The sequence below is a fragment of the Loxodonta africana genome, chromosome 3 (assembly GCF_030014295.1).
Source record: "Loxodonta africana isolate mLoxAfr1 chromosome 3, mLoxAfr1.hap2, whole genome shotgun sequence".
NCBI classification, from domain to species: domain Eukaryota; kingdom Metazoa; phylum Chordata; class Mammalia; order Proboscidea; family Elephantidae; genus Loxodonta; species Loxodonta africana.
In genome coordinates, this window is record NC_087344.1 from 98,361,181 (window position 1) to 98,433,269 (window position 72,089).

Sequence of the window (72,089 nt, forward strand, 5' to 3'; positions counted from 1 at the left end):
CATGGTGCAGGACTGGGCAGTTGTGCATAGGGTCTCTATGAGTCAGAACCAACTTGACTGGCACCTAACAATAACAACAACCCCAGCTACACTGAATCAGAATCTACAGTTTAACAAGAACCTCAGTTGATTCTTCTATGTTCCTAACCAGCAGCATTAGCATCACCTGGGAGCTTGTTAGAAATGCAAATTCTCAGCCAGAGTTTGAACCAGAACGAACCACTTCCAAGCCCTGGTCTGAACCCATTGTGCATGGGGTCACCGTGAGTCAAGGGCAACTCAACGGCAGCTAACAACAGTGATCCTGGAGGTAAATATCAACATTTACGGTAAAAACAAGAATTAGAAGAGGAAATGAGAATATATACTCAGAGATTAAGACAGGGCCCAAGAAACAGTGGTATCATGGAAACTAAGTGAAAATTTCAAAAGTAAGGCCTGATCATTGGTGACAATTGGTTATTGCAATTGTCAGCTGGGAGGTCAGAAGTGATTTTGACGAGAGTAGTTTCAATAGAATAATTGAGAATGAGAGATAGACTGTATAAGATGCGGGCTAATGAGAGGTACAGATTTGTAAATATGAGTATAAACTATTCTTAGATAAAGCTTGGCTTTAGAGGAATAAAGAGATAGAGAGTTAAGTATAAAGCACTCAGGGTCAAGAAGAGGAATTGTCTTTTTTTTTTTTTATTCATTAAGGATGTGCTTCTTTATAGACTGAGGAGAAAAGCCAATAAGAATGGAGGGATTGATAATAAAGGAAAGTATTTGGAAGACTGCTGGAGTACATTCTGAGAAAAGATGGGAGTGAGTGTGCCAAGGGCATAGGGTCAGAAGCTCTATCTATAGGAGGATGGAGAGGGGGTCCCCTTAGCCTGGAGGAGAGGAACACAGGTGGGATGGGACAGAAATGAGTGTGTGGGTACACAGTATAAAGAGAAAAATGAGTACCCCTGATTTCTTCTTTTTCTCAATTAAGGGAGAAGTGAGATAATCTGATAAGGAGCCCTGGTGGTGCAATGGTTAAAGAGCTCAGCTGCTAGGCTGCTAACTGAAAGGTCAGTGGTTCAAACCCACCAGCCCCTCTATGGGAGAAAGATGTGACAGTCTGCTTCCATAAAGATTACAGCCTTGAAAATCCTATAGGGCATTTCTACTCTGTTCTGTAAGAGCACTATGAGTCGGTATCAGGCTCAACAGCGATGGGTTTTTTGGTTTTGATTTCGGTTTTGGAGATAATCTGATAAGCATGATGGCTCTCAGGCTAGAGAGCTTCGGAAAAATAGTTTGGGAGAATGGACAAACGAAGCGACCAAGACACCACAGAAGGATCTGTAACACATGTTATAAGTGCAAGGAGATATTTTTTTTAATGAACAATCAACGTGGGTGTGTGATTTAGGTCTTCAAAAGTGAGTAGAAATTGGCTGAACCATCAAGGCGGGAAATCATGCCAGGTGGAGGAAGACCATGCACAAAGGCCTAGGAAAATTAAAATGCAAGTATCTGGTGTTGCTGTGATGGAGGATGACCAAGAGAAGGAGGAAAAGAGTAACAGGAGTGGTGTTCCAGCCTCTGGAAAGGCAGATGCAGGTCAGCTTGTGAGAGGTTTGAATGTCTTGCCCAGGAATCTACAATGTGTGCTGTAGGCAATTGAATTGTCTTGCATTTTCATAGATTATGTTTCTTAGATTTTGGTTTGGAATCGCAGGGTAGGATGGGGCCTCAGAGTTCTTTTTCAGATGAGGAAAGAGGGTCTCAGAGATGGGACTTGCCTGGTCTGAGGTCACATAGCCAGCCATTAGAAGATGATGTGTACAACTCTAGATCTCCTGACCCCTGTCCTTGCCCTGCCCTCACCCTCTCCAGCCCCCCGCCCCCATTATCCTCCCTTGTGTACCTAAAGATTCCGTCATCATAATGGAATTTCAAGGAGCGTGGCAAACCAGTGGGGAGGTAATTGAAGGCAGGAGACACCGCCCCCAGCACGCTTGACATCACTCCAGAGGCAGATGTGGCTCCAGCTGGACTTGGCTCTGTTCTTTGCTGTGCTCCTTAGCAGCAAAGCTCAGAGCAGTGGCCGCCAGGAGCTAAAGCTTGTGAGCCTGGGGGGCCTTCATATGGGAGAGCCAAGAGATCCCAAGGCCAAGGCTAGCAGGCCTGGCTCTCATTTCAGGGTCTGTAAGTGCAGTCCTTCAAAACATCAACATATTAATGACCTGCTGAAGGCTTGGCTTCCCATGCCTGGGACATTTGGAAAGAAAAGATTATTTTTGTTGTTGTTTTTATTCATAAATAACACAATCTGACTTTTCAGCACTGCAGAGAGGTCTGGGCAGCCAGGATAGGAAGACCCCCCACCAGGGTGAATTTATGAAATCAGTTCTTGCACGAGCCTGCAACTCTGAAGGGACTTGTGCCTGAGCAGCCAGAGGTTAGCCTCTCTGTTCCTGTTTTTCCTGTGAACGGCAGGCCAACTAGGGCAGGGGATAGAGACAACTGGCTTGGGTGGTTGGAGCTGTTTGTCTAACCTGCTGAATTGAATAAACTTAGCAAGTCTGTGATTTTGCCACTTTGATGGCTGCATGAAGCAAAGAGGAGAATTTAGGAGGCTCTTGTCAGGGGCAGAAATAGATAGCTCCATTAAGCAGCCAGCAAGCAAACACACTCATCCATCCAGGCACAGCTCAGATGTCACCTTCTGCCTCCAAACCTTTCCCTTTTTCACTCTGTGGTTCTATAACATTTGCTTCTGGTATGTACCTGAGAGTACCACATTTTGAGCTTCTAAGGTGGTACAAATGGTTTGTGATCGACTGCTAACCTAACGAAAGGTTGGCGATTCAAACCCACCCAGCAGTACCATGGAAGAAAGGGCCAGAGATCTGTTTTCATTAAGATTACAGCAAAGAAAATCCTATAGAGAAGTTCTACTCAGCAACACATGGGGTCACCATGAATCAGAATTGACTTGATGGCAACTAACAGCACAGAAAGGCAGGGAGAGCCTTATTCTACAGGTATCTGCTCCAGGGCACAGCATGGTGCTTAGCAAACACTCAGAGTTTGATTTGATGCATGGATTAATTATTTCATTAATGCAATGCTCTTTCCTTCACACCGCCTACCTCCTGTGGCTCCAGTATAAATTTTCCTTCTTCCAACCATGTTTTACAGCTAATAACGTGCAGAGCTCTCTCAACCCTCAGAACCTTCTTGAGGTCAGGGATTGTGTCCCGTTCTTACAAGACTGAGGCACATTACAAGGAGCTCTGCTGTAGAAGAACAGGCCACTCTACATCCTGACCACTGTTTTCCCATCTGTAAACTATGAAGTTAGAGTAAAGAATTCTTGAGATCACCACCAACATTGAGATCCTAGGATTTTTCTGGGAAATCAATAACCCTGAGGCCACCAGGCGCTCCTTGGAAACTCTATGGGGCAGTTCTACTCTGTCCTATAGGGTCGCTATGAGTTGGAATCAACTCGATAGCACTGGATTTTCTGGGAGGCCTGCAGCCCAAACTGATTTTCCCCAGCCCTGCTGTCTTTTCCAGGAGTTCTCCTCTGATCTTTGACTAGCAGCAGACCTCACCATCAGGCTACCATGCTGTGTCCCTTTTGTTAGTCTGTCATATGTCTAAAACTAAAATCCCACCCCTTTGGCCTCCTCATTCTGGGGTTCTTATTGCTGTTGTTGGGCATTGTTTCAGATCAGTTTTGCCAGGCCTTATTTTTTATTCAGTATTCACATGCTCTTATATGGTTTGTCAATATACATTTTTGGCTGTGTGTGAAGGTGCACTTGTAATTTAATTATTAACAACCTTGAAGATGTTATCCAAGTGAACTGAAAGGAATTCGGTAAAAATGATGATCTAGCCTTCTCTGGCTCCCTGTTGTATTGAAGAACTAAGAGGTCTGATATCTGTCTGGATTCAATCCATTTTATTCATTCCTCTCTGACAGCTTTTTCCTTTCTGCGTATTTCTCTAACCACATTAGTTGTACATGACTATGCATATCCGTGTGTGTGTTCTCATAAATATCCATCGCCACCTTCCTGCCTGTGTTCTTGATGTTCTTTACTCCCGACACATGGCCTTTTCTCATCACCTCCTACTCACCTGTCAAGACCCAGCTAAAGTGACACCTGTTTCATTGAACCCTCCCTGACCTCCGCAAGCAAGAGCTCTCACTCAATCCTTTGTACTGCCATTGTACTACACCTATGACTTTTCTATTTCTCTGGCAATTAATCAGTTTCTACTTTGTACCATAATTATCTGTAGAGCTTCTAGCTTAACTACTTTTCAGCTCTGGCTCTGAGCAAGTCAAACCCTCCAGTTTCAGTTTATTCATATGCAAAGTGGGAACCATAATGCCAACGTCTAGAGTAGTTAGGAGAATTACTGAAGACAATAAATGTGACAGTAGTGGAACATAGTAGGTGCATAATAAATATTTGTTCCCTCACCACCCTGCCCCATGTCAGAGCTGTGTGTATGCTCCTTTCTGCCTTCCCCCATCACTCTCTAGAACAGCACCTGGCATTTGTGCCTGGAGTGCAAAGTTTAAGGGGACACTGTCAGGGTCATACAAGAGCAGGATCAGCGTTTGCATGCTCCTGAGGGTAAATGCCTCCTTAAATTTTGTACCCTGGGTACCTCTCTTGCCTCACCCTACTCTTGGCCCTGAAAGAGTTGAGAATCAGGACTTCATCATTTATTGGTGGTGTTGGTTAAGAGCTTGAGCACTCATCCATAGCAGAAAAGTCATGATTCAAACCCACCCAGAGGTACCTCAGAAGACAGGCCTGGCAATGTGCTTCTGAAAGGTCACACCCTTGAAAACCTTATGAAGCAGATTTACTCTGTCACATAGGCTTGCCATTAGTTGGAATTGATTTGACAGCAACTAACAACAACAGCAACAGGAACCAAAACGTTGGCAGTTAAAACCCACCCAGAAGTGCCTCCACAGAAAGCCTGGAGATTTGCTTCCAAAAGTCACCTGTTGAAAATCCTATGGAACACAGTTCTACTCTGAAACTCACAGAGTCACCATGAGTTAGACAGAATCAACTCCATGACAACTAGTTTTGCTTTTGGTTTTAACCTGGAAGGAGGCTCCAGGCGGCACCAGCAGTTTGCAATCAGCTGGAACCTAAAGCTCAGCAGTTCGAATCTATCCAGCAGCACCAAAGAAAGGCCCAGCGGTCTGCTTCCATAAAGATTATAGCCAAGAAAACCCTATAGAGCAGTTCTATCCTATAACACATGTGGTTTCCAGGAGTCAGAATTGACTCAATGGCAACAGGCTTGTTTTAATTTTTTTTTAAATACACTTAGGATTTGTGCACTTTTCCATATGTATGAGTTATGGATTGAATTGTGACCTCCCAAAATATGTGTTGAAATCCTAACCCATAAATCTACTAGAGGGCACCTAACAACACCAACATACCTGTGGATATAATCCCGTTTCAGGAATAGGGTTTTCCTTGTTATGTTATTGAGGGTGGGTCCTAAACCTTATCATGCCTGAGTTATAAAAAGAGCAGATTAGGCACAGAAGCAAGCACATACTGGGAAGACAGATGCCATCTGAGGATCCTGTAGAAGCCGTGAACCAAGAAAGGCCCCCACTACTGACAAGGAAGGAACCAAAAGGGCCAAGACCCTGATTTGAACTTTTTAAAAAAAATTTCTTATGATCCACACAAACAAATGCCTTTGTGTAGTCAATAAAACACAGTAAACATCTTCCTGGTATTTTTTGCTTTCAACCAGGATCCATGTGACATCAACAATGATATCCCTGGTCCTCTTCTGAATCTGGCTTGAATTCCTGGCACTTCCCTGTCAAAGTACTGCTACAACTGCTTTTGAATGATCTTCAGCAAAATTTTACTTTCTTGTGATATTAATGATATTGTTTGATAATTTCCACATTCAGTTGGATCACCTTTCTTTGGAATAGGTATAAATATGGATCTCTTCTGGTCAATTGGTGACGTAGCTCTCTTCCAAATTTCCTGGCATAGATGAGTGAGCACTTCCTGCGCTGCATCCATTTGTTGAAACATCTCAGTCCATATTCTGTCAATTCCTGGAGCCTTATTTTTTGTCAAAGTCTTCAGTGCAGCTTGGACTTCTTCCTTCAGCACTATCGGTTCTTGATCATATGCTACCTCCTGAAATGACTGAAAGTGACCAATACTTTTTGGTACAGTGACTCTGTGTATTCCTTCCATCTTCTATCGACACTTCCTGTGTTGTTTAGTACTTTGCCCATAGAATTCTTCAGTATTGTAACTCAAGGCTTGAATTTTTTCTTCAGTTTTTTCAGCTTGAGAAATGCCAAGTGTGTTCTTCCCTTTTGGTTTTCTAACTCCAGGTCTTTGCACATGTAGTTAAAATACTTTGTCTTCTTGAGCCAGCCTTTGAAATCTTCTGTTCAGCTCTTTTACTTCATCATTTCCATTTGCTTTAGCTGCTTGACATTCAAGAGCAAGTTTCAGAGTTTCTTCTGACATTCATTTTGGTCTTTTCTTTTTTTCCTGTCTTTTTAATGACCTCTTTCTTTCTTCATGTATGATATCCTTGATGTCATTCCACAACTTGTCTGGTCTTACTCATTAGTGTTCAATGCGTCAAATCTATTCTTGAGATGGTCTCTAAATTCAGGTGGAATATAGTTGTCATGGATTGAATACTGTCCCCCAAAAAATGTGTGTATCAACTTGGCTGGGCCATGACTCCCAGTATTATGTGGTTGTCCTCCATTTTGTGATTGTAATTTTATCCTAAAGAGGATTAGGGATTTTAACACCCTTACTAAGGTCACATCCCTGATCCAATGTAAAGGGAGTTTCTTGGGGGTGTAGCCTACAACACCTTTTATGTTCCAAAAAAAACAAACCAAGTGACGTCGAGTCGATTCTGACTCCTAGCGACACTATGAGTATCTTTTATGTTACAAGAGACAAAAGGAAAAGGAAGCAAGCAGAGAGAGGGGCCTCATACCACCAAGAAAGTAGTGCCAAGAGCAGAGTGTGTCCTTTGGACCCAGGGTCCCTGCACAGAGAAGCTCCTAGTCCAGGGGGAAGATTGATGAGAAGGCCGACAGAGAGAAAAAGTCTTCCCCAGGAGCTGATGCCCTGAATTTGGACTTTTAGCCTACTTTATTGTGAGGAAATAAACTTCCCTTTGTTAAAGCCATCCACTTACGATATTTCCGTTATAGCAGCACTAGATAACTAAGACAATACTCAAGATCATACTTGGGCTCTTTGTGAACCTTGTTCTAATTTTCTTCAGCTTCAACTTGAAATTGCATATGAGCAATTGGTGGTCTATTTCACAGTTGGCACCTGGACTTGTTCTGAATTGATGATATTGAGCTTTTCCATCGTGTCTTTCCACAGGTGTAATGGATTTGATTCCTGTGTATTCCATCTGATGAGGTCCATGTGTATAGTCACTGTCTCTGTTGTTGAAAAAAAATATCTGCAATGAAGAAGTAGTTGATCTTGCAAAACTCTATCATGTGATCTCTAGCATCAAGGCTTTATTTTCCAGCTATTGATTCTTCTTTGTTTCCAACTTTCACATTCGAATCACCAGTAATTATTTTTTTAATAAACAATTTACTTTTAAAAATTTTACTCAGACAATTTTTTAAAGAAATATTTGTACCTAACAGCAGCACAAGTATAAAAAGATCTTTTTTCATATTAAGGAGTAGGGTGGGGATGGGAAATTCTTGGTATATAATTAACATTCTCTGGGCCTCAGTGCCTACTACTAATAGTAGTTAATATGTATTATTTACATATTGTTACGTTAAAATACTGAATTATATCGTATTTATTATAAGGTATACAACAATACTTTAAGCATTATGCCAAACAAGTGAGTACAATATTTTATTTAATTCTCAAATCATCTTTCAAACCAAGTAATACACTCATTTTGAAAATGCAGTCAGGGGAAACTGAGTACTTTGCCCAGAGTTATAGCTTGTATTAATGTCATATTGATACATTGATGCAAATGCAGAGATTGATCTGCATTTAAGCCCAGATCTCTGGCTCCAAAAACTTTGCTTTTTCCACAATGCCATGATTATGCTGAAGAGAGGATGGGGAGCTAGATAATGTCTTATATTCATTTTAGGTTTTAATTGGAATAACCAGGCAATCTTATGACTGTAAACAAGACTTTTCTCATATAAGGCACATTTCAATAAAATTACGTGACCTATAGCACACTTTTGTTCTTATTGGAGCCTCACAACAAACCTGCAAGGTATTTTTATTTTTCCCATTTTTTACAGATGGAAAAACCTGAGGTTCTGAGAAGTTAAGCAACTTGTCCATGACACCACAGTTAATAAGGGAGATTATCCACATCAAACACTGAGCACCATATCTGGCTTAAGTGCTCAGTCAAATGTTAGCTACTATTTTGAGTGGTAGGTCAGGCCTTAGGTGTAAGTCTTCTGGCTCTAAGTCCACTGGTACACTGGCCTTTGTTCTGTAGTTTTCCCTCTCGGGTATCCCTGTACTAAGTCTGCCTTACTAACCCATCTAGTAATTACGTATGTTGGCATCGTTTATATGGTGCTTACTCTGTGCCAAGAACTGTTCCACATGCTTTCCATTTATGTCAATGCTCTCCAGCCAAAGACCACCAGGAACATTTCTGTAGTCAAAGAAAATTCAGTGTGTTGACTCATTGCAAGAAGAGAGAACACACATCATAGGGAATCATCAAATGTCTCACTGAAAAGGTATTAGAAAGGACTTATTATAGGATGTGGGCTTATGTTAGGTGATTTGGGGAAGAGTTCAAGAAGTAGGGGTTTGCTTTGTGTTGGGTACTGACAGGAAGCCAGGGTAATTTTACGATTGGGTACTTAATGAGTCTTTTCTAGAAGAAGGGATGAATAGAGGGAGGCCAAAGAGCCCTGGCAGTGCAGTGTTTAAGAGCTCGGCTGCTAACCAAAAACTCAGCAGTTCAAATCCACCAGCTGCTCCTTGAAAATCCTATGGGGCAGTTCTACTCTGTCCTATAGGGCCACCGTGAGTGGTAGTCAACTCAATGACAACAGATTTGGTTTGATTTTGAAAGAGGTAATTAGAGTCCCGAATGGTTAAGTGCCCAGCAGCTAACCTAAAGTTTATTGGTTTGAGCCCATTCAGAGGCACCTCAGAAGAAAGCCCTGGGGATTTGTTTCCACGAAGTCAGCCACTGGAAATCCTACGAAGCACAGTTCTACTCTGATACACATGAAGTTGCCATGAATTGAAATCGGCTCAACAGCAACTGGTTGGTTAAAGGGGTAGTTAATAAAGAAGCAGCAAACACTCATTTTAGCTGGGAGAGGGATAAGTTTGGTATTTTTGTGAACTTGCTTCTTCTGTGCTTAGACAAAATTATGAAATGGTCTTTTATTTTTTTCCTGTGTGGGTGTGTCACCTGTGAGATTATTTACGTCCAACAGGAGAACACCACAGCCTAGCTGTGAGTGCCAGGCCAGCACCTAACAACACCGAGGCCTAGCTTTTAGTACTAGGCCAGTTCACAGATGTCAGGGGCTGCTTTTCTCTTTCTTATTTGCTTAATCATCACAGCAACTGGATGAGGTAGATTCTGTGAGTATCCCCATCTTACGGATGAGGAACATGAGACACAGAATTTACAAAACTTGCCAAGGTCACACAGCTGACAAGTAGAAGCTAGGACTAGAACTCAGGTAGTATGGCCTCAGAAACCTTCCCTCTTAACCACTATGATATTTCCCCTCTCTGGGCATTCCATGATGAGGGCCCTACTTTAATTCTCCACAGGGCCTAATCCTATCTCTGAACCCACAGCACTTGACCCTGGTAGCACACTCCTGCCTTCTCCCAGCCCAGATCCTGTTAATTCACTAGTTTGTGTGGATATACATGTGGCCAGATTCCATCAATCCACTGTGGCTCAGACTTACCCCTGGGATAACAGCTGGAGCTCCTAACATGAATAGCCTGCCTGGACCACTCACTCTTGCCCCTCCCAAACTCTCTGGAAACCTGCTCTGCCTGCTTCCCTGGACACCACCCCACTATCACCTCCTGTTACCTCCCATTCTCCCCAGTGACCTTCCCACCCTGATGAATGAGGCTTGTTTCTGGAGGGGCTGGACTTATTGCCTGCCCAACCCCAAGTGTCTGTTGTGACATTCTAAAAGAATCTGATTAAGGCCCCCTAGAGTGTTTTTTTTTTTTTTTTTTTAGAGTGTTAGACACTGTCTACAAGCTTGGAGGCAGAGTGGTATAGAGGAAAGAGCTAGCTGAGTCCCTACTTAATAAATATGTATCCTCTCAGCAAGCTACTTAACCTCTCTGAGGTTCTTCATCTATAAAACAAAGGGCAATAGTGCTTATCTGGTAGTGTTATTGGCAAGATCAGATGAGATAATACATGTATTTATAAGATATACACAGTAGTGGGCCCTCTATAACTATTGCTCGTCCCCTTCTGTTATAAGTATAAAAGTGATACACAGCATCATATTAGGGAGTATACCCTAGTGGCTATGAGCAGACAGTAGAATCAGACATCTATGGTTCAAAACCTGGTCTCATCTAGAGCTAGTTGTGTGACCCTGGGTAAGTTGCTTTACATCTCTGGGCTTTTCTCTCTTCACAAGTAAGGTGAGGATAACACTGCTTTGCACAATTGTGAAGTGATTGGACCATGACATGCTTTCAGCTCATGTGGGTTGCCTTCTATTTCCCCCGCTCTCACTAGAGTGTTTTGAATTTAAAAGAAGCTGAATGGAAAGGGCAGTGCCTAACTTCAAGGTATGAGATATTACTACAGAAGTTGTTGGCATTAGGGAGTCAGGGGAGAGAGGATATTCCCCGAGCACACATAACACCTATGGCATGCATTGCACTGTGAGGTCAGGCTCTGCCAGTGTGGGGTCACTGGAGAGTTTCAGTCTCTGAAGGACCAGAAGAGGGTAGGACTGCAATATATTTAATGTAATAGAAAGTCTGTTGTATTTGGCAAAAGAATATCTGGGTTTTTGATCTGGTGCCACCATTTTGTAGACTTAGGCAAGTCATTTAACCTTCATCTTCTTTTTTTCCTCAATAGAATTTATAGGGGAATTTCCTATAAGCCAAATGTTCAGCACTTTACTTTCTTTTAATCCTTACCACAACCCTCTCTGGTATGTAATAGCATTATCCCCATTTTATAGATGAGGAAATCCAGGCTTAAAGGGGTTGAGAAGCTTGTCCAAAGGCACACAGCTAGTGCGTGGCTGGGCCTTGTACCTGGGCAGTCAGACTCCAGAGCCTGTGCTCTTAATCTCCAAGGTGAGCACAGATAGCATCTCTAGGCTTTCATTTGCTTATCTGAAACCCTGGGAGAGTGTCCCCTACACCCCAGCTCTGAGGATTAGATGTGCCGATGGATGTGACTGTGATCTACTTTGTTAATGCTTAATTCTATCACAGAGATGTGATGTTGTCCTACTTACTGTGGCTTGGAAAAACATCAGCCCAAAAGTACTTGGCATGGATGTTTCAGAAAGGCAGATTTTATCTCAAAGTGAGGACAATCTTTCCAATGATTAGAGTGCTACCAAGTGAGTTGGGTGACTATGAGGAAGTAAAAAACAAACCAAAAAAAAACCCCAAACCAGTTGCCATCAAATTGATTCCAACTCATGGAGATCCCATGTGTGCAAAGTAGGATTGTACTCCATAAAACTGTACTCTGGAGGCTGTGACCTTTTGGAAACAGGTAGGCCTTTCTATGTTTGCACCACTCAAAAGAATCTTGAGGCAGTAAGCTCTCTCCCTTCCCCCTCCCGCCAGCAAAACAAGCACTTGAAAATTGTCAGGGGACTTCATTCATCAAACTTTAACTGAAGCTCTTAGCACAGGGCTCAACCCAGGGTAGGTACTCAGTTCAAAGAGATTACTCTCCTCTTACCCTTATGTTGGATGATCTCTAACCACTCTTCTGGAGCCCTGCTGGCATAGTGGTTAAGCGCTTGGCTACTAACTAAAAGGTTAGCAGTTTGAATCCACCAGCTGCTCCTTGGAAACCCTATGGGGACAGTTCTACTCTGTCCTATAGAGTCATGATAACTTAGAATCAATTCCATAGCAATGGGTTTGGTTTTTTAGCCACCCTTCCACTTCAGATTCTATGAACTCTGGAGTTTTCGTGAGACTGCCAAAGCCCGGCTTGACCTGAATGTAGTTTGCCAACTTTATCACAGCCTCTGGGGCAGGGGTGGATGTGCGGAGAAAACATTTTTCCTGAACTCTGGCTCCAACTCCTTCAACATCTGTTGAAAACAAGGGAGTTGACCACTCAGCCCTCTCACAATCAAGCATTCAATTAATACTTGGCTCCCCAGAGCGACCGTTCTAAAGAAAAATACCATTTAAAAAATTTCCCCACCTCTCTCTGTCTTTCTGAGAGAGGGAGTTCTGAGGCCAGCCATGGAGAAAGAGTCTTTGGTTTCCCCCCTGCAGATTGTTATTCTAACACCCTGTGCCAAAGCATGCAGAATGGGCCACTCAGTGTACCCTGGGGTGACCTCCACACTGCTCGTATGGGGACAGAAAGAGGGACTGAGGTAAACGGCAATGAGTGAACTCCTTGACAGTTTTCCCTGTCACAGCTTCACTCTGAGAATATTGACGAGCCTTATTTCCTCAGGAACACTGGAACATGGTGTGTGAGAGAGAGAGGAGAGAGAAACAAGGGAAAGAGATAGAAAGGGGGAGAGAGAAAGAGACAGAAAGAGAGAGAGAGAGAGAAAGGAATCTGATGCCATGGAGTTTTCCATGCCTTGGAAATCTATATTCTTGTGACTCAAAGTGTGGGTGTGGTTCACAGACAAACAGCACCACTATTACCCAGGAGTTTGTTTGAAATACAAAATCTTAGGCCCCACCTCAACCTGACTGAATCAAAATGTGCATTTCAGCAAGCCCCTCGGGTGATTTTTAGCATACTACGATTTCTCGATAGACTCGAAGGCAACGGTGGGGGGGTGGGGTGGTTGGTTAGAGTTAGAGCAGCACTGATCTCTTAGCTATGTTCCATGGAAGCCCAAAGCTCCAGTGCATGTTCTACAGAAATTCAAATCCCTCCAAAAATGCCTGTGGATTCTTAGGGAGCTCACATTCTCCTGGTCACCTCTGGTGACCCTGGAGCAGCTGCTTTCCCTGTGTAGGAGAGTTAAGACCTTGTTTTACCTCCCTTGCTTGTTCTCTCTGTCTGTTCCATATCAACCCAGATATGAAACTGGATTCCTTCTTCAGTTTCCACCAAAATACAACTCACACAGAACATCTATGTGTAGATTTTCCCAAAATGTGCTGAGTAGAAGGGGTGGAGCAAAACAACCTCCTTCTCTGTTCTTTGACCACACAGCAATGGAAATTTTTCACTTGCCCCTCACCCCAAGTATTCCCTACTATAACCCATCTCCCCCCACTTCTCCTCCTTGGTCTCTCTCCTTTCTTCACGACCCTCTCAGGAGCCAACTCATTGCTGTCGAGTCAATTCCAACTCACAGCAACCCTATAGGATAGAGTAGAACTGCCCTATAGGGTTTCCAAGGCTGTAATCTTTATGGAAGGAAACCACCACATCTGTTTTCCTCGGAGCTAGTGGTGGGTTTGAACTGCAGACCTTTCAATTAGCAGCCAAGCACCTAACCACTGTGCCACCTGGGCTCCTTCTCAGGAGCCAAATTCCCTAATTTTTTTCTAAGGAGTAGTAGTGACATTGCTTCTGTTGTCTTTATGTCAGGCTTTCAGGAATATATCAGAATACATTAGGCTATTCTGATATATTAACTCTTTTAACCCTCACATCAATTTTATTCTGTTTGGGTTGTGTATTTATCCTCTTTTTACAGATGAAGAAATGAAGATGTAAAGAAGGTTTACTAACTTGTCAAGTAATATTCTTGGCTTGCCTATCCATTTCCTCATCTGTAGAATGGAATAAATGGTAGATACCCCAGGGTGGTGTTTTGAGAATTAACTAAAATCTTCTTCACGATGTATGAGGCCCAAAGTAAAAGATCATTTCTTTCTTTCATAAGAATATTCATCATGAATCTATTTTTCTATTGCATTTCAGACAAAGAAAATAAAACATGAAACTATAAAGAGGTAAATTTCAAATAAATAAAAGGATTTTTGTTTACACAGCAGGAGATGGACTCAGAAAACTTACTAGCCCAAGTGGGAAATGGACTTGAAAGTTTCAGTGTTTATAATGAATCATGGGCTAAGGTACCCTCAGACAGTTCTCTAGACCACTCTTTCTAGGGGAATAAAGATACAGTCTACAAGTACCCATTGATAATACAACCTACTTTTTTTCTCTTGGCTTTCAGACTGGTATGTCTCAGTTCCATATGAAGTGGAAGAAGGCAAAGAAACTTATATCTATTAAATGGTAGGATATATTGGGGGCTCTTCGAACATCATCTTATGCTACAGACTGTCTTAATTTCTTAGTGTTACTGTAACAGAAATACCACAAGTGGGTGGTTTTAACAAACAGAATCTTATTTTCTCATCATTGAAGAGGCTAGGAGTCTGAACTTAGGGCACCGGCTCTAGGGGAAGGTTTTCTTTCTCTGTTGACTCTTGGGGATGTCCTTGACTCTTTCTAGCTTCTGTTCCTCAGGTCCTTGATGATCTTCATGTGGTGTGGCATCTCTGTCCCTCCATTTGTACTTCCTTGCTTCTGTGCCTAATCTACTCTTTTATATCTTAGAAGTGATTGGTTTAAAACACACTCTGCATTGATTAACATGACAAACAAAACCCTATTCCCAAATGGGATTACATCCACAGATATAGGGGTTAGTATTCCAACATATGTTTAGAGGGGACACAATTCCATTCATAACACAGATGGAAAACGGGAACTCCAAGAGGTGAAGTGGTAACTTGCCTGCAGTCCAATAGCCAGTAAGTGCAAGAGTCACATTTCAAATATAAGTCTTTCTGACCTCAAAATCCCTGCTTTATCCCTCCATGCCTTTAGATGCCATAATCAAAAACCAAACCCGTTGCATTCAAGTCAATTCCGGCTCATAGCAACCCTATAGGATGGAGTAGAATTGCTCCATAGGGTTTCCAAAGAGTGGCTGGTGGATTCAAACTGCTGACTTTTTGGTTAGCAGCCAAGCTCTTAACCAGTGCACCATCAGGACTTCTTGAGATGCATTACTATATGTTACCTATTATTGCTTAACAAATTATCCAGAGTAAGTAATTTGAAACAACAATAAATATTTATTATGTCTCATGGTTTCTGTGGGCCTGGAATTCAAGAGCAGCTTGGCTAGGTAGTTTGGTTCGAGGTTTTACATGAGGTTGCTGTCACATATCAGCTTGGGGCTGCAAGAGACTGCAGTCTTCTGAAGGCTTGACTAGGGGTGGAGAACCTGCTTTCAAGGTTGCTCACTCACATGACTGGCAAGTTGATGCTAGTTGTAGGCAGGAAGGCTTAGCCGTCCCCATGTAGATCTCTCCACAGGTTGCTTGAGGGTCCTTACAAGATGGCAGCTGGCTTCACCCAGAGCAAGTGACCCAAGAGCAAGAGTGCCAGATAGAAACTATCCTTTGATGTCACTTAGCGTATTCACCACATTCTATTCATTAGAAGTAAATCTCTAAAACCAACTCACATTGAAAGGAAGAAAATTAGGCTTTACCTTTTGAAGGGAGGAGTGTCAAAAAATCATGGACATATTTTAAGACCATGTAAAAATGGCATGACGAGGGCATCTAACCTCCTCTAACTTCAGAAGCAAAAAGCAGAGTCAAGATCAACAGCTCAAGGCTGATTCAAATGAGGCAGAAGTCAGACATACCTCCTTTCTTCAACTTTTTTAACAAGTCTGACACCAGCTGTCCCTCCCATGGCACTCTGTTCTTCTCTGCTGGTTTTGATAATTCAGTGCAATGGCCACATAGAACTCACAGGCCACACTCACAGTTATGGGGTTTATTAGGGAAGTAACAGATTACAATTCAGGATCAGCAAAGACTTAGGATACAGTTCTTCCACCAGGACAGCTTCTTCTCAGCCATGCCACAGGCATGCCTCTCTCTGCCCTTGGCCTCAACTCTACTCTGCTTAGGCAAGTATTACAAATCCCATTAATATTGCAATAAGCGCCCAGAGGCACCCCCCGCCAGTAAGCTCAGCCTGAAGGTGCTCAGCTCTCTCTTGCTCCACAGATTGGCAAGCCTAGCTCTGCAAAGTGCCCTCAGGCACCCCCCTCTGCCAGTAATCTGCCTGTCCAAAGGCATTCAGCTCTCTCACTCCGTGGGTCGGCATACTCACTGTAGTCACCTTGCTCCATGGGCCAGGAAGCCCATCACCCCATCTTGTGTTAGTCTCCTGATTCTACTGCTGCCTTTTCTCTACTGCCACTTCTTGCCATCTTGTGTCATCTCTGGTGTTATAGCTCTTTGTCTCCTGGGTCTAGGAGGTTCTCAGCACAGGGACTCCAAGTCCAAAGGACTTACTCCACTCCAAGCCCTTCCTCTTGGTAGTAGTGAGGTCTCCCCTCTGCTTTAGGATTAGCTCTCTTTTTAAGCCTAATGGGGTGGCAAAACCGACTAATCTCCTTGTTAGGGTTCAATACACCTTATCTGAATTATTAGCAGACTGTGCAATCCCCTTATTGGGCCACAAGAACCTTATTTGCATAGTCTCACCCAATCATTACAAAACCATGAATGGCTGGTGTTGTTGTTAGGTGCCATCAGTCAGTCCCTACTCATAGCGACCCTTTGTACAGCAGAATGAAACACTGCCCAGTCCTGCACCACCCTCACAATCGTTGTTATGCTTAAGCCTATTGTTGCAGCCACTGTGTCACTCCATCTCATTGAGGGTCTTCCTCTTTTTCACTGACCTTCTGCTTTACCAAACATGATGTCCTTCTTCAGGAACTGATCCCTTCTGACAACATGTCCAAAGTACGTGAGACATAGTCTCTCCATCCTTGCTTCTCTGGAACACTCTGGCTGTATTTCTTGTAAGACAGAATTGTTCATTCTTTTGACAGTCCATGGTATATTTAATATTCTTCTCCAACACCACAATTCAAAGGCATCAATTCTTCTTCAAAAAATCCTTATTCATCATCCAGCTTTCACATGCATAGAAGAAAATTGAAAACAACACTGCTTGGGTCAGATGCACCTTAGTCCTCAAAGTGACATCTTTGTTATTCAACACTTTAAAGAGGTCTTTTGTAGCAGATTTGCCCCATGCAATGTGTCTTTTGATTTCTTGACTTCTGCTTCCATAGCTGTTGATTGTGGATCCAAGTAAATGAAATCCTTGATGACTTCAATCTTTTCCCCTTTGATCATGATGTTGCTTATTGGTCCAGTTGTGAGGATTTTTGTTTTCTTTATGATGACATGTAATCCATACTGAAGGTTGTGGTCTTTTATCTTCATTAGTAAGTGCTTTGAGTCCTCTTCACTTTCAGCAAGTAAGCTATCTGCACAACACAGGTTGTAAATGAGTCTTCTTCCAATCCTGATGCCCCGTTCTTCTTCGTTTAGTCCAGTTTCTTGGATTATTTGCTCAGCATATAGATTGAATAGGTATGATGAAAGAATACAACCCTGACACACACCTTTCCTGACTTTATACCACGCAGTATCCCCTTCTTCTGTTCGAAAGACTGCTTCTTGATCTATGTACGGGTTCTTCATGAGCACAATTAAGTGTTCTGGAATTCCCATTCTTAGCAATGTTATTCATAATTTTTATGATCCACACAGTTGAATGCCTTTGCATAGTCAATAGAAAACAGGTATACATCTTTCTGGTATTCTCTGCTTTCAGCCAGGATCCATTTGACATCAGCAATGATATCCCTGGTTCTGTGTCCTCTTCTGAATCTGGCTTGAATTTCTGGCAGTTCCCTGTTGATATACTGCTACAGCCACTTTTGAATGACCGTCAGCAAAATTTTGCTTGCGTATGATATTGATGATATTGTTCAATAATTTCCGCACTTGGTGGGATTGCCTTTCTTGGAAATAGGCGTAAATATGAATCTCTTCCAGTAGGTTGACCAGGTAACTGTCTGCCAAATTTCTTGGCATAGATGAGTGAGTACTTCCAATACTGCATTCATTTGTTGAAACATCTTAATTGGTATTCTGTCAATTCCTGGAACTTTTTTTTTTCCACCAATAATGTCTTCAGCGCAGCTTGGATTTCTTCCTTCAGTACCATTGGCTCCTGTTCCTATGGCACCTCCTGAAATGGTTGAACATTGACCAACTTTCTGGTATAGTGACTCTGTGTATTCCTTCCATCTTCACGAATTGCTAAAAGGCCCATATTAAGTAATTCAGTGCACAGAAGACCAGCACACTTAGCAACGTGAGAAGGAATCACAGCTCTGGTATGAGTTGCCTAGCCTCTGCTTAAAATGAGCCAGAGTTTCCAGTACTTCTCGGGTTAAACATCAAAGTCCTCAACATGGCTGAAAATGCCATAGGTGCCCTGTGCTCTGCATGCTTCCAGCCTCCACTCAGGTTTCACCTCATCTAATTTTCCACCTCATCTAATTTTCTGCTTTTAGTTCCTCAAAAATTCCATGCTCCCTCCTGCCTGAAAGCCTTGAAGACATGTTCCCTTGATTCTGTATGCACTTCCTCAACCTTCTCTTATCTTGTGAAAGTTCATTCACCCTTTAGATCTTGGTTAAAGATCGACTCTTTGGACTAGCTTCAGAACTGGGATATTCTGAAAATTAAACACTTATGCTCATCAAAAGACCTCACCAAAAGAGTAAAAAGAGAAGCTATAGACTAGGAAAAAAAAACTTGGGTATTACAAATCAGACAAAAGTCTAATCTCTAAAATCTATAAGAAAATCCAACACCTCTACAACAAAAAGATAAATAATCCAATTAAAAAATGGGCTAGGAAAATGAACAGATGTTTCACCAAAGAAGACATTTAAGCCTCCAACAGACACAGGAGGAAAATGCTCATGATCTCTAGCTATTTGAGGAATGCAAATCAAAACCACAAGGAGATACCATCTTACCCCAGCATTACTGGCACGAATCAATAAAACAGGAAATAACAAATGTTGGAGAGGCTGCGGGGAGATTCGAACTCTTACGCACTGCTGGTGGAAATGCAAAATGATACAACCATTTTGGAAAATGATATGGCGTTTCCTCAGAAAGCTAGAAATAGAAATACCATATGATCCAGCAATCCCACTCGTAGGAATATATCCTAGAAAAATAAGAATTGTCACATAGACAGATATAGGTGCACCCATATTCATTGCAGCATTGTTCACAGTAGCAAAAAATGGAAACAACCTAGATGTCCATCAACAGATGAATGGATAAAAGAAACTGTGGTACATACACACAATGGAATATTACACAACGATAAAAAAACAATGATGAATCTGTGAAGCATCTCATAACATGGATGAATCTGGAGGGCATTATGCTGAGCGAAATAAGTCAGTTATAAAAGGACAAATATTGTTATGAGACCACTACTGTAAATACTCATGAAAAGGTTTACATACAAAAAGAAACAATCTTTGATGGTTACGAGGGAGGCGAGGGATAGGGATGGAAAAGCACTTAATAAACAATTGATAAGTGGAAGCTTTGGTGAAGGGTAAGACGGTACACAATGCTGGGGAAGCCAGTACAACCTGTACAAGGCAAGGTCATGGTAGCTCCACAGACACATCCAAACTCCATGAGGGACCGAATTGCTGGGCTGTGAGCTGTGGGGACCATGATCTCGGGGAACATCCAGCTCAGTTGTTATAACACAGTTTATAAAGAATATGTTCTACATTCCACTTCCGTGAGTAGCGTCTGGGGTCTTAAAAGCCTGTTAGCGGCCATTTCGGATACTTCACTGGTCTCACCCCTTCAGGAGCAAGGAAGAATGAGGAAAACTAAAGATACAAGGGAAAGATTAATCCAAAGGACTAATAGACCACAACTACCACGGCCTCCACCAGACTGAGTCCAGTACAACTAGACGGTGCCTAGCTACCACCACTGACTGCCCTGACAGGAATCACAATAGAGGGTCCTAGACAGAGCTGGAGAAAAATGGAGAACAAAACTCTAACTCAAAAAGAAAGACCAGACTTATTGGCCTGACAGAGACTGCAGAAACCCTGGGAGTATGGCCCCTGACACCCTTTCAGCTCAGTAATGAGGCCACTCCTGAGGTTCACCCTTCACCCAAAGATTGAACAGGCCCATGGAATAAAACAAGACTAAAGGGGCACACCAGCTCTGGGGCAGGGACTGGAAGGCAGGAGGGAACAGAAGAGCTGGTAATAGGGAACCCAGTTTTGTGAAGGGAGAGTGTTGATATGTCGTGGGGTTGTTTACCAATGTCATGAAACAATATATGTACTAATTGTTTGATGAGAAACTAGTTCTGTAAAACTTCATCTAAAGTACAATAAAAAGAAAAAAAAAAAAAAAGATCTCCTCTTTATGAAACCATCTCTGATCTCTCAGCCCAGATCAGACCCTTTCAGAAGCTGTTATAAATCCTTGAGTTTTCGTAATCACACTTTTTAATTTGTAATTATGTATGGGTATGATTATTTATCCATGTGCCTCTGTCTCACCGATTTTCAGTTCTCATTAAGATTGCATTTGTTTTGTTCACCATTGTATCCCCAGTACAGTGTATATGCTCAGTAAAAATGTGCTGGATGGGTAGATGGATGGGTGGATGGATGGGTCAATGGAAGGAAGAATGGCCAGACAATGATCTTCTCATAGCTGGAGATGTGCAAACACAGATGAACAAACTCTGTATTAGCACGCTTGAGGAGAAATTCTAGCAATGGATTGGAGTTGCATGTGTGGCCTTTAAAGTTTTTTTTACTTTCAGGAGATTCTTTGAGTTTCCATGAATCTGTGATTCTAGGTTCTTCACTCACTCTCAAGTAAACTCTGCCTCCTTGGGTAAGTCCGCTATGGCCCAGGTCTTTTAGCTCCTAGGACATCCCTTCTCATGGGCAGCCTACCTCAGGCTCAGCTAGCATCCTGAGACTCACATCAAGCACAAGTAAAAGTTGTGTTAGAAACTCTGGGAGCAGTTGCCTGGGACTCTGATGGGGCTCTAAGATTAGGCCCTCTGTGGCTCCTTTAAGAAGCTTTACAAGGTTAAGGTTTGCTCTAAAAATAAGCCCACAAGGCTTTTTAAAAAGCTTCTAAAACCAGATGTTCACAACAGCCATTTTTTTTGGAAGGGCCAGTGAGCCTTTAAAAGCTTCAAAACCACTACTTGGCCTGCCTCCCATAGTGAAGAAAGTTCAATATGTAGTGTGCTTAAAAACAGACCCACTTTTAAGTCTTCTAGAACCTGAACCTGAAACATTCTGCTCTTATCAAAGGGGTTTAAGATGGATACCAGCATGTATGAGGCTTGGTTATCCCAGAGGCCAGTTCTTCCTGCAGTAAACAAGCATCCCCAAGTAACCACATAACTGCAGTTAGTTGTCTATAGAAATATTCATTCAGATCTTTCTTTTCTGTTAAATCTCTTGTCCCATAGGTCCCTTCACACTCTGTCATGTTGTAGATTATTTGTAAATTCCATATGCATATTTGCACCCACACACACACACACCTACCCACACACACACACACACACACACACACAGGGGAACCACAGCGTGTACAAGAAAAATGTCCACCCAGATAGAGTTCTTATCAGATGGTTGGCAGAAAATGAGGAAGAGCATTCATTTGTCAAATTGTTCTCTCCCTTACTTCCTTCCTTGCTTATTTCTCTCCTTCTGTTTTCATTTTATGTTTTGAATAAATATGTAAGTGCCTATCATATGCCACGTGTTGAACAACATCTATGTTTCAGGTTGGAAGGCAGGGTTAGACATTAGTGGAGCTCAGTAGAAAGACTACCTAGATGAATCAGAAATAAAATTCCCTGAAGACATTTCATAATTCATAGGGGGGTTGGAGGTGTGGCTCACCATATCCCAAGCTCCTTAAATCCTTCAAGCCTCTGTAAGGAATCCTCTATCATCCCCTTTACATAAATAAGGAGACTCAGAAAGGTTAAGAGTGTTGCTCATGATCCCAAGGATCTATCAACCGCCATGCATGCATACCTTGATGTTTCTGTAACAGAAATGCAGCCACTCATAAATGGCTATAATGCAGTGGGGACAGGACTCAACAATATAAAAGAGCTGTCAGTATAATATGTTATGGGAGTTCAAAGGAAGGACAGATTCCTTCTGGCTAAGAGGATCAGGAAAGGTGCTGATTGGGACCACAGTAAAGTGGATTCTTGCTTCCCCAACCCAAGGAGCTCACTTGAGTCTCCTTTCTGTTCAATCAAGTATCTCCAACTCCTTCACGAACATCAAAGTTTTAACCACTCGGTAGGGATGATTGCTTACTAACTTCCTCTCATTTAAAGCATCGTGAGGAGGGAAAGCCCTAATTCTCTTTCTATGACATCTTGACAGGTGTTCACCCAGTTTATGCTCACACATCCCCAATTACAGGGGGCTCATTATATCATGAGGGAAGCAGTTCTGGACAATTCAGACTATTAGAAAATTCTTTCTTCTATGGAGCCATAATCTGTCTCCCTGTGATTTTTTACCCACTGGTCTTATACTCTGCAGCTTGGAGCATCAAGCTGGTTGACTCTTTTGACCCTAATAGCCTTCCAAATAAGTTGCCATGGAGTCAATTCTGACTTATGATGACCCCATGTGTGTCAGGGTAGAACTGTGCTTCATAGGGGCTTCAATGACTGATTTTTTGGAAGTAGATCACCAGGCCTTTCTTCCAAAGTGCCTCTGTGTGTACTCAAACCACCAACCTTCCACTTAGCAGCCAAGTGTGTTAACCATTTGCACCAGTCAAGGATTCCTAATAGCCTACAGATATGTGAAGATGCTTTTCCCGTGCTCCTTGATAAGTCTCATCTTTAAAGATGAGGAACAAACAGTGGAGGCTCAGTAACTTGCTTGCCCTTTTTACACATGTAGTAGCAGCGCTGGGATCAAAATCTAAGCCTGATTGCCCCAAAGTCTGTGCTCCTAATACCCATTCAACAAATGAGTAAACTGAGGCACAGAGAAGCTAAATCTTGCCTAGGTCATGTAAATAATAGTTGAATTAGTGTTCAAATCCCGTTCTGTCTGACCCCCACGTCCAGCCCCTTAACTCAGGCTTCTATGAGATTCAGGGTATGTCGAAGGCATTTTCCATCCCTGCTTGGAGCCTGGCACCTCTATCCTAGCGCGTGGTTTTTAATTTTCCCTTTCCTTTTTGCTTGACTTCTCTAGGTAATTGCCTCCTTTCTCCAGTCACTCAGAGGGGTAGACATGTTCTTCTGGGGATCGAATGACCGCAGAAGGAGAATAGCTTAGAACAGGCAGTTCTTCGTTTTTTCCTCATCTGGTGTTTTTCCTTCAGAGCCTGGAAAGAAAAGTGGCCTCCGCACACTTTAAATTGCCCCATCAATCACATGTGCCCTGAATATGCAGAGCTCATTAGGGCTGTGTTGGCCACAGTAGAGCACCTGGGCTGAGAAAAGTAAACTTGCCTCAGCTATTTCAATCCATGCCGCCCCTCCGGAGTGGAGCCCAGACTGGGCTCGCCAGGCACTAATGCGACCAATTATTTCTGTCCTCAGTTACTAGGTCATAAATCCTGCCCTGGCCCTGAGTCCCAGGTTTCTTGTGGAATGGGATTTGGTTTTAGGAATGACTCTACCTTTTCTTTGTGAGGCTGTGTGATGTTGTGGTTAGGACTCTAGACCTGAAGGCAGAGTGTTGCTGGGATCTCACTAGGGCCTGTCAAGAACCAGCTGTGTATGACCTGCACACCCTGCAGTCTGCTCCTCTGCTGTACAATGGCCACAGTACCTCCTAAGGGTTGCGCGAGGGACATCTTTTTTGAGAAAAGAGGTTTTCCATCTATAAGGGGCCACTGAGTATGTTGAGCATAGCTAGGTTTCTCTGAAATCCCAGGTTTGGTTTCCTAAAAGGAAAGTATATAGTGAATCCAAGGCTATTTCCCACCCTGGAGGCTTTGCGCTTACTCTTTCTATGTTGTCTAAGTTTTCTAGCGCTGCTGTCACAGAAATATCACAAGTGGGTGACTTTAAAGCATAGAAATTTATTTTTTCACTGTTTAGAGACTAAAAGTCCAAGTCAGGGTCTCGACCATGTCAGTTCCTTGTCTCTTTTAGCCTCTTTCTTGCTGGTGTGTACTGTCAAGTTGATTCTAACTCATAGTTACCCTATAGGACAAAGTAGGACTGCCCGATAGGGTTTCCTAGGCTGTAATCTTTATGGGAGCAGATTGGCAGGTCTTTTCTTCCACAGAGCAGTTGGTGGGTTCAAACCACCTACTTTTCGGTTAGGAGCTGAGCGTTCACTACTGTACCACCAGGGCTCCTCTTTCAGCCTGTAGTAGCGAACAATCCTTGAAGTTCCTGGGTTTGTAGTTTAATCTGCTTCCATCACCATCAGATAATGTCTGTTTTCTCTGTGTCTGCGTGTGTGCCTCTGTGTCTATGTTGCTTCTTATACATCTGAAAAGTGATTAGATTTAGAAGCCTCCCTACACTGGTATGACCTAAACTGATTGATTTCATTACACTATGGAAAGAAGATTATATTATATTACATCCACGGGTATAGTGGTTAGGATTCAAGCACATATTTTTGGGGGGCAGAGGGGACACAATTTAAGCCATAACACCTGTCCAGTATGTTCTTCCTTCAGCCTTTTGCAGGCCTGGATTATTTTCACTCTTTGGTTAATTCCTCAGACACGGAGTGCTCAAAGAGGCTGTCCCCAATTTCCTTATCTATGGTTCTTCCTTTTGCTCTCTGTGCTCCAATTAATCTCTTGGAATATCACCCTCTTAATATTTTCCTCAGCATAAAACACAATCTATACCTACCTTTTTTGTTTTTTCCAATTGTATGATTGTTATCCGATGTCTTATGTGCTGCCTGGTTAAGTTGGTTTTGTGCTACCTTCTGAATGAAAAGTTGCCTGTGCCCTCTGTTAACTCTACTACCCTGAGGTTACAAGGTCTTTTCTATAAAACTGTGTCTTATGACTGCTTATCTGGGCAAATTACGTTTTTCAAAATGAACAACCAAAACGAAGTGCAGAAGTAAACTAGGTGCTGAGGGTGACCCCTGATTTAAAATGTTTATATTCAATAACCTAGCTTTATTGTTTATATTGATAGCCATTATATGTTATAAATTTGATCTATTGTTTAAAAAAGAAACAAAAAAATAGAGAAAACAAAATGGAAAAGACAATGTCTGCTTTTAAGGAACTCAGTCTAAGGTGAGAGATAGACAAAGTAGCAGGCAATTACAGGGCGATTTGGTGAGTTTACTGATAGAAGTAATAAAACTTCAAGGTGAAGAAGGGAAGAAAAATAGCATGAGCAAAGGGAATTGTTGTTAAGTGCCATTGAGTCAATTCCTACTCATAGCAACTCCACATGACAGAGTAGAATTGCCCCTTAGAGTTTCCTAGGCTATAATCTTTACAGGAGCAGATTGCCAGGTCTTTGTGCCACAGAGCCACTGGTGAGCAACCAAACTTGTGGTTATCAGCCAAGCACTTAACCATTGCACCACCAGGGCTTCAGGATGTCTACTAGCTGGGTGTAGGAGGAGTGTGCATGGATGGAAGTGGAGAGGAATAGGCTTGGAGAGATTGTCAGGAGCCAGTTCACATCACTACACTTTGTGCCCCACCATCTTCCATCCTTATGGTGGGGTATGGCTGTTTGCTTACTTACCTATCTCCCTGGTTAGACTTTGAGTTACTTGAGTGCAAAGCCAGAATCCTGGGCTCTGAATCCCTAGTGCCAAGCACAGTGCCTGCCCAGAGTCAACACTCAGTTATTCTTTATTGAATAAACTTTGAATAAGGGGCTGGGTTCTCAGAGTTCAGGGCACAGGTATGATGGAAGTAGCCAGGATGCCTCTGCAAAGAAGGAGGCTGGGACAAACAAACTGGGAAGAAAAGATGGGAACCTGCACTATGATTGATGTGGAGATACTTCACAAAGGCTTGGCCCAGCAATTTGGCCAAAATAGCATTAAAATTTGGGGAATATAACCCTAGCTTTACATGCCTGTATGGTAAAAAAATTTAATTTTACCCAAAGAATTTGTTCTTTGTCCTTGGCTCCTGAGAGATAATCTCTAAAACTTTGGAATTTCCCCAGTGACTGAAGTGTCTTTGATGAGCCTCTAGACCATACTTGAGGGCTCATGCTAATGGGGTACCTCATTGGTGGAGGCTGGCCAGGCCGGAAAGACCCGCCATGTGATATCAGCCTGATCTTGGGATGGAGCTGAAGGTTGAGTTCCATCAATCAAGCCCATGTAATGGGCCGCAATAAAGACTAGACCCAGAAGCTCCACGGGCTTCCTGGTTAGTGAAAGGCACATGGCAGCATAGTGCATCCATTTTTTAATTATTTATTTTAATAATATTTTATTGTGTTTTTGGTGAAAGTTTTCACAGTAAATTAGGTTCTCATCTGACAATTTCTATACAAGTTGTTCAGTGACATTAGTTAAATTTTTCAAAACACATCAACATTCTCTTTGTGTTCTGGTAGTTTTGTTTCCAGTGTTCTAGGTTCCCTGCCCCCTATCTTCTCATCTTTGTTTTAGGGTAAATATACACTTTTTGTTCTCATATGGATGGTTTTTTAGTAGAGCACTGTACTTATGGGTAATATCCTTTATTTTGTGTGCCACTCTGTTATTTTGCTAAGGTGATCTCAGGCATTAGTTTTGGTTCAAGGTTTAAAGAGTATCTCAGGGCAATAGTCTCAGTGAGTCCTCTGGTCTCAACTGGTGCAGTAAATTTGTAGTTTTTAAGAATTTGAGATTTGTTCCATGTTTTTCTCCCCTTTTATCAGGGTCTGTCTATTGTGGAGTTGATCAGAACAGTTGGTAGTGGTAGCCAGGCACTATCTAGTTCTGGTCTCATGTTAGAGGAGGCTGTGGCTTATGTAGGCTATTAGCTCTGTAGACTATTCCATGAGACTTTGATTTCCTTCTTATCTTTTGCTCCTGATGACTAAAGACCAATACTGTATCTCAGATGACTGCTCGCAAGCTTTTAAGACCCCTGACACTACTCACTTCATTTAGGATGCCAAACATGAACTTTGTGAACTACGTTATGCCAGTGGACTGAGTTGTTCCATGAGACTAAATTCCTAAGCCTTCAAACCTAGAAAATCAATCTTGCAATGTGTACATCCCTTTTTTACACATGAAAGCTCTGCATTGAGAACCTTCCCAGACCTTACCCAATTTGTCTCTTCATTTTATCATTTTTGCTATAATGAAGCTGTAAGCATAAGCATTGTGCTTTCAGTGAGTTCTGTGAGTTATTCAAGTGAATTATCGAATCCAAGGTAGTAGTAGGAGTCAGCAGGTCAGAAGTGAGTGGGCACTGTGAACCCCTGAGCTTATACTTTGCGGAGGGGATAGAGATAAGCCACAAATTTGTAGCCAGCATATCAGAAATGAGGGTGTTGTGGGGACCCCAAGCTCACAGCTGGGGCCTGAGGTCTTGGGCAGACTTGGCAGTCTGGAAGGCTATGCCCTTTAACTTGTGAGCTCTGACTTAGCTCTGGTGGTTAGGGTCAGAGGAAGAAGTCCTGCATGTGCAACTGGTGTCAGAACAGAAGTGAAACAGAGGACAACAGCAGTGGAGCCAATGAAACATACTCCAAGTCAGAAACAGAGAGAAAGTTTATTTAGGAGGTGACACCTACAGAGAGTCTGGCAGCAGCACAGGCTGTCTTTATGGAGTCCCAAAAGGCAATTCACATTAGAGCTTATATATTGCTGTTACAAGGGATATGAAGTGTCTTTTGGCAAGTAGCCCATAGATGGCATGGCCAGATGAGTTATTCATTACAAGATAATTACAAGAGATTCTTTATCAGACTAAAAAGATACACGCTGCACATCTCCTTATCAGGCTAAAGATATACATGCCAGACATCTGGGCTTGAATCTTCATGTGGGGAGTCATAAGTCACAGGTGGCCAGACAGAATAAAACAAAGTCAGTAACAAAAGTATGAGCAAAGGAGAAGGCAGGCAGAAAAAAAACTTACAGGTTCATCATGGTGTTAATTATGTCAAGCTCTCAACTGCCCATTTTGAAAAGGAGAAAACATGTTGCGAAGTATTAAGGTCACAAGAAGTGGAATTTGATTTTCCCCAGCAATTCTATAGCCAGGTATCATTAAAATCTGATAGGTATTAGTGCCCAATAAAGGAAAGTTAGAGTTATTATTTTATAATTTCCCCAAAATCTCACTAGGTTGCTGACTACCCCAGCTTCATAGCTTTACTAACAAATTATTCTGAAAAAAATTAGCCAGTGAAAATCTTATGAATACCAGTGGAACAGTATCTGATACAGTGCTAGAAGATTAGCCCCTCAGGTAGGAAGGTACTCAAAAGACAAATGGAGAAGAGCTGCCTCTTCAAACTAGAGTTGACCTTAGTGATGTGGATGGAGCCAAGCTTTGGGGACCTTCATTTACTGATGTGGCATGACGCAAAATGAGAAGAAACAGCTGCAAACATCCACTAATAATCAGAAGGTGGAATGTAAGAAGTGTGAATCTAGGAAAATTGGAAATCGTCAGAAATGAAATAGAATGCATGAACATCGATATCCCAGGCATTAGTGAGCTGAAATGGACTGGTATTGGCCATTTTGATTCAGACAATCATATGGTCTAGTACGCGACAAATTGAAGAGGAAAGACCACACATTCATCGTCAAAAAGAACATTTCCAGAGCTATCCTGAAGTACAATGAAGTCAATGATAGGATAATCTCTTATGACTACAAGGAAAACCAGTTAATATGACTATCATTCAAATTTATGCACCAACCACTAAGGCCAAAGATGAAGAATTTGAAGATTTTTACCAACTTCTGCAGTCTGAAACTGATAGAACATGCAATCGGGATGCACTGATAATTACTGATGATTGGAATGCAAAAGTTGGAAACAAAGAAGAAGGATTGGTAGTTGGAAGATATGGCCTTGGTGAGAGAAATGACTCTGGAGATCAGACGATAGAGTTTTGCAAGACCAATGACTTCCTCACTACAAATACCTTTTTTCAACAACAGATATGGGAACTACACATGGACCTCACCAGATGAGGGAATACGCAGAAATCAAACTGACTACATCTCTGGAGAGAGACAATGGAAAAGATCAAAATCATCAGTCAGAAAAAGGCCAGGGGTCAACTGTGCAACAGACCATCAATTGCTCATATGCAAGTTCAAGTTGAAGCTGAAGAAAATTAGAACTGGTCCACGAGAGCCAAAGTACAACCTTGAATATATCTCACCTGAATTTAGGGACCATCTCAAGAATAGATTTAATGCATTGAACACTAATGACCAAAGACCAGACAAGTTGTGGAATGAACTAAGGACATCATACATGAAGAAAGCAAGAGGTCATTAAAAAGTCAGGAAAGAAAGAAAAGACCAAAATGGATGTCAGAAGAGACTCTGAAACTTGCTCTTGAACATCAAATAGCTAAAGTGAATGGTAGAAATGATGAAGTAAAAGAGCTAAAAAGAAGATTTTAAAGGGTGGCTCTAGAAGACAAAGTAAAGTATTGTAAAAACATATGCAAAGACCTGGAGTTAGAAAATCAAAAAGGAAGAACACTCTTGGCATTTCTCAAGCTGAAAAAACTGAAGAAAAAATTCAAATCTCGAGTTACAATAGTGAAGGATTCTATGGGCAAAATACTGAATGATGAAGAAAGCATCAAAAGAAGATGGAAGGAATACATACAGTCACTGTAGCAAAAAGAATTGGTCGATGTTCAACCATTTCAGAAGGCAGCATATGATCCAGAACCAATAGTACTGAAAGAAGAAGTTCAAGCTGCACTGAAGGCATTGGTGAAAAGTAAGGCTCCAGGAATTGACAGAATACCAATTGAGATGTTTTAATAAACAGACACAATCCTGGAAGTGTTCACTCATCTATGCCAAGAAATTTGGAAGACAGCTACTTGGCCAACCAACTGGAAAAGATCCATATTTATTCTTATTCCAAAGAAAGGTGATCCAATCAAATGTGGAAATTATCGAACAATATCATTAATAACACACTGAAGTAAAATTCTGCTGAAGATCATTCAAAAGTGGTTGCAGTGGTACATCAACAGGGAACTACTAGAACTTCAAGCTGGATTCAGAAGACATGGAATCAGGGATATCATTGCTGATGTCAGATGGATCCTGGCTGAAAGCAAAGAATACCAGAAAGATGTTTACTTGTGTTTTATTGACTATGCAAAAGCATTCAGCTGTGTGGACCACAACAAATTATGGATAACATTACAAAGAATGGGAATTCCAAAACTGAACCAATAGACCACATCATGATAAACAGAGCAAATATTGAAGTTGTCTCAGATTTCATTTTATTTGGATCCACAATCAACACCCGTGGAAAAAAGCAGCAGTCAAAAAATCAAAAAATGCATTGCATTGGGCAAATCTGCTGCTAGAGACTTCTTCAAAGTGTTAAAAAAGCAAAGATGTCACTTTGAAGACTAAGGTACTCCTGATCCAAGCCATGGTGTTTTCAATTGCCTCACATGCATGTGAAAGCTGGGCAATGAATAAGGAAGATGGAAGAAGAATTGATGCCTTTTAATAACAGTGTTGGTGAAGAATATGGAATATGCCATGGACTGCCAGAAGAACAAACAAATCTGTCTTGGAAGAAGTACAGCCAGGACACCCCTTATATGCAAGGATGGCAACATTTCATTTTGGACATGTTATTAGGAAGAATCAGTCCCTGGAGAAGGGCACGATGGTTGGTAAAGTAGAGGGTCAATGAAAAAGAGGAAGACTCTCAATGAGATGGATTGACGTAGTTGCTACAACAATGGACTCAAGCATAGAAAGAATTGTGAGAATGGTGCCATGACTGGGGATTGTATCATTCTGCTGGGCATATAGTCGCTATGAGTTGGAACTGACTCAACTGCACCTAACAACAACAAATTATTAAATGAAAAAAAAAGTATCCTTTGGTAAGAAAAGTATCTTACTGATTAAAAGTACAGGATCTAGAGTCAAACAGATACAGTTTCTAAATATAGCTTTGCTACCTACTATGTGACCTTAGGCAATTAACCTAACCTCTCTGAGCTTCCTTTCCATAAAAATATAGGAGTTATTGAGGCAATTCGTTGATGTATATTTCGATGATCTATTGCTGCCTGGAAACCCTGGTGGCATAGTGGTTAAGTGCTACGGCTGCTAACCAAAGGGTCAGCAGTTCGAATCCACCCGGCGCCCTTTGGAAACTCTATGGGGCAGTTCTACTCTGTCCTATAGGGTCGCTATGAGTCGGAATCAACTTGATGGCACTGGGTCTAGTTTTTTGTTTTTTTTTTATTGCTCCCTATCAAACAACTCCAAAATTTAGTGGCTTAGAACAATATTGTTTTATATATCTCACAGTTAGGTGGGTTGGCTGGGCTCAATCAGGCAGTTCTTGCTTAGAGTCTGTCACATAGTTGCAGTCATTTGTTGGCTGGGACTGGAGTCATCAGAAGGCTCAACTGGGCTGGACACTCATGAGGGTGCACTCATATGGCTGGCAGCTTTTGTTAGCTGGGAGCCCACCTAGGCCTGTCAACTGGAGCACCTAAACATGACCTTTCAGTGTAGCAAGAATTTCTCATAGCCCTAGGACTGTACTCCAGGAGGGAGCACCCTAAGGGCCAGCATTACATAATGACTTCGGCATAAGATTTTTTCAACCTTGCTTTGGCAGTTTCAGGCCATTATTTATGTTGCATTCCGTTGTTCAAGCAAGTCTGAACCTAGCCCAAATTCAAGGATAGATTCACGTGGACTTTGCCTCTTGATGTGAGGAGCAGCGTGGGTATACAGCGAAGAAAATATTTGGGGGCAGCCATCTTTGGAGACGATCAACTACAAAGTATATGGCATATTATAGGTATTCAATGAATATCAGTTCTCTCCTACTTATTTTCACTTTGACCCATTATTATTTTTTTTAATTCTTTTAACATACACTTCTAGAAAATCAGTGCTGAGCAAAATAATCTAAGCAATTTTTCTCTTATTCTACAGATGGAGAAACCAAGGCCCAAAGGAGGGAAATGCTGAACCTATTACCTCTGACCCTAGACTGCATCCCCAGGGCCTCAACAGAATACATCCTTAGTGAGATTTTAACAAAACAAAACAAATGGTTCTCCATGTTGGCTTACTGTTTTTAAATTATTTCCACATATACACTAAGAGGCTACGTGAGGCAGTGGAAAGTTCTCAGATTTTGGAATGAATAAATCTGTGCTAGAATTCCAGCACTTCTGCTTAACTTGCTTTATGTTTTGGGGAAAAGTGCTTAACTACTCAGAGCCTAAATTCCCTTAACTCTAAAGAAGAGCTAACAAAGCAAAGCTTACCAGGACACAAAAAGTGCTGAGGTCATTTATGTAAAGAACCTGATACACACCAGGTGCTCAGTATTTGGCAACCATATTTGTTTCTTATCAAGGTTCGTGAAAACCCTGTGCGGTAGGCATTGCAGTCCCAGTATATAGATTGGAAGACTGAGCCTCAGAGAGAGTGAGTAGTTTTCAGCCAGCAAATGGAAGCTCTGAGGGTTGAAAATCAGCTTTGTAGGAAGCACCTTGCTACCCATCACCTCCACGCTTACTGCTCACACAGCCGTCCTTCATGGTCTACTCTAAAAGGTAGAGCAGGAAGTCTTGGGCTGCAACAATTTGCTAAAGACTACTTAGATTTTTGGGGGTGGGGCAAGGGGAGAATAGGGATCTTCAAATATCATAGACTGCCCAATGATCTAGCACCTTGTCTAGGATTTTAAAGTCTTTAATGTTTCCATGATTCTTTAATAGCACATATGATAGGAATGGCAAAGATTATTATGCCTATTATATAGATGTGGTTCAAGTCCTCTTCCCTTTCAGCAAGCAAGGTTGTATCATCTGCATATCACAGGTTATAAATGAGTCTCTCTCCAATCCTGATTCTGCCTTCTTCTTCATATAGTCCAGCTTCTCGGATTATTTGCTCAGAGTACAGATTGAATAAGTATGATGAAAGAATACAACCCTGACATATATCTTTCCTGATTTTAAGCCATGCAGTATCCCCTTGTTTTGTTCAAATGACTGCCTCTTGGTCTAAGTACAGGTTCCTCATGATCACAACTAAGTGTTCTAGAATTCCCATTCTTCTCAATATTATCCATAATTTGTTATAATCCACACAGTTGAATGCCTTGCATAGTGAGTAAAACACAAGTAAACATCTTTCTGGTATTCTCTGCTTTCAGCCAAGATCCATCTGACATCAGCAATGCTATCCCTCATTCCACGACATCTTCTGAATCTGCCTTGAATTTCTGGAAGTTCCCTGTCAATGTACTGCTGCAACTACTTTTGAATTATCTTCAGCAAAATTTTACTTGCATGTGATATTAATGATATTGTTCAATTATTTCCACATTATCACCTTTCTTTGGAATGGGCACAAATATGGATCTCTTCCAGTCAGTTGGCCAGGTAGCTGTCTTCCAAATTTCTTAGCATAGACAAGTGAGCACTTCCAGCACTGCATCTGTTTATTGAAACATCTCAAATGGTATTCCGCCAATTCTTGGAGCCTTATTTTTTGCCAATGCCTTCAGTGCAGCTTGGACTTCTTCCTTCAATACCATCCATTCTTGCTCGTATACTACCTCCTGAAATGGTTGAACATTGACCAAATCTTTTTGGTACAAAGACTGTGTGTATTCCTTCCATCTTGTTTTGATGTTTACTTTGTGATTCAATATTTTACCCATAAAATCCTTCAATATTGCAACTCAAGGCTTGAGTTTTTTCATCAGTTCTTTCAGCTTGAGTAATGCCAAGTGTGTTTTTCCTTTTTGGTTTTCTAACTACGGTTCTTCACACATTTCATTATAATACTTTACTAGGCCTTCTCAAGCCACCCTTTGAAATCTGCTGTTCAGCTCTTACTGATAAAGCACTTACTCATGAAGATCAAAGACCACAGCCTTCAGTATGGATTATGCCTCAACATAAAGAAAACAAAAATCCTCACAACCTGACCAATAAGCAACACCATGATAAACAGAGAAAAGATGGAAGTTGTTAAGGATTTTATTTTACTTGGATCCACAACCAATGTCCATGGAAGCAGTAGTCAAAAATCAAAAGATTGATTGTATTGGCAAAGATGGTACTTTGAGGACTAAGGTGTTCCTGACTTAAGCCATGGTATTTTCAGTGGCCTTGTATACATGCGAAAGCTGGATAATGAATAAGGAAGACTGAAGAAAAATTGATGCAATTGAATTACAGTGTTGCAGAAGAATATTAAATATATCTTGGACTGCTAGAAGAACAAACAAATCTGCCTTGGAGGAAGTATAGCCAGAATGCTCCTTAGAAGGGAGGATGGAGAGACTTTGCCTCACATACTTTGGATATGTTATCAAGAGGGACCAGTTTCTGGAGAAGGACATCGTGCTTGATAAAGTAGAGGGTGAGCGAAAAAAAGGAAGACCCTCAACAAAATGGATTGACACAGCAGCTGCAAAAATAGGCTCAAACATAACAATGATTGTGAGGATGGTGCAGGACCAGGCAATGTTTTGTTCTGTTGTACATAGAGTCACTTTGAGTCAGAATGGACTAGAAGTCACCTAACAAAAACAACATTACATAATGAGAAAAACAAAGCTTACTTTTGGCAAAATGACCAAGGCTTCCCTTCATATTCCAGGGAAAGTATGCCAATCATATTGTTAGCCATTGGATAAATAGGCAAAGAAAAATTAGAAGTATCCCCCCAGACTGTGAATATAAATAACCCTTTCAAGCTTATTAAACTAATGTCATAATCATCTTTTGTAAGGCCAACTGTGAGCCTTGTCAAAACTGTGACATCACTTGAAGGACATCATAAATTGTGGGTAATTATAACAAGTATGAGACAGAAATCATGGAGAAGGCGAAGGGAGCCAGCTATCCAAAGGACAGACCCTGGTGGCCCCCAAAATGACCCCTCCCTTCACAATCCACTGGACAGGGAAAGAGCACACCCCTGTCGCCCACCTACTCACCCACCTGCATACCCACCCCTTTTAATTTCTGACCCTGTTCTTCACACAGATGTTGGGTTGCTTATATCTGCTTCTGACTCAGTGTGGGGCCTGTCGTGGGGAAAAAGGCTACACCCATCTGTGTACGGCACAGGTTTTAGAAAGGTTATTTGGAGAAATGTATTCTAAGTCCCATGAGAGAATGATTTGAGATGGAAAATATTTTTTGTTGATTTTTTGGGGGGGCGGGGGGGTTTCCTCTTAAACTATTACCTACTCCCCTAAACTACCAGTAACATTGATTTGAGAATCTTCCTTCTCCCCTCCCTCTCCCTTCACAAAGCAAGATCACCATTTTCAAAACATCAGTATTTCCAAAAAGTAAAAATGGCAGCCAGGTGAGGGTGCCTCTGACGTGCAAGAAGGATTTCTGTGCACTGTAACCAGTCAGTCAGAAGATCCAAATTTAAGGACCAGCTCTACCCTCTTACAAGCTGTTTGTCTTGGACAAATGACTTATTGTCTCTGATTTTCACATTCCTCCCCTGTAAAATGAGGATACAGCTCAGAAGAGAGGGAGGATTCCATGAGATGATCACCAGTGACTATGTTTTACATGTAAAATATAAAATGCTCTCCATATAAAGTTATCACATGTAACTTGGTAAGGCTTTCTCTCTCCTTCCGCTGCTAATTAATATCCATCCATCCCATAGAAGAACTGTGTTGATCCCAAAGACAATAACATCTCTAAAATAGGATTTGAAGGAATGAGGTGAGAGGAGAAAATAAAGAGCAGTCTTGAACTACTTTTTTTTTTTTTTAAATCACAGGTCATGTTGGAGTAACCTACTGGAGAGAACACTGTCCTGAAATCTTGGAAAACGAGCTCTGCAGTAACTTGATGCATGAACTTGGGCAAGCCACCCCCCTCTCTAAACCTCTAGCACAGGGATTAGACTAGGTAGTGCCTTAAAAGACAATGTTGTATAAAAGAATACATTCTAGATTCAGGCAGGTCTGGCTTCAAATCTCAGTTTTGGCTTGCTTGGTAAGGGGCTTTCTACCTATATATGACCTTGAGGTTGTCATTAAACTTGTCTAAGTCATGGTTTCCTCATCTCTAAAGCACAGTTAATACCTACTTGATATGGTTATTCTGAGAATTAAATGACATAAACTACATTAGGGCTTTAACACAGTGCTTGGCTTTTAAAAAACCCGTAGCCTTTGAGTCGACTCCACCTCATGGCAACCCCTGTGTATCAGAGCAGAACTGTGTCCACAGGATTTTCAGTGGCTGACTTTTCAGAAGTAGATCAGTAGGCCTTTCTTCCAAGGTATCTGTGGTGGACTCGAACCTCCTACCTAGCAGCTGAGCATGTTAACTGTTGGTACCACTCAGGGACAACACTTGGTTTATAATTAAACTGAAACAAAAAAACAAACTCATTGCCTTAGTAAAAGGAAGCCGTTATTATTAAAATCACTATCATCAGCATTATTATTTCCCTAAAACAGTTTGAACTTCAGGAGTGTGAAGTGCTACTCCTAAGTTCTTTGTGCCCTTTAAGTTGAGGTCACTCTCAGTAGGCAAGTGTTTTAAATGGCTACATTCTCCCAGGGTCCACAGCAATATCCCAAAGAGAGGGTATCCTTCTGTCTTAGTTATCTAGTGCTGTTATAACAGAAATTCCACAGATGTGTGGCTTTAACAAAGAGAAATTTATTTTCTCACAGTTCAGGGGGCTAGAAGTCCGAATCCAGGGTGCTGGCTCTAGGGGAAGGCTTTCTTTCTGTTGCCTCTGGAGGAATGCCCTTGTCTCTTTTGAGCTTCTGCTGCTGGGTGATCTTCATGTGGCTTGGCATCTCTCTTCCCCCGTCTCTGCTTCCTAGCTTTTTTTTTTTTTTTTAATTTTTATTGTGCTTTAAGTGAAAGTTTACAAACCAAGTCAGTCTCTCATACACAAACTTATATACACCTTGCTATATACCCCCGGGGAACCCTGGTGGCATAGTGGTTAAGTGGTATGGCTGCTAACCAAAGGGTCAGAAGTTCGAATCCTCCAGGCACTCCTTGGAAACTCTATGGAGCAGTTCTACTCTGTCCTATATGGTCGCTATGAGTCGGAATCGACTCGACGGCACTGGGTTTATATACCCCTAATTGATCTCCCTCTAATGAGACACCACCCTCTTTCCCTCCACTCTCTATTTTCGTGTCCATTCGGCCAGTTTCTGACCCCCTCTGCCCTCTCATCTCTTCTCCAGACAGGAGCTTGCCACATAGTCTCATGTGTCTACTTGATCCAAGAAGCTTACTCTTCACCAGTATCATTTTCTATCCCATAGAACGGTCCAATCCCTATCTGAGGAGTTGGCTTCGGGAATGGTTCCTGTCATTGGCTAACAGAAGGTCTGGGGACCATGACCTCCAGGGTCCTTCTAGTCTCAGTCAGATCATTAAGTCTGGTCCTTTTATGAGAATTTGAGGTCTGCATCCCACCACTCTCCTGCCCCCTCAGGGGTTCTCTGTTGTGTTCCCTGTCAGGGCAGTCATCGGTTGTACCTGGGCACCATCTACTTCTTCTGGTCTCAGGCTGATGGAGTCTCTGGTGTATGTGGCTCTTTCTGTCTCTTGGGATCATAATTACCTTCTGTCTTCGGTGTTCTTCGTTCTCCTTTGTTCTAGGTGGGTTGAGGCCAATTGATGCATCTTAGATGGCCACTTGCTAGCGTTTAAGATCCCAGACACCACTCTCCAAAGTAGGATGCAGAATGTTCTTTTCAGAGATTTGATTATGCAAATTAGGCTTAGATGTCCCCTGAAACGAGGGTCCCCAAATCCCCACCCCTGCTACACTAGCCTTTGAAGTGTTCAGTTTATTCAGGAAACTTCTTTGCTTTTGGTTTAGTCCAGTTGTGCTGACCTCTCCTGTACTGTGTACTGTCTTTCCCTTCACCTAAAATAGTTCTCTACTATCTTACTAGTAAAAACCCCTCTCCCTCCCTCCCTCCCCGCTCTCATAACTGTCAAACAATATTTTCTTCTCTGTTTAAACTATTTTTTGAGTTCTTATAACAGTTGTCCTATACAATATTTGTCCTTTTGCAACTGACTCATTTCACTCAGCATAATGCCTTGCAGATTCCTCCATGTTCTGAAATGTTTCAAGGATTCATCATTGTTCTTTTTCAATGTGTAGTATTCCATTGTGTGAATATACCATAATTTATTTATCTATTCTTCTGTTGATGGGCACCTTGGTTACTTCCATTTTTTGCTATCGTAAACAGTGCTGCAATGAACGTGGGTGCGCATATATCTGGTCATGTAAAAGCTCTTATTTCTCTAGGATATATTCCAAAGAATGGGATTGCTAGATTGTATGGTAGTTCTATTTCTAGCTTTTTAAGGAAGCGCCAAATCGATTTCCAAAGTGGTTGTACCATTTTACATTCCCACCAGCAGTGTATAAGTGTTCCAGTCTCTCCACAACCTCTCCAACATTTATTATTTTGTGTTTTTTGGATTAATGCCAGCCTTGTTGGAGTGAGATGAAATCTCATTGTAGTTTTTGGTTTGCATTTCTCCAATGGCTAATGATTGTGAGCATTTCCTCATGTATCTGTTAGCCACATGAATGTCTTCTTTAGTGAAGTCTCTCTTCATATCCTTTGCCCATTTTTTAATTGGGTTATTTGTCTTTTTGTAGTTGAGTTTTTACAGTATAGAGTAGACTTTAGAGATCAGATGCTGATCATAAATGTCATAGCTAAAAACTTTTTCCCAGCCTGTAGGTAATTTTTTACTCTTTTGGTGAAGTCTTCAGATGAGCGTAGGTGTTTGATTTTTAGGAGCTCCCAGTTTTTTTTTTACCCAGTTATCTAGTTTCTCTTCTGCATTGTTAGTAATGTTTTGTATAATGTTTATGTCATGTATTAGGGCTCCTAATGTTGTCCCTATATTTTCTTCCATGATCTTTATTGTTTTAGATTTTATATTTAGGTCTTTGATCCATTTTGAGTTTGTTTTTGTGCATGGTGTGAGGTATGGGTCTTGTTTCATTTTTTTGCTGATGGATATCCAGCTATGCCAGCACCATTTGTTAAAGAGACTGTCTTTTCCCCATTTAACTGACTTTGGGCCTTTGTCAAATATCAGCTGCTGATATGTGGTTGGATTTATATCTGGGTTCTCAATTCTGTTCCATTGGTCTATGTATTTGTTGTTGTGCCAGCACCAGGCTGTTTTGACTACTGTGGTGGTGTAATAGGTTCTAAAATCAGGTAGTGTGCAGCCTCCTACTTTGTTCTTCTTTTTCAGTAATGCTTTACTTATCCATGGCCTCTTTCCCTTCCATATGAAGTTGGTGATTTGTTTCTCCATCTTGTCAAAAAACGTTGTTGGAATTTGGATTGGAATTGCATTGTATCTATAGATTGCTTTTGGTAGAATAGATATTTTTAGTGTTAAGTATTTGTATCCTGGTATGTTTTTCCAGTTATGTAGGTCTCCTTTGGTTTCTTGCAGTAGTGTCTTGTAGTTTTCTATGTATAGGTCTTTTACATCTCTGGTAAGATTCATTCCTAAGTATAATTATCTTCTTGGGGGCTACTGTAAGTGGTATTGATAACTTGATATTAATAAACTTTTGTTTATCTGGAAATATCCTAATTTAGCCTTCATATTTGAGACACAGTTTTGTCGGACATATGATTCTTGGCTGGCAATTTTTTTCCTTCAATGCTTTATATAAGTCATCCCATTGCCTTCTTGCCTGCATGGTTTCTGCCGAGTAGTCTGAGCTTATTCTTATTGATTGCCCTTTGTAGGCGACTTTGTTTATCCCTAGCTGCTCTTAAAATTCTGTCTTTATCTTTTGTTTTGGCAAGTTTGATCATATGTCTTGGTGACTTTCTTTTAAGAGATACCTTATGTGGAGTTCAATGAGCATCTTGGATAGATATCTTCTCATCTTTCCATTTTCTGCCAACAAATCTTCAACAATTCTCTCTGTATTTTCTGTTATCCCTCCCTGTTCTGGTATTCCAGTCCCCACTTGTAGGTTATTTATCTTGATAGAGTACCACATGATTCTTAAGGTTTCTTTATTTCTTTATTTTTTAAATTCTTTTGTCTGATTTTTCTTCAAAATTCTTTTATCTGATTTTTCTTCAAATATGTTGGTGCCAAGTGCTTTATCTTCAGGTTCACCAATTTTGCCTTCTACTTGCTCAGTTCTGCTCCTCTGACTTGCTATTGAGTTGTCTAATTCTGTAATTTTATTAATTTTCTGAATTTCTGATTGCTGTCTCTGTATGGTTTCTTGCGGTTTATTAAATTTTTCGTTATGTTCTTAAAAAACCTTTTTAATTTCTTCATCTGCTTCATCTGTGTGTTCCTTGGCCTGTCTTGCATATTGCCTGATCTCCCTCCTGATTTCTTTCCTAATGTCTTGAAGAGTTCTGTATGTTAAACTTTTGTATTTTGCATCTGGTAATTCTGGAAAGGCACCTTCATCCAGAAGATCCCTTGATTCTTTGTTTTGAGATCTTGTTGCAGCAATCAGGGTCTGCTTCTTTATGTGATTTGATATTGACTCTTGTCTCTGAGCCATCCATAAGTTTTTGTGCTAGTTTATTTTATATTTGCTTATTATATCCTGGCTTCTTGCTTTATTTTGTTTTGATATGTCCAGATAGGTTGCTTGAGTGAGCTAGCTTGATTATTTTTGCATTTGAAGCTCTAACATCCTGTCACCAGATGGCTAGAGCTGTTACCAGGTATATGAGCCTAGGAGTCCATTCACTTTTCTTGTATGGATTCAGCTAAGGTGTCCAGGTAGTTGGTCATCAAGTGTGTGGTACAGGCTCTGGGCTACAGTCTTAGAGGGGCAGGGGTGATTGGTGTAGGTACCAGTATCTGGTTGCAGCAGGGGGTCATGCTCTGAACAAGGCAAAGGTCTGACCACTGTCCCCTGAGTGTCTGTGAGGAAAGCGCATCCCTGTTCCCTAGAGCACACAGGTGGGTGGGTTCTGCAGATGGAACTTGGGCACCCAATCCTTTTGGTTGTAAGGACTGGGAGGTACCAGTTATCCTTGGACCCCTGTCATGGGTGGCTGGGTGACCTGAGTGGAGCCACCAGTCCTTAGGCCTCTGATGTGGGTAGGTGAGGACCCTGTTTAATAGGCAAAGTGGTGTCAAACGTCAAACACCCACCTCTCCACCACACAGCTGAAACAGTTGTAGCCTGACAACAAGGGCCTATACTCCTGAAATAGGCCCACACAGGTTCATCCAAGGGGCAAAGTTGTTCAAAGTCCATGGACCATTTATTCCTGGACAGGAGCTGCTTCTGTCCTGAGCTCCCCAGGTTAGTGGAGCTGGCAGATTATCTTTTCCCCGGTTGTGAATTTATTCCTTCTCCAAGGCCAGGAGAATGGCTCAGAGCACACAACAGGACCTATCTCAGGCCCTGGGAAATCGACAATCCCTGAAACTGGCTTGGGGGCTGGGGATGAAGTAAAATATACCCAAGTACTTAGCTTTTGCTGAAAGCGCTGTTCTTCTCTGGTTTCAGAGGTGTGAGTAGGCTGTGTAGCTGGCTGTTTCTCCCTGAGAGAACTGCAGCCAATTGCTACCACCAGCCCACCGCAGCCTGAGTGTTTCCAGCAATTCAGGTCTGGCAACTCCTCTCTGCTTCTGAATCGTCTCTACCTCCCCCTGCCACTCAACCCGTTTTCTAACTTTGCCTTTGGTGTTCAGGGCTTCTCGCTTGTCATAAATGTAATTGTTTCACTTGCTTTTGAGGGTCTTTGTTGTAAGAAGGTTCACTGGGAGCATCTGACTATTCCATTCTCTTGGCCCCACCTTGCTTCCTAGCTTCTTTTTTAATCTCTTTTATATCTCAAAAGAGATTGACTCAAGATACATCCTATACTAATCCTGCCTCATTAACGTAACAAAGACAGCCCATTTCCAAATGTGATTGTAATCACAGGCATAGAGGTTATGATTTACAATACGTATTTTGGGGGGACATAATTCAATCCATAACAACTTCCCATCTGGCAGACACCTTGGGGAGAAAGGTTGTGCCCTCCCAGGTCCGTTCTCTGATGCCTTATGTTTTCCTCCTTGCCCTGCCCTGTCTGACCCAGTTCTGAGAGCTGGAGCTATTATTCTCTGGACTCCCAATGGTTAGGCAGCCAGGAGGGAGAGGAAACCAGAATAAACATGTTTTGCAGCTGCAGGGTTTAAGTGAAAGCAATTCTAAATAAGGACAATACAGCTGTATGGAGCCAGGGCCTTGGCTGCCTGTCAGCAGTTTCCTCGACACAGGGGTTAGCTATGGAAAACCAAAGGTCCAACAGATAAGCTGGGGGTGCCTGAAGCCAGGCTGGCAGGAGGCTTACGACTGGAGCTCCTCATCCAACATTTGAACCCTCCACAGGCAATAAATAGGCCAGGAGTTGTGGGTACAGGGGTAGGGAATCCAAAGACCCAGCCTGGGCTCCCATCTCAGCTCCTTACTTGGCCTCAGTTGTGACCCAAGGTATGTCCCTCTACTTTGATGTACCTCAGTTTCTCTATCATCCATCTCTCTCTCTCTCTCTCTATCTAAAAGGAATAAAATTTGCTTTTGGTTCCCATGAAAACTCCAAGAGGTAGTTACGTTAATGTGGTTATAAACTATAAAGCAACTGCAAAACTTGAAATGCATCAGCTTTGGAGTCTGTCCCAACTACCTTTTAATTTTAGCCCCACTGCCTGCTAGTCATAGTGACCTTGGAGAAGTCAATGTATTTTTCTGACACTCAGTTTCTTACTTTGTATGTATTCATTCCTATTCTGTATTTTTAATAATTTCAGAAGCCCTGATGGAGCAATTGTTAAGCCCTTGGCTACCACCTGAAAGTTCAGTGGTTAGAACCCACCCAGCAGCAACACTGGAGAAAAGACCTGATGATCTGTTTCTGTAAAAATTACAGCCTAGGAACCACTATGAGGCAGTTCTACTCTGTCACGTGAGGTTACTATGAGTTGGAAACAACCTGACAGCACCTAACAACAACAAGGGGCCATCTAAGCAACAAAGTAGGGTAACTTTGTATATTATTTTCCAATAACAGCTGTACCAAATAACCACACTTTTGATGGCTTAAAACAAGAGAAATTTATTCTGGAGACCAAAAATTCAAAGTCAGTTTCACTGGCCCAAAATCAAGGTGTTTTCATCAGGGTTCCCTCTGAAGGCTCTATGGACGAATCCATTCCTTGCCTCTTCCACCTCTGGTGGCTGCTGTATTCCTTGTCTTGTGGCTTCATCACTCCAATCTCTTCCTCTGTTGTCACATTGCCTTCTCGTCTGTTTGTGGTCAAATCTTCTGCCTTCCTCTTATGAGGATACATGTGATTATAAAGATGACCATGTATAATCCTTATAAAGATAAATGTGATTACATTTAGGGCCCACTCAGATAGTCCAGGGTGATCTCCTCATGTCAAGGTTCTTAATTTAAACACATCTACAAAGTCTTGCTCTATAAGGTAATATTTCCAGGTTCCAGGGATTAGAATCTTGGAGGCCATTATACACTCTACTACACTTGGTAACTACTCCTTGATTGTTAAAGAGATGGAGAGTCTCTGAAGGGCCCCACCATTAAAAATATCTTGTAATTGAAGCTGAGAATTAGGAACTACTGAGGCATGCTGAAAATAATAATGTGCGGTGCAGTGAATTATTTAATGTGGTCCTTCTAGCCATAGTCTTTGTGACTCCTGGACAATGATTGGACATACCTATGCAAATAAGGTACTTATGGCCCATCAAGGGATTGGCCTGCTTGCTGTCAATGCAAATAAGGTGTATGGAACCTATGATGGTTAAGGCTATGTGTCAGCATGGCTGGGCCATGATTTTCAGTGGTTTGGCAGTTATGCAATGATGTAATTTGGTAGCTATATAATGATGTAGTCAACCTCCATTTTGTGATCTGATGTATTAACCTCCATTTTGTAATATCTTGTAAGTCCCAGCCTCTATGTCTGTGGTTATGGTCCCATTTGGGAGTGAGTTGTCCATTACGTTAATGAGGCAGGATTAGGGTGGGCTCTATCTTGAGTCACTGCCTTATTAGAGGGTGTGACTTAAGTCACCACCCTTACTCCAGTCACCACATTTACCACCCTTATTCAAGTCATATTCTTACTTGAGTAACATCTTTTATCTTACGAGAGATAAAAGGAGAGAGAAGTGAGCAGAGACTGGGAGACAACACTACCACCAAGAAAAAAGGGCTAGGAGTGGAGCATATCCTTTGGACCCAGGATTCCTGTACTGAGAACTTCCTGGACCCTGCACAGAAAGAGAGAGCTGTAAAACCAAAGACAGTAAGGAGCAGTGGCAGAGAAACAGCAGTAGCAGAGGCAGCAAGACCAAGAGATTGGCAAAAGACAGTGCAGTAGACTTCGTGGCCCACAGAATGAAAAAGTGGAGCACTTTCAAGCAGGAGACTTGCTGGTGGAGTGGGGTGCCTCTGGAGGAGCTAGTCTTGCAAACCCACAGAGCATGAGAGCTCAGCATCTTCAAGTGGGAGGCTTGCTTGTGGAGTGGGGTGCCTCCAAGCACTTGTCTATGGAGCTAGGCTTGCCCACCCAAGGAACTGGAGAGCTGAGCACTTTTGGGCTGAGGCTTACTGGCAGCTTTGGGTGCCTCTGGGCACTTCCCGGTGGAGCTAAAGAGCTTCATAACTCTTGCCTGAGTAGGCAGAGGCTTGGCCAGCCCAAAAGACCCAAAAGGCCTGAGGGTTCGGGAGGCCAAGCGCCAGGTTAAGGCCTGCCTGCCTGTGGGCACAACCAAGAAGCTGTCCTGACCAAAGAACTGTACCCTGAGTCCTTCCTGACCCTGAATTATAACCTGTTACTTCCCTAATAAACCCTATAATTGTGAGTAAATAAAAAGAAATTTTATAATTGTGAGTATTGTCTGTGAATTCTGTGTGGCCATTGTAACGAATTACCAAACCCAGCAGAGAAGTAAAGAGTGTTGTGGGACGGGCAACTAGTGTTAGAACTGGAAAAAAAAAGTTGGAGAGAGGAGGTGTGTCTGATCTCCATCTCATAGTAATCAATGCTGATGGTGATTCTCTCTCCTCTTCATGAAGTTATAAGGATCAGACATCCCCGCCATGCCATTTTTACTGTTGTTCATGTTACTCTATCCTGTATAAAACCCCAACTTTGTTTTCTCTTTATCCTGATTAAGTGACCTCGTGGAGATGTCAATACAAGCTTAAGAAATAAATGTATGTATGGATTGATTCCACTACATGTCTGTCAGTTCGTCGTACTGCGGTGGTTTGCATGTTGCTGTGATAGTGGAAACTTTGCCACTGGTATTTCAAATACCAGCAGGGTCACCCTTGGTGAACAGGTTTCAGCTGAGCCTCCAGACTAAGGCACACTAGGAAGAAGGACCTGGCAGTTGTTTCTGAAAAAACTGGCTAGTGAAAAGCTTATGAACAGCCGTACAACATTGTCTGATATAGTGCCAGAAGATGAGCCCCTCAGGTTGGAAGGCACTCAAAATATGACTGGGGAAGAGCTGCCTCCTCAAAGAGAAGTCGACCTTGATGGCGTGGATGGAGCCAAACCTTCGGGACCTTCATTTGCTGATATGGCATGACTCAAAATGAGAAGAAATAGCTGCAAACATCTGTTAATAATCGGAATGTGGAATGTTCAAGTATGAATCTTGGAAAATTGGAAGTCGTCAAAAAGCCAAAGTACGACCTTAAGTGTATCCCACCTGAATTTAGAGACTATCTACTTCTGTAGAGATTTACAGCCTTGGAAGCCCTATGGGGTTGCTGTGATTTGGAATCGACTCAATGGCAGCAGGTTTTAACATTGAAATCTTTACTGGGAGCCTATCACCAGGTCTTTTCTCCCACAGAGCTACTAGGTGGGTTTGAACCGTGGACCTTTCAGTTAGTAGCCAAGCTCTTTAACTGTTGTACCACCAGGGCTTTTTGGACTTACACTAAAGAATTCTAATTAATATTTTTTTTCTGCCCATACTCAACTCAGATTCCCACAAGAGCCAGGATTGGGATTCGCCCCTACATTTTATTTCTTGGTTAGAAACTTTGAGGTCTTTATTTCTTTCTCTTAGTAATTCTTTCAGTAACCATTTTCTGAGCACCTATGACCAAGAACCATCTGAAGTTGGGTGAGTGAGGCAAACAGTGTTATGGATTGAACTGTGTACCCTTAAAATATGTGTTGAATTCTTGACCTTTGTACCTGTAGATATAAGCCTGTTTGAAAATAAGGTTTCTATTTTGTTATATTAAAGAGATCATATCAGTGTATGGTGGATCCTAAACCTAATCATTTGTGAGTTATAAAATGAGCAGATTAGACTGTGAGATGCATACACACATTGGGGAAGACACATGCCCTATGAGGATCACCAAAGAGGGGTTACCAACGAGGAAGGAATCTACAAGGCAAGACCTTGACTTGAAATTCTAGCCTTTAGAACTGTAAGAAAATAAACTTCTGTGCTTTAATGCCACCCACTTGCGGTATTACAACAGCACTAGCAAACTAAGACAGACTGGACTAGCCATGACGAGCTCTAAGGGTCCAAGGCTGCTGTATGTCAAGAGTCTAAGGCACAGTTGTGGCTCAAGTGATAGGATCAAGTTTAGTAAAGACACCATTGGAAGCTGGAAGAATAATATCTTCATCAAGGAGAACTGAAAGAAACTCCCAAACTTAGATATCAAGGCCCAAGGGATCAGAGGGACATTGGGATGGCAAAAAGTTGGGTGAAAAGAAACACCTAGGATATGTGTTATTGCTGTGATTGGATTTTATATGCTTCCTCCATTTGGGACAGCAAGTTGCATTTCAAGAACTCATCTTCAAGAATTGAATGCTCTAAGATGGACTGTGAAAAGTACAGTTTTAGAAGTGCTACAGGCATGGAGAGAAAGTAAAACTTTCAGCTGGAGGACAAAGGAAAGATGAGTTAGGAAAAGTGTTCCAAAGAAAATGATCTGACATTTCAATGGAGTTATACACTGTTTCTGCAAACTCTAGACTTTTCAAAACACACTTTGAAGGATCGAATACAAGAGACCTTGAGAGATTATCTGGTTTAGACCCCACTGCCTTTCAGGGCCTAGTTATCCCCATTTTATAGATAAGGTTGCTGAGACCCAAAGACACACAGGAAACTGTAGTAGAGAGAAAATGATAACATAGTTCTGCTTCTTAATACTCTATACTTCTAGACAGGATAGATAAAGAGCAAATACAATTGTTTTTTATTGTAATTGCTTGATCTCTTGCATCAGCTAAAGTCATGATCAGCTGACGGTTACTGAAAACCCAAGTAACAGTGGGTTAAACAGAAATTTATTTCTGTCTTGAGTAAAAGAAATCCAGAGGTGGAAAATCCTGAACTAGTAGGCAGCTTATAAAAATTTTATTTTACAATTCTGCCATCTGCAGATTTTAGCTTCTACCTTGTGGTCCAAAATGGCTGCTTAAACTCCAGTTATCACCACTGCATTCCAGCCAACAGGAAGGAGGAAACACCATGTAAGGGGAACAAGGGAAGGCCTCTGAGGAAATGATGGGTAGATTGAGATTTGAAGAATGTGTAAGAATTGTCCCTGTATAGCACAAGCAGTTTGCTGCTGGCTGCTAACCTAAAGGTTGATGGTTTGAACCTACCCAGCAGCTCCACAGAAAAAAAGGCCTGCTGAACTGCTTTTTTAAATATTACAGCAAAGAAAACTCTGTGGAGCAGAGTCTTCATGAGTCAGAATCAACTCTTGGGCAATGGGTTGGTTTTTTTTTTTTTTTGGTAGGAATTTGCCAAGAGAAGAGTGGTAAAGAAAAGGTTTCTATGAGGGTGTGCATCTCAAGCTCTAAGGCAGAAAAAGTTTGATGGGAGGGGAAGCTCAGAAGAGTCCTGAGAGGTTGCCATGTGGAGAGTGAGGAGAAGTATATTAGAGAGGCGGATGTGGACTGGATTCGCCAGCCCACTATAGGCCTTTTCTGGCTCTGGAAATTCATCATCCTTCCACTCATCATCCCAGTTCTTGCTCATTTTACCACACCATACTCCTAAACCTTAAGGAAAATGATTTTATAAAAATAACAAAATTGAGAGAAGAGTCTAGAGATGGCCTTTGGTACACATAAAAGAACACACTTTATCTTTGAGGAGAGGATTTTTCTGAAGTTATTTACCTCTCAAGTCAGCTGCAAAGGACCCCATGACTCAAGGGTCCTCTTCTGCCTCCGGACAGCATGTTTTACGACAGCCCTCCTAGGGGTCTTCTCCACTGTCTCTCTCCTTCAATGACCTCATTCTCAGTGCCAGTGAGAGCAGAGGTAAATTGTGCAGACTTACGGCCAGAGCCAGCTGCTGAGATGTGAACTGGTTATTTATCTCCCCTGACCACAAGGGCGTAGCGCTTAGTAGAACAACGAAGAGGAAGCTGTTGTCTTGGGTCACCAGTACCCATTTTTCTCAACAGGAGCTGAGATTTTATGTGCCAAGAAGCACAGCTGAGGCCAGCCTGGCCTGGCTGAACCTGGCATGCCCAAAGAGAGAAAGCGGGGATCCGCTGAGCTCAGCTGGGGTTGCAGGACACTTGGTCTTCCCTGAAGATGCCAAGGTTTGTTGTGATGACCAAGAATGGCAGAGCTGGAGGACCTGAGTCCTGGGTGGGTACAGTGATTCTCCCAATGGCAGACATCAAAGTTTGAGCTACCCTAGAAAAGGACTACAGGTCATATCATTAAATGTCTTTTGGTGGTAACTCCAGAGAACTCCCTCCAACCTGCTGGGTTTTAACCAGGAAACCTTAAGACAGAAGATTAGAGAGGAGACACGCATGCAAAGATCAGGACAGAATGAGGACTTTCATAATGCCATTTATATGAGTATGTTTTTTTGTGTGCTCTCATCTGGGAATGATAACTGCTGCCAACTGATTGCTAACCATGTGCTTAATCCTATTCTAAGTGCATTGCATGTTTAAACTCATGTCATTGCTTCAACATTATAAGGTAGGCAATATGATCATCTCCATTTCACAGATGAGAAACCGAGGCTTTAAAAGGTAAAGTAACTTGCCCAGAGTTATCCAGGTAGTAAGAGATAGAGCCAATACTAAGATCCAGTTATATACAACCTCAAGGTCCATGTTCTTAGCCAATACCCTTTACTATTTCCCTTTAAACTCTGCTAACCAGCATTTCCCTATTCAGGTAGATAAGGAATTATTCCTCACAGAGTAAGGAGAGACTTGAAGAAATTCCAAACCCCCACTGATTTAAAAAAAAAAAAAAAGGCCACCGAAGACACGAGGCATCTGGCTGAAGACTAATGATTGATGAATGGTGGGGGAGAAGAAACAAGGCCTTCCACTTTCTGCCCCCACCTCAGTGGTTTGCAGAGCTCCTGATCTGGGCCTGGTGGTTTCTATTCACTTCTGCAAATCCACTTTCCACCCTCAGCCTCTCAGCCCCAGGATCCTGGCCTCTGTGGATTACATCAATCCTTTGGCTTCCAGTAGATTTCAGTCAATGGGAGGTACCTTTAGGATTCCCAAGGGTAAGACATAGATGTCAGAGTATTTCTTCCCTGGCTCCTTCCTGCTAGGCCATAGGTTGGCAGTAGCTGTGTCCCCCTACCAAAGGCCATACTGCTATTAGGCAGCCTCTCGTGCAACTGTAGCTACAGTTCAGGCTCTCCCTAAGGTTGGTGAAGGTGCCCCACTCTCACCAGTCTCAGGTGCTTTTCCATCCCTTGTTTGTTTCCGTTAACTCTGCTTCATACCTTTGTAAGTAGCCCCTTCATTAAATTCTCCTCAATAACCCCATTCAAGTGAGCCATCTGTTTCCTGTTAGGACCCTGGCTAATTCAGTGCTAGAGTTTTGGGTCTAGAAGGGATGTCAAAGGTCTCCTACTTCAGTGGTTTTCAAACTTTTTTCTTTTTTTTTTTAACCTTCAGAAATCTTGTAAGAACCCTAATTATAAAACAGATAAAGCTCTTGAAGGCCTTGGAATGCTGCCTGCCCAGCATCCATTCAAAAGCACTCCTCTTCCCTGCTCCCTCCAACTGCTCCACGAAGTCCAAGGGCTGTAGGAAGTAAGCTATAAACTCAGCTGACCGAGTCCAAACCCCTCACTACACACGAGGGGAGAAAGCAGTTGGCAAAGGTTCCAAAATGTCCTTTGTTGGTCTGAGTGGGTCTGATTTATGCCCTGGGCCTTCATCAACAGTTTGCCTCAATATCTTCTAAAGTGTAAAGTCCCATAAATCCTCCCTGGGAGCAATGACACGACTGCCAACCCGTGTTATACAAACACACAGAAATGTCATTAAAGCAACAAACAGCCCACTGGCCTAGGCAGAGGCCTTTTCTGCCAGGCTCAAGTTACCTAAAATCAATATTTGAACAAGGACAAAACCACATGTTTTCAAAACCAAATTAGAAGGGCCTACTACCAGGGCTAGAAATGTGGCTACATCACACACATTCTAGTAGGCCCCATGGGATGCTGCCATTGGAGTTGGTGGGGCTGTTCAGGCTTGCACCCTTTCACACAGTCACTGAACTTATCCTGAGTGCCTGACCTTACTGCACAGGTGACACCCAAGGGACAGAATAATTGAGAAATGGGAACTTTCACAGAACCAGGCGTGGGACTTATATATACAAAACAAAGTAAATTAGGTGCATTGCTTTTTGCAGAATTCTTTTATTCAGGACCCTTGCCAGGCACTAGGAGTATCTGGGTGATACAAATGGCTAAGGACTCAGCTATTAACCATAAAGTTTGGTGGTTCAAACCCACCCAGGGTGCCTGAGAAGAAAGGGCTGGAGGTCTAATTCCAAAAGATCACAGCCATTGAAAACCTTATGGAGCTCAGTTCTATTCTGAGATACATGGAGTTGCCATGAATTGGAGTTGACTCAACAGCAGCTGCTTTTGGTTTGTTGGTTTCTTTTCTTTTTTCTCTACAGGCCAGGTATTGGATGCTAAGGGTAGAAAGAGGAAAAGACATAGATTCTCCCCTCAAAGAGCTTGTTGACTAATTAAAAAAAAAAAAAAAAAACTAGTAAATATTTCTTTTCCTTAAAACAGAGTTTAGGAAAAGAATCTGCCTACGGAAACAAGAAAGCCTTATGTAAGAAGACTTCATTTCAGCTTGGTGGTGAATAGAAGGTAGCATTTAGCCAAGCAGATTAAAAAAAAAAATTTAAAAATTAGAAGGAAGGAAGGGAAGGAGAAAGAAAGAAAGATAGACCTAGGCAGAGTGAGTAGCAGCCAAGACCCAGAAGCCTGAGGTGGCCCATCCATTTTAGCAACTTAGAGGTAACTCACTATCACTGAACAGAGAATGAGGGTATGGCAGAGGGGGCGGGGTGAGCTGGGAAGAGAATGAGGTGGGGCCATAAAACAAGGGAAGGGCTGTGCCCACCATGTTAGGGAAATCTTACTTTATGGAGTCAGTAACAGGATGTTGTTGCAGACTTTTGAGGGTCCTCTATGTGTTGGAATCAACTCAACAGCATTGGGTTTGGTTTGTTGGGTTTAGTCAGATTTGTGAGTTAGGAAGATTATTCACCTCTTTTTTCCCAGGGCCAAGAAGAGTAGAAGCTAAATAAACATTTGATATTGAATTAAAATATCCCACCAGTCTAAAGACTCTCCAGGATCTGACAGACTAGGCACCTCTCCCTTGGGAGGAGCAGTCACTTTCTCTTGGTGGGATCAGAACTACGGGCAGTCCTTGTCTTTAACAACTTGAACTGCATTTAAAGCGGTGCTTAATTGATACCCATTCCTTGGCTGTCACTAGTGGTACCAAGACCACACGCAAATAAGGGTGGGCTCAACAGACACCCTTTCTTTCCCTTCCGCTCTCTGTCCATCAGTCAACAAGTCCTGTGATTTCCATCTAACTGTTTATCTTCCAGATCAACCCCTTCCTCAGCATTAGGCTTTTTTTACCTGACTAGGTCTCTGTGATAGGCACAGGCTATCTCTCTGAAATGGCTCCCAGTGACCACCTCCCCTCCTGGTATTCTTGCCTTTGTGTAATCCCCTCCCCTTGAGTGTAGGCTGGACCTACTGACTTGCTTCTAATGAGTAGAATACAACAAAAGTGATGGGATAGTACTTCCAAGATTAGGTTACCAAAGAACGTGACTTTTGCCTTACTAGTATGCTCTCTCTTGTTCTCTGTCTTTCTGATTCTTCTCACTTGCTTGCTCTGATGAAGCAATATGCCATATTATAAGCTGGTCTATAGGGAAGCCACATGCCATGGAACTGAAGGCGGCTTCCAGCCAACATTCAGAGAGAAACTGAATCCCACTACCAACCAAGTAGTGAGCTTAGGAGCCACTCCCTCAAACTGAGCTTTGCAATGACTGCAACCCCAGCCAAGACTTGTCTGCAGCCCTGTAAGAGACCCTGAGACAGAGGACTGTGCCAAGCCACACCCAGATTCCTGACCAGAATGTCGTTGTCTTAAACCGCTAAGTTTTGGGGTAACTTGTTGTGCAGCAATAGACAACTAATATAGTCTCCATCCCCTTGGACTGGAACCCTCTCTATCTGCCTCTATCCTGCAAGCTTGTAACCTCTCTAAAATGTAAATATGACTTAGTAATTTGACCCGTTATACTATATTTTCTACAAATAATGCACCCACACATATAACACTTGGAAATGATGAAATTAAGTAAAAACTGTCCTGGCATAGAGCACCCAGGCATATACCATGCATGTCTCCTGATATTTCCAGAAGTGAATTTCAGCCTCATTCACCCATCTTTCCTTATTACAGGTAAATCATACTATTCTGTTGGTTTTCTTTAATTTCCTGCTTATGTGTATAAAGATAGTCTGAAAATGTTACTTTTGATCGTAATTGGTATGGTAAAAGTATACCAATTACGATCAAAAGTAACATTTTTCTCAAATATAGTAGTCCTGCTGTGGTTCCCCAGGGATTTCAGGTTAAAATCCAGATTCTTTATCATTGCCAGGCCCTGTCTACCTGTGGTTTCAAAGCGTTTTCATAGAACATTTGCTTTGCTGAAGACAGAACTGGGATTCAAATTCTGACTCTATACTTCCTGTTAGTGTGACCTCTGTGTCTCAATTCCCTCATCTGTAAAACGGGGGTACTAAGCAAACTTTACTGAAAACTCGTTATGTACAGAATCTGTGCCAGGTGCCCAGGAAACAATAATGAATAAGAAAAGTTCTCTACCTTCAAGAAACAGAAACAAGTTGTAGAACGTGGAAGTGCTGTAGAGTGTGGTAAGTACAGTGATGAAAAGTGCACAAGGGACCAAGAACAGCTCATGTGTGTTGAGCATTTACCGTGTACAAGACACTTTAGATGTACTTTTTCTTTAATTACCACAGCAGTCCTATGAGGTACAAACTATTATTACAGATGAACAAGTTGAGGCTCAGAGAAGCTGAGTAACTTACCCAAGGTCACACAAGTAATAAGTGAAGAAACCAGATTCAAATTCTGATTTATATCTCAAAGCCCTCACTTTTTGCTAATATGCTATGCTCTCTTTGAATGGATGTCATGACTGGGGCCTCAAGGAGCAGGCACTGAGATGGATTTTGGAGTGCAAGCTATTTATTAGTGATAATACCTGTGAAAGGAAGGAGGCAGGAGCAGGATTGGACAGAGAGAGAAGTTGAACTTGATGCAGGCTTGGCCAAGTCTCAGCCAACATGGCAGGGGACTCTGGAGCTAACTGCCCATCAGAGAGGTCTTCCATCAGACTGAAATGGCCAGGCCTTTATACCCTGTTCTTGCTCAGTCACCAATGACTGTAGGTGTGTGACCTTGAGAGAAACACTTCCCTGCAGCTATGGCTGACCGTGGGCTGCTGACAGCTGGAGGCTGCTGCTGCCCTCACTCCCAACAGCTGGGCAAGTCCTTTCTTGATGGGACTGCGTGTCTATCACAAAGGTGGGCACATAGCGCAGACTCAGGGGCAGAGGAAGGATTTCTCGGAGGAGGTGACACTGAATCTTAAAGGAGTTTGCCTGCAGGGTGGGAACAGGGCATTCCAAGCTGAGAGCTACAATCAGAAGAGGAAGCAAAGGACTAGGAAGTGAGTAAGGAGAATAGTTACACCTGCACTTCTTCACATTCATAGACTCCTGTGCTTTCTCTTGTCCTTACAATCCAGGCAAAATATAAGGTTTACTGTTTGTGTTGCTGCCCCCTCCTCACTAAATGCATTTCCATCAGGGTCCCCTAAGTGATCCCTTGGGGACTTACAAAGGGACAGCCAGTCCTGCACAATGAAAGCCTCATGCATGTGTGCCTGACAAAATGCAGCAAGTTGGGCAGACAGGGAGGAGTCCAGACTTAGGGTGGGCCCTTTCTGGGTAACAGGTGCCAGGAAACAGGGCAGCTGAGAATTCTAAGGGGAGGCTCAATCTACTGAGTGGGACAATGAGACAATGAGAGGCTATGGTAAGAGTAGGCTATACACAACACACCACCGCCTTTGAGTCGATTCCAACTCATAGCGACCCTATAGGACAGGGTAGAACTGCCCTGTAGTGTTTCCAAGGAATGCCTGATGAATTTGAACTGCAAACCTCTTGGTTAACAGCCGTAGCACTTAACCACTATGCCACCAGGGTTTCCAAGCGTAGGCTATAGTCTAGAAAAAACAAGGAAACAAGGCCTGGTATATGGTACATAATAACCATGTGTTGAATGAATTGATGTTCACTTTGTGAATTCCTTGACAAGGAGGGAATTTCACTGACAGGCAGTTGAGCCTAGGGATATGGAATACAGGGTCGGGAGATATTAGAAATTCAGGGTCAGTGGTCAGCATCTGATAGAAGTTTCTGCAAATACTGAATCCAAATCCTTATCTGAGCTCAGGGTCCTGGGGTTCAAGATAGTGGCAAGCTATAGGGAGCAAGCAGAAACATACTAAGGATTGCATTGCCAGGGGTCATGGTTAGGGTTGGAGTCAGAAGCATTTAATTCATTTATTTGTTCACACATCTTTCCCTTTATTTGTTCAGCCCTCCCTCCCTCCATCCATCCACTCATCCGTCCATTTGTATATTCAATATTTACATGAAAGATAGCATTTTACTTCTCCCCACTTCTTTCTTTCTCTTGCCACTAATCCTTTCCAAAGAGGAAATTATTAGACAGATTAAAGACATAGAGATTGTATCAGCATAAAAACATGGAAGGTTTGCTAAGAAAATCAGTCAGTATTCGGAAGAGAAATGTTGACTTGGCTTATTGATGCTCCACTCTGAAGGACTGGAAGGTCTAATGCTGTCACTCCAGGTTGAAGCTAACATGCAGGAAAAGCGAGGGGGAGGTGGGAAGCAGGGGTGGAAAAAAAAAGAGGGGGGAGACAGAGGAGGAAGAAAACCCCCAGATGTCTATGTGAATTGGATTCTGGAGCAGATGTTGTGATAGGAAAACAAATTGTTCACACTATCTCGTGTATGGTTGGCTATAAAAAGGATTTTCATTGTGGTGATGGGTAGTGCCCATAAGCCCTTCCAGATACTTTGTTCATAAAACCAATATGACCTGGGCAGTGGGGACACAAACATAGTTTAAGACTCAGCTCCTGCTCTAGAGTCACTCACAGCCTAAGGAAAGTGTCAGACATGCAGACAGAAGTGTAGGAGGATAAAACCGTTGTTAACCTCACCTAGACTTGGACTTTCAGGAAGACTTCCTAGAGGAGTTGTGGCAAATGAGGAGTTGAGTTTTGAAATATAGGTCAGAGTTAAAGGTTAAAAAGTGTTCCTGGCAGAAGGATCCACTCATGAGAAGAACTAGGAGCACGGAAACTTTGTGATAGTTCAGTGTTATTGGAGCTGTAAGTATAAGTGGGAAGGAAAGACAGGGGCTAAGGAAAGGACTAGATCATGGAGGACTTTGTATGCCTGGTTAAGAGTTTAAACTTCATTCTGAATGCTATGGGGAGCCATTTGGAGAATATTTCACAGAATTTTGATTTTAAGTCACTGAGATGGAACCACTGGAATTTCTTGGATGCCTCCAACAGCTTACCTCTGGGTCCTAGGCTCTGATGTCTCGCCTGAAATTCATAGTTTTTGTTTCATTCTCTGCTTTGGGGCCAGAGACTGACTCCCCTGGCCCAGAAGATGGGCTTATTTCCATGGTATTGGGCCACTGGGTGGAGCCTGTATAGGTGGGGCCTTCCAGAAATGAGCTGACACCCATGATGTCAGAGGGGTGGGGCATGGGGAATGGAGTTGGGGGGGTGGGTAACAGCTGCCACCGCCTTCCCCTCTTCCCTTCTGAGAAAATACAGACCACTCCCAGGCTGCTGAGCAAAGAGTCCTGGCACTTCTGGGGAAGTTCAACCTTTCATAAGACCCAAATTACTCCTGGAGATTATAGGGTTGCAAAAAGACCTGGAGCTTTAGCTTCAAGCAGATCTAGATATGAACCCTGGTCCTGTTACTTACAAGCTGTTGAGGCTTTGGCCAATTTAATTACTTTCTCTGAGCCTCGGTTCCCTTGCATATGAGATAGAGATGATAATGTCTATCTCACAGGGTTGTTAAGAGCATCAAAGGAGAAAATATTGATAAATCTTTGGCACTATTAGTGTATTAGTGCCGCCCCCAGAGAATCCTCTTCTTGTGGGGCTTTCTGTCTTATAAGAACATAACATTAACCTTCTTGGGCAGAACATGGTCCACTCAGTTCACTTTCCTTCTTCAGTAATATAATCAGGGAAGGGTTATGTAAAAAAAAGTGAAAGTCATTGACCTCATTAAAAACGTGGCTCATCTCTGCATTTATTTTAGTAAATCATACCTAGGTTAGGTAACATAGACGTATGAAGCTGGGATGCAAAGAGCCCAGGACTCGAAGTAGCAATACCTGGACTCCTGTCTCTGTGTGTGCTTTTGGCCCAGTTACTTCTCTGAAAAGTAAGGACCCTTCCGGTGTTGGTGGTCTCCAAAACAATTTAATAAACTATTAGACTCCAATCAGTCAGATTTATTAGGGAAACAGGAAACTGAGCACAGAAGGGCGTCCCTCTTTATCTGTTCACATAAGTTCTGTGAGTTTCCATCCAGGCCTGCAGCTAAGGAAGGAGAAATTCTTCCACCGGAAAAGAGTTAAGTTCACACTCCAAGAATGAATCATAAAATATTCCAAGAATGCCAGAGAGAAATATGACATACCCTGAGGGACCCCCAGGGGGAGTGGGAGAGGAGAACATCTGGAATTGCCACATGCTGAGCCATGTGCAGCCTCCAGCCCAGATTACAAAGAAGGACTATGGTGTAATGCCAAAGTGAGTCTTCTCTCCCCTTCTTTCTCTCCCTGCCTTCTAGACATGAAAGTTCTTTCCTAGAGCAAGCGAATTGACACGCTCCCCAACTTCTGCTTAGTAGTTGAGACAATTATCTTTGGAATCAAACGGATCTGGATTCCAAACCCAGTTCTGCCACTTACTGTGTGATTTTGGCAAGTTAAATTATTTCTCTGAGCTTTAATTTCCTCACCTACCAAACAGGGGCACTAATATATATTTCCCCAAGATTTTTTTTTTTTTTTTAAGAATTCAATGAAATAATGTAATGAAGGCTTTAGCCTATCATCCTAGTAGGGCCTACATCAATGACAACTGATATGTTGAGGGGGGGAAATGGGTGCACTAGCCACATGCTCCGTGCACAGCTAAGCCCCCTCTGAATCACCCTGGATTCCAATGGATATATCCAAATCACGAGGCTAGGCTTTGTCCAACCACAGACCTGGTAACCTCTAAGGTTGTAAGTATGAGTCAAAATCTACTCAACAGCACTTAACCGAAACAATAACAAGGCTGTGAAGAGAGAGACATACAGACTTCTTCCCCTTCTTCGAGGAACATAAGACAAAAAAGGGAGGTTCTAAGAGGCAAAGTGGCCAGGGGAGCAGATCTGGCTACTGAACCTTGTTGTAGAAATACAGCTCGTCAGAGGAGTGAGGCAAGCTCTGTGGGATTCATTCAGTAATTATCAACAACTCTATACCATACACCTACTGTGTGTCTCACTGGCTTTGGAACCTGAGGATACAGTAGAGAACAAGTCATTGTCCTTGCTTTCTTAGAGCTGACTTTCTAGTGAGGGAGCAAAAATTAAACAATAAATAAATAGCTGATACCTTTCAGGTTACACTGATTTCCATGATTCTGACAAGTCAATGCCAAGCGTCTGAAAGGAGGCAGCAGGGCAGAAGATGTGTCAGGGAGCAGCAGGTAGGCAGTGGCCTCCAGGAAATCTGCCTCTGGGTAGGTGGCAGGACTGGTATCAGGGACAATTCCAGTTCCTGCGGTTGGAGGCACAGATTTCAATTTCAATTATCAGCAGTGGGTGTGTTATGTAACCTCTCAGAGCTTTATTCTCCTGTTTTGTAAAAGAGAATAGAATACAATTTACCTCTGGAGTTGGTATGAGGCTTAAGTAAGATAACATCAAAACACTTAGCAAAGCACCTGGCTCAGAGTAAACTCTCAATAAGTGTTAACTATTAACTATTATTGCTATTGCACTATTAATAAGCATGACCAGAGCGTGCATGTTCATCACTAGATGAGGGTTCCAGGAAAAGACTGCGTGCATGACCAGGACTCCATGACTATGGCAGAAGCCCAGTACTGGGTTCAAAGATGAGTCAGGGAAGGCAGGGAGCACTCAAGGATGGAAGAGAAAGCGGAGAGGAAAGTTAAATTCCTGTGGTCAATGCCAAATGTGGAAACTGGGCACGTTTGGCAGTTGAGCAAACATAAAGAACTCACAGACAACCTGAAGTACAGAGAAAGTGGAGAGTCAAGCTAAAGAGTTGCGAGCAGTGGCTCATCCTAACTGAACACTTGCTTTGTGCCAAGCCCTATGTAAGTGAAGGTTATGATGACATTTAAAACAACAGATCTCTGTTGTGGGTATGACTAGCCTTCATATTACGAATAAGGAAATTAAGACTTAAAGAGATTATAAATTACCTAAAGTCAACCAGTCAGTAAATGGGATCAAGTCTGAATTTGAATACAGATCTACCCAACTCCAAAGGCCGTGTTCTCAGCCATAAGACCATCTTGCTCTTTGCCAAACCCACCCTGACCTCCCTTGTATTGGTAACCTAATTCAAGTGACAAGTGTTTATTAAGTATCGCCTTGTGGCAGCTGCTTAATGGGCTGTACTATCCTGGAGTTCTCAACTACTCTTAGTAATATAGAGAGGAGAATAGCACAATTGAAAGACCTCTGCCTCAGGAGTCAGGCAGATCTGGGTGACTAGTGAGGTGACACTGGGCTATTATTGACACTCAGTTACCTCAAAAACACCTCAAAGGACACCTAGCACATGTTTAGGCAGATTGAATTGCACCGAAGTTGTCACAGAAAGAGTATGGGTCTCTGAGTCAGAAGATCTGGTTATAGGTCTTGGACAAGTCACTTAGCCTGCCAGAGCCACAGCTTCCTCATTGGCAAAACTAGGGCTCAGTACTAGAAGTTTAAAAAAGATACTTCTGGGATGACAAAGTGACATTGGGGGTTGAATTAAAATCTTTGAGCTCAAATCCCACTTCTACAGCAAACCAACTCTGTGACTTTGGTGAGTCAGCCCCCCAGCCCCACCCCATCCCACATCCTTGGTCTCTTTGTTAATCAGGGAAAATTAATTCATCCAACATTCAACAAGGTTCTCAAGCGATGGCTGTTTTCTCTCCCACATGCCTTGAATCACTGGGCCTGAGACACGTGTTAGGCGTCCTTCTTCTTGCATCCAGCCCATTGCCCCTCCATTCTTCAAAAATTTCCCTGCTTGGAAGCTCATGATATCAGACACCTGGAAGCTGGGAGAATGAGTGTCTCAGTCCTAACCAGGGGATCTGGGCGATGCAGCACATCACTACCGTTACATCACGGAGATCCACTTACTTAATATAAATTCAATCCATCTGTTCCTCTCAGATTCTGATTGTTTTCTTTTCCCAGGGAAACTTAAAAGAGGAAGATAAATGGAATAAACTAGTCCCCGCCACTGCAGGTGGTCTCCCAGCTGCATCAGATACTCATCTTCTCTCCCTGTCCCCTACCACATCCGACTTATAACCCCCTTACCCTCTAATATCTCTGCTTATCTGGGTTGTTTATATGAGAGGGCCTGGGTAATCCAGACCTTCATCAATGATGAGTCTGAGGCCCTGGTCCTCTTGCTCTTCTTCTACATTTACTGTCAAAATTGGGAAGAGAGTACAAAAAGATGGCCCAGTAGATCACCTGGGTGTCAGGCAATTCCTCCCTGCCTTCATTTGTAAGGGCAGCATTACCTCCCTCCTGCTGGCGATCAGGGTCAGCCCCAACCAAGATGATGATACCTTTGCTTATCTTTTGGCATAAGGAGCCCAAGTGACCAAGATGTAGCTATATATATATATATATGCCAGAAGTAGCGATAGCTTAAAATTTAATGGGATTTTTGAAGCATACCCTGGTAGAAGCTTTCTTCATTTGGTAGTCAGGACCTCTAAATCTGCAGAGTCTGGAGTAGCAGAGATAAGATAAATAAATAAATAAATTCTCCAAGAAGTAATAGTAAACAGGACACTCCTACTTCCACTCCTTGGTTCCTGGATCCATGGATTCTATCTACTGGACACAGCACCCTATAATGGTCATTGATTTAGCATGGTTACTGCATCCTGGAAGGTAGTATCTCATCTTTTCAGGGCACCCTCTCAAGGGTGGCACTTCAGATGATTCTTAGAAAGACCATTCATTCCATCACTTTATCAGGGTGACAGATTCTTTGTGGGCAATATATGATAGGGCAAATGATCCCATGATGTGCCCACTGCCTTACCTCCTTTGCTCTGTAGTAGGTGCCTTGGTATAATATATTAGGCAGAATCCCTTGTGGGTGGATCAAACACTCAATAAATCCTTGAATGTTGGTTCCATCCAAAGACCTGCAATCATAAGAGCAAACCCATTGTATTGATTTCAGTGTAGATAAATCACTGCCTCTTCAAACTTTCCACCAAGTGGCTGGTTGGTCTTTTCAAAAGATGATGCCATATCAGGGGCTTTGTGGTTAGACACTCAACAGCAGCAGTATTTAGATCAGCCCTTGTGAATGGGATCCCATAATTTTAAGCCCATGCACAGCTCGATCTTTACCACCATGACTACTTGGTTTATATATCTTATTGCGCCAACCCTCTGGTGACCAGTGGTGTGGTGATTGACTTCAACTGCCAAGTCATTCTGTCTACGTGGTTATTTAGTGCCTCTTTTTATAGATGATGCTATTTGGTGGGCATTAACATGTGACACAAAGATTTTCAAACTTCAAGCCCACTCTCATTGGTCCATCAACATGCTTCTTTCCCAGGTTTTCTTGTCCCCAATCTCTTTTCTTTCACACCCAAGGCCAATCACCAAGCATTCATCACTAACTATAAGTCTATATATACTCTTACCTCAGGCTCTCTCTCTTTCCACCAAAGTGGATGACCAGCTGTAACACTCGATACTCTGCCCATTGGGTAGATTTTCCCTCATCACTGTCTTTCAGGGCCACCCATGAGTGGAATTGTAGTTCAGCAGTGGTCCATTTTTGGTTTGCACCCACATAGAAAACTGACCCATCGTGAAGGAAACTTGGCATTTTTTTCTCCTTCATTAGCTGGTCACGAGGAAGCCTTTCCCCATCTGCAGAGTCATAGGTGTGAGCTGAGGAAGAGGCGCTTCTGCAGTAGTGAGGAATGACGTGGTATATGGGTCATGTGCTCAATCTTGGATGTATCACTTTCATTTTATGATGGATTGACTTAGATGGGGGAGAGGAACTCTGACAAAACCCAACCCATGATGTGCAATTCTGGCTGCATGGTAACTTAATGACCCATGATAAGATGGGCCCTATTATCTACTAGGACACAGTAGTATTCCAGGAGCTGCGTTTTGAATGGTGAATAATTACTACAGCTGGTATGACCTTGCTTTATAACTCTATAATCCACCTGGTATCATTTCCCATGAGTGATACTGCCATGCCATGGAGTCTGCTGGGTAATATGATGCAAGTGGAAGGGATGCTGGTACTGCAGCCTGGATCATTTAAGGAGCTTTTTCCTGTTCTGGGCCATACTCAAAGTTGGTAGACTTTTGTATCACCCAGTGAATGCATTGGAGCAGTATTCCCAAGTGTGAAATACGCTGCCTCTAAAACCCAAAGAGGCCCAGCAGGCAATTTGCTTTCTTCTTAGTGATGTTAAGTCCAAGACATAATACCTTGGAGGAGATGACTAGTATGCCCGAGACCAACAGGACCCTAAAAGTTTCACTGATGTGGTCCCCTGAATCTCATTCTCTGAAATGTATGTGTCTTAACAAGGCCTCCAAATTACTAGCTGCTTCTTGCTTATCTGATCTTATTAACATGGTATCATTGATATAGTAGATCAATGTGATGTTCTGCAGAATGTCCTGGTCCCTTTGGATTGTATTCTGACAGATAGATACTTAACATAGCCTTGAGGAATGAATGTAAATATATACTCTCGTCCATCTCACATGAATTTGAACTTCTTCTAGTTCTCTCTCTCATAGGTATGGAAAAGAGTGCATTTGTTAGATAAACGGCTGCATACCATGTAACTGAGGCCAAGTAAATCTCGTCTAGAAAAATAACTCGTAAGTCACAGCAGCCACATTGCACTGCTACTTGGTTGAGTTTGTCGCAGTCCACCATCATCCTCCAGGATGTTTCTGTTTGTTTGTAGAGGCCAGTTTGGAGAATTAAACGGGGATATGACGGGGGACCACAACCCTTACATCCTTTAGGTCTTTAAGGGGACTCTTTTTTTTTTTTTTTTAATTTCCCCCATCCTGCTGTCTTCTCAGGATCAACTGTTGTTTTTAATTTACTATCTCAGCCAGTTGGAGGTTAGTTTCAGAGGCTTTCATGTAGCTTTTCCCACTTCAAGAGCTCTTACTTCATGGGTCGAGGACCCAACATCTAGAGGAGAGGTAGTTTTGCCAATTACCAATTACACCCATTCCAATTATACATTCAGAAACCAGGAAAATATGCAACAGATGGGTTTATAGACCCAGGGAAACACAGTGAGATGAAACTGGGCCGGGACTTCAATTACTCTGTGGTCTCCATATGCCTCTGCTTTAACACAGAGGCCTTGATGTTGCTTCTGATCCCTAGGTAAAGATGTCAACCCAGACCCCATGATCAGCAGTAGCTGAATTGTCTGCATATTCCTCTGTACCCAATATGCAGTTACTGAAATAAAAGGCTGTAGGGTACTTTAGAGAGGTGCTGGGAGAATCATTACCAAATACACTTCTTTGATATTGCAGGGTTCTTCCTACCAAGGACCTGACCCCTTCTTCACTCAGTGGGTTTTGTGTCTGAATATTCGCTCAGTTCCAGAAACTAAACAAGGGACACTGACGTTTTATTAGCCTGCTCTCAGCCTCCTAATCTTCTATCCTTGATTCTTTTTATTATATAGATTGAGCAATACCATTATTGACTGTGCATTCATCTTGTCCTTAGAGAGGCTGTGCTCTATTAAAAATCTCCATGGCTCTCTGTGGGTCAGGACATCCTGACTTTGTTACACCCACCTTGCTTCTGATGGTTAAGTGCTGCCAAGTAACACTTGTTGGGGGATGATTCTATTATCCCCATTGTCATGAGGGAGTTTAGTTCTATAATACCATCTCCTACCATTACCTCAGATCCATAGATCCATACAGAACAACCAAGTGAGCTTCTCAGTAGTGCTTGTTCTCCTCCATACATCTCATTTCTTATTGCTTTGGTAAACAGAATGTCCTCTGGGCCCTCCTACAAAATGTAATTGCCTATTGGGTTTTTTGACCTTAACTGGTGAGTTTTCTGGCCTTACTTGTATGTTCACTCTAATACACTCACTTCTTTTTGATCCCTTCTTCCATCATCTGCCATGCTGTTCTGTCATTTCTATTCACTTAGTATTGGCTACACTTTTTCAAAGCTTCCGGGAGCCATTGTAGCATGGTGTTAGGACCATCTCTTGGGGTCCTGTCAAGAATGTTAGATCCTATATCACAGGAGAGTGATACCAACAACTATCCTTTACACCACTCTATGTCCTGCTTTCCTTGATCTAGCACTCTTTGGATCCAAGTCGAAACATATTATTCTAGCTCCTGCTGGCTCATGTTGGCTAGGTCCTTTAGCTCCTTTGAATATAATCTATTTAATCCCTTAGCAGGTCCAGCACTTTCTCAGCTTGGTTATGTTGTCCTGTGACTTGACATAATTATTGATCTGGGAGCCAGTAAGGGAGGTTGAGTGGATCCTTAGCAATGGGGTAGGAGAGAGGAAACTTTGTTTTGTAAAAGCAGAAGGCCTTTGTATAATCTTCAAGAAAAAATGGAGTACTATCCTTTAATAAGAAAGAGTGGGCTAATTTGCAGACCCAGAAGATTCAGAGACATCTGGGGTTTGGGGATTTTCACACACAATCTATCTGGGAGTCCTCCCCTAAGTCTCATGGTTCTACTCCTTCCCCATCTGGGCTCTGAACTTTTATGATTGAGAAATTCAATCTTCTCTAGAGCTCTGCTACCCTTATAATTAATTCCTAGGCCTGAGCCTCAGTTTTTCCTGCCCCATGACTGTAAGAGATAAAAGTCTCTTTATACTCTGCCAAAGAGACCCTCTGACTTTCACGTTTTGCCATAAATCAATGATTAATCACCCCCAGCCTTTCTTTACCTTTTTGCAATGCATTAATTACACTCAGCCATCCAATTCCATTGTCCTTATAACTAGTTGGAAACCCTGGTAGCATAGTGGTTAAGAGCTAAGGCCGTTAACCAAAAGGTCAATAGTTCAAATCTACCAGGTACTCCTTGGAAACTCTATGGGACAGTTCTACTTGTCCTATAGGGTTGCTATGGGTCAGAATCTATTTGACGGCAATGGGTTTTCAGGTGGTTTTCTAATTAGTTTTCCTCAGATCTCTAAAAATCCTGAAGTATTGCAATGGCTAGTATCTTAGGCTGGGTTGTCTAGAGAAAAACCAGTGAAGCATATATATATATATATATATATATATATATATATATATATATATATATACACACACATAGACATATATGCACTTATATAGAGAGAGAGAGATTTATTGCAAGAAAATGGCTCAAGCGGTTGTAGAGACTGGCAAGTCCCAAGTCTGTGGGTCAGATACTGGGCTGGAGGTTTCTCCTCACTCACTCAGCTGCAGGGCTGACAAAGCCAAGATTGGCAAGTCAGACGGCAGGCCACTGGTTCATGGGCTGTAGAGGCTGATGAATCCCAAGATCGGCAGGCAGTACACCAGGCAACTGGCTCAAGTTCCAAGAACTGGAGGTCAGATGATGATGAGCTGAAGCAGGCTCCAAAGCAAGCAAGCAAGCTTTGCCAGAATGTTCCTATATATATTGGATGCAGACCACACTCCCAAAGAAACTACCCTTCTAATTGATTGGCTGATAACATCAGATCACATCAGGGAGAATGACTATATGATTACACAACTGCTAAACTACATCATCACATAACTGCCAAACTACATCCATCATTACATAACTGCCAAATCACTGAGAACCATGGCCCAACCAAGCTGGCACAGCCTTAAACATCACAGCTAGCGCATTCCCTTTCCCTGATATCCCACTCCTATTCAACATTAATTGAAGTTTTAACTGTACAGCTAGAGCATGCCAGGGGCTATCAGTACCTCACAAACCGCCAGCGATAGTGTCCTCATTGACAGCCAGGCTGCCCATTCAGAGTTATCCCCCACTGAGGCCAGGGGATCAGGTTTTTGTGCCCCTGCATCAACCAGTCATTGGATGTGGGCTGCTTCTGGAAAGATGGGACAAAATTTGGCCAAAGCAGCTCCTACAGTTCAGGGGAAGGACACAGATGAAAGCTGTCTGCAGCTTCCAGCTGCCTTGGTCCTGATCAAGGCCACATGACACATCATATACAATACATTTTCAGTTACAGGGACATCTTACCACCACCATTCACCCTGCAAGTGTCTGTTCAAATGTCATCTTTCCAGTAAGGCCTTCCCTGGCGCTCCGTATTCACCTAACTCTGCTTTATTTCTCTCCCCAGCACTGATCTCCACCTGAAACTCTTTAAATTTTTGTTAATTATTTATCTCCTGCCATTGGATTGTAAGTTCCAAACTTTCTGTATCCACATTACCTAGAAGGGAGCCTGGCATAGGTAGGTGCCTGTCATGGGTTGAATTATCTCCCCCTAAAAATGTATGTGGCAACTTGGTTAGGCCATGTGTGGTTGTTCTCCATTTTGTGATTGTAATTTTCTGTTGAGAGGACTAGGGTGGGATTGTAACACCACCTTTACTCAGGCCACCTCCCTGATCCAAGGTAAAGGGAGTTTCCCTGGGGTATGGCCTGTACCACCTTTTATCTCTCAAGAGATAAAAGGGAAGCAAGGAGAGAGTTGGGGACTTCATACCACCAAGAAAGTGGCACCAGGAGCAGAGCACATCCTTTGAACCGAGGTCCCTGCACCTGAGAAGATCCTTGACCAGGGGAAGACTGAGGACAAGGACCTTCCTCCGGAGCCGACAGAGAGAGAAAGCCTTCCCCTGTAGTCCACGCCCTGAATTTGGACTTGTAACCTACTGGACTGTGAGAAAATAAATTTCTCTTTCTTAAAGCCATCCACCTGTGGTATTTCTGCTATGGCAACACTAGATGACTAAGACAGTGCCCTACAGAAAGAAATGAAATACCAAATATATATTGAGCACCTACTATGTGCACCTCGCTGGAATTACTGTGAGGACAGAAGTAAATTCCATATGTGAAAATATCTAGCTCATAGTAGATGTTCAATACAAGTAAATGGTATAAAAATAGAAATAAAAGAAATGCCTGTTAAATACACATTTACAAATAGAACTGGGGTAAGGAAAATGACCTTTTCCCTCCAGAAAGATACTGAAATTCGAGCAACTCGGCAGCGGAGAACAGAGACTGAATTTCTTACCCAGAGCTTAAGGGAAGGCCTTTGACTTTCCAGAATGCAGGGAGATTTAGGACTCGTTTTTATTTCTTCCAGCTCCCTCATTTAATTGCAGACTTAACAGAGGCTCAGACCTATAAAAGATTCACCTTGTTTCTCTGAATGTATACATTATTTACCGTTCAGTCTATAAAATATTTACTCATTTTCTCAGCTGGCTGCCCTCTGCTTGGCCTTAACTACCTCACTGCTGCTCAAAGCTGATCAAATAGGTGGCCGGCACCTCTCCAAAAATGGACTGAGACAGCAGCTGAAAGGGGCCCATATTTTATGTATTTGTCGGTGTGCATAGCAGTCAAGGGTGTTGAAAGCCTTTCTGAAGGTACCGAGGAGGGGTGTGGGGCTTCCCACCTCTCCTAACCCCGCCAAAACATGGTTTTCTTTGATGGGTACACTACATCCACCTACTCAGGGTGCACTTAGAGTGCACCTACCGTATGCTATAGGTCTTACAGAGATGGATGGCAATAATGCAGATTTCTATGTCCTATTCTCACAACTGGACCAATAAGGAACATCATGATAAACTGAGAAAATATTGAAGTTGTCAAGGATTTCATTTTCCTTGGATCCACAATCAATCCCCCTGGAAGCAGTAGTCAACAAATCAACTGACGTATTGCATTGGGCAAATATGCTGCAAAAGACCTCTTTAAAGTGTTAAAAAGCAAAGATGTCACTTTGATGACTAAGGTGTGCCTGACCCAATCCATGGTATTTCCAATCACCTCATACGAATGTAAAAGCTGGACAATGAATAAGAAAGATGAAAGAAGAATTGATGCCTTTGAATTATGGTGTTGGCAAAGAATATTGAATATACCACCGACTGCCAGAAGAACAAACGAACCTGTCTGGAAAGTACAGCCAGAGTGCTCCTTAAAAGCAAGACGGGTGAGACTTCATCTCACATACTTTGGACTTGTTATCAGGAGGGATCAGTCCCTGGAGAAGGAGATCATGCTTGGTAGGGGGTCAGTAAAAAAGAGGTGAGATAGATGAGACAGATTGACACAGTGGCTGGAATAATGGACTCAGACCTAGCAATGATTGTGAGGATGGTACATGACTGGGCAGCATTTTCTTCTGTTGTACACAGGGTTTCTGAATTGGAACTGATTTGACGATATCTGATAACAACAAATGCCCTTTTTGGGAAGGGCAAACCCAATGATGAGTCCTCACAATGAGAAAAGGCCAAGGTCGTGAGCTCTTTCTCTTGCACCTAGCCTGTGTAAAACATGTGGCTTTGGGAGCCAGATTTTTGGGTTGAAATTCTTATTCTACCCCTTATGAATTATACGTCCTTGAACAAGTAACCTAGTCTCTGGTTGCCTCAGATTCCTCCGGATAATACTGTAGTCCCGATTTCATGGGGTTGCTGTGAGGATTTAAAAAATTCATAGATGTGAAGCACTGAGTACATGGTGCCTGGCACGTAGTAAGCATTCAATTCACTTTAAATAGGAGGAGGAAAATCCTCAGGAGGGCTCCATGTGGTAGATATTGTTATGTTCCCCATTTTATAGTGAAAAGCAGATTTAGAAAATGTATTTTGCCTAAATTTGCTTGTAAGCAAAAGAGTCAGGATTCAAACTCCTGTCTGCTTAATTGCAAAGACTATATAGGGTGGCTAAGAGTCAGAATCGACTGGACGACACTGGGTTTGGGTTTTTTTTTTTATTGTACTTGTAACCACTGTTTACACACATACGTATGAAAATGTGGCATGTTTGTCATGCATATCATGATTTGAGTGACACTTCCACATCCCAATGAGATTATAGTCCCTTATTATTTGCCTTTATAACACTCCTTTCATTGCAATTATCATGAATGTAGTAATTTTTTACATTTTATTATTATTTGCTACTGTCTGAATCCCTCCCTAACTGTATGAGGGCAGGGGTTATGTCTGTATTTATAGTGCCTGAATGTTTTAAGGAGCTTTGGTAGTGCAATGGTTCAGCTCTCAGCTGCCAACTGAAAGGTTGGCAATTTGAATCCACCTAACCACTCCTCAGGGGAAAGACCTGGTAATCTGCTCCTGTAAAGATTATAGCCTAGAACACCCATAGGGCAAGTCTACTCTGTCACCTGGGGTCACTTGGAGTCAAAATTGACTCAATGGCACCTAAAAACAACAGGTGAATGTTTTAGATGCATTGGCATTTAGTCTTCGAAACAGCTTTAGATTATAAGAAATATTTTTGTTCCAATTTTATTGGTAATGAAACTGAAGCTCAAATAAACTAACTCATCTAAGGACACACAGCTAAAAAAATGGGAAAACTATGATTTTTATCCAGGTCAGCCTGATTCCTAACCCCATGGCCCTCCACCTGGGCTACACTGTCTTCTTAGAAAGATAGAGGAATGAACTCTTCTATATTAAGAGCCACTATGTTGGGTACTATGCTGAGGTTCTTTATCATCATCATTTCCTTTAGTCTTTACCATAAATGTGTGTTCAAAACAAGATTTTTGCTAAAACAATTTTTTTGTGTGTGAACTCAGATACAATCCTTGTTAGAATGAGCTGTCTTAGTTTCCTAGTGCTACTGTAACAGAAATACCACAAACGGCAGGCTAAAAGTTCAAATCAGGGCCTCAGCCATGCAGATTCCTTCCTTGTTGGATACCCCTGGGTATTCCTTGGTTCCTTGGCAATCTTCACAAGGCATTTATCTTACTCAGTATATGTCCCCTCTGAGTCTAATCTGCCCTTTTTATAACTCTGATGTGATTATATATATAAAAAAAAAAAACTATTTTCAAGAGAGATTACATCCACAGGAATGAGGTTTAGGGTCCCAACATATATTTTGGGGGGCACAATTCGGTCCATAACAAGCTGGCAAGGAGAAAAAGGAGACAAGCCCTGAGCAGGAAAAGAGCAGGAAAAACTGACAAGGCTATAAAGCCCTTCTCTCCAATAAATCATGTCCAAAAAATAACGGGTGTGCAGATGGGGCTCAGGTGAACACAAATGTCAGGAGCCCAGGCCAGAGTGAGAGAGGGCAAGGGATGGACTGGGAGTGAAGGATGTGTTCACCCCATCATTTTGGTTGACTTGTGACATACTATCCCTTACTATACCAAAGCTCTTCTTTCTTTTTATTAAAAAAAAAATTCAGGTACCATTTATTTTCTCATCTTTTATGTTCAGTGACTATTTGATTCTCAGTGAACACCACTGGTAGAAATATTCGCCATAAAATAAAATTGGCAGTGGATAACACTGCACACAGTCCAATGTGTTATTGGCTACAAATTAACAAAGGCATCAAATCTATGTAAACAAAGAGTAGATTTTTCAAACTAAACTTTGTAGAATTAGTGTCCACAAAAGAAAATTTGCAGTGGCAGAAACATTAATTAGTTAAACTTGACATGGACAGAAAAGCCACTGATTGATAGGATATTACTTATGCAATTTACAAAGAAATATTTAGTTCTAATAAATATTAAAATGGGGAATCATGAACTGCGCTGGATAGATATTTAATCAAAAATGTAAACTATATGAATAGTTTACTCCAGAAAGGTTTTTGATTCATCAATGTAGATATAATTCTTATTAAAATAACCAAAAGATCAGCAGCTGGAATCCACTAACCGCTCCTTGGAAACCCTATGGGGCAGTTCTACTCTGTCCTACAGGGTCACTTTGAGTCAGAATCAACAGATGGCAATGGGTTTCAGTTTTTGTTTGTTTTAATTTGTAGATAAGGAGTTCTGATGGTACAATGGTTAAGCTCTTGGCATTGGAAGCCAGGCAGTTCGAACCCACCAGCTGCTCTGCAGGAGAAAAGACCTAGCGATCTGCTTCTGTAAAGATTCCAAAAAAACCAAACCCATTGCCATCCAGTCGATTCTGACTCATAGTGACCCCTAAAAAACCCTAAGGGGCAGTTCTACTCTGTCTTATTGGGTCACTATGAGTCAGAATCTATTCGACAACACACAACAAAAACAACAACAATTTCTAGATGAAGAAACTTATCCAAGGTCATAAAAGATTTAGTGCCAGGGTCAGGAGTCTTTCTTGATGAAAATGGCACAGTCTCTTCATGGAGTGAAGACCACCTAGACCTCCTTCCTGGAGTTGAGGGCATTTCACAAGAGGGGAGAAGGTGCCATTTATCTCCTAGGTCTTTCCAAAGGTGTTGAGGCAGGTGTGGCTGTGCCTCTTTCCAGGCAGAAACATACAATTGGCACATATTAATTAACCATCACAGACTTCTGGGAAAATAGAAGAGAATTAAACAGTCTCTGAAAACTAAATTCAGAGTGTCAGCTTCTTGAAGACTGGAACCGTGTCTTTTTGTAGTACAGTGCATAGTACAATGCCTGCTGATCAGAAGATGATTTTTAAAATGACCAAATGAATAAAAGAACAAATAAATGAATGAGTATAAATTGATTAAATAATTAACCAATTTTGTAGGATTATTTTCAGAGCCAGAAGTTTAATCCAACCCCTACGTTTTTCAGAGACAACATTCAAAC